The sequence below is a fragment of the Lathyrus oleraceus genome, chromosome 7, assembly GCF_024323335.1.
Source record: "Lathyrus oleraceus cultivar Zhongwan6 chromosome 7, CAAS_Psat_ZW6_1.0, whole genome shotgun sequence".
Lineage (NCBI taxonomy): Eukaryota > Viridiplantae > Streptophyta > Magnoliopsida > Fabales > Fabaceae > Lathyrus > Lathyrus oleraceus.
The window spans coordinates 449633459-449705547 of record NC_066585.1 but is presented as its reverse complement, the minus strand read 5'-3'; the positions used below and the strand labels follow the sequence as shown (position 1 = coordinate 449705547).

At 36.7% G+C, this 72089-nt stretch overlaps 2 protein-coding genes across 2 annotated transcripts; both read left to right on the top strand.

Annotated features, from left to right (window-relative positions):
• Positions 1-21414: 21414 nt before the first annotated feature.
• LOC127104308 (uncharacterized) lies at positions 21415-22636 on the top strand (the record flags this gene model as incomplete). The annotated part of the gene is made up of 3 exons (XM_051041498.1): positions 21415-21885; positions 22392-22484; positions 22562-22636. Coding segments are annotated over exons 1-3 (639 nt in total), but the record flags the coding sequence as incomplete, so codon positions are not given.
• Positions 22637-46542: 23906 nt separating this feature from the next.
• On the top strand, positions 46543-47520 carry LOC127104307 (extensin-like). The gene is made up of 2 exons (XM_051041497.1): positions 46543-46861; positions 47219-47520. The coding sequence occupies exons 1-2, from the start codon at positions 46543-46545 to the stop codon at positions 47518-47520; spliced, it is 621 nt and encodes a 206-aa protein (XP_050897454.1).
• The last annotated feature ends 24569 nt before the right edge of the window (positions 47521-72089 follow it).

The following is a 72089-nucleotide window of genomic DNA, read 5'->3' as shown; positions in this document are numbered from 1 at the left end:
ACTGTTCAGCCACCGTCTTCTTGAAGAAGACGGTGGAAACCACCGCTGGGAATAGTCCCCTCCGCCGTCTGCAATTGATGAGGCTAGGGCTTACCTGTACATCCACGTGTGCGTCTCGCTGGCGCTTCCATTAGCTCAGATCCTTTGACTTGGCCACGCCTGCATTGACCAATGATGTGGCTTGCCACATCAATTAATGGAACGCTGTGTTTTAGACGCGCTTCCTTCAGCCTTGCCACGCTTCGATTCCTGGCTTTTGCTTATTGTGTTTTTATTCTCTTTTTCCAGCGCCTTTTTTTATGCACCCAGTTCGATTCCAGTTGAGGACAGTTTTCAAATTAATCCCACATTTTCCATTTCCCTCTTTATTTTCATGTGTTTTCTTCATTATATTTCAATAAATTTTATCCAACTTCAAAAATCCATAACAAATTGAAAACTCATCCAATAATTCCAGATTTTTTCTTACATGATCCTTGAAATGTCTATTATTTTATGGTATTGATTTTATGATTTTACCATGTCTGGATTTTTAATTGTGTTGAATTGATTGAACATGTATACAAATGGACCATGCCTCATTCAAATTGGTGTGAAATGCTCAATACTTGTCCAATTGCCATGAAATTTTATATGCTGCTTCCTAACATGTTGTAGGATGTTTGAGATTTTATTTGGCATTTTTAGCATTTTCCTTCTCTGTTTGGGACACATGAATGTTTGGTGTGACAATGTGTGTCACACATGTTGATGCCGATACTTGTTCATTTTCATTGCCTTATCAAATGAGCTTCTCTGATTATAATTTTTGGCATGATGTTTGTGTTGGACATGTTGTATGCTCATAAAAATTCCCAGAATTGTTTGAGTCATTTGTGATTTAATGTGCATTTTCTCACTTTGTATGTCCAATTGATGATCATGTTGTGTGTCTTGCCATATCTTGCTCATGAGATGACCTTGCTTAGTGCTTTCGACTTGGTCCTTTTTAGGACATGTTCATGATAGATTAAATATGCTACATGTTGAGAATAGGTTGCTGTTTTGACTTTTTGCCTTACCTTTGACCCTAGCCTTGGTGCTAGTGGTTTGTACTCATCTTTTGAGTTTTGCATTTCAGGTTCAAGCTATTATCCCTAGTGGTTGATGCAATATCAATTCATGAGATGCCAATTATTTTGGGTTGACTAACCTTGCTGTTTGTAGGTCATTTGAAATGATGAAACAATTTGAATGCTTGCCCATAGAGCCTGTTTTGTGTGCATATTGGGAAGTTGTAACACTGTTGGCTGTTGGTTGTTTGTCTGAACATAGTACTGACTTATTTGCTTTTCTCACAGGTACCTTAGTAGCTTTAACTCATTGTTTGAGTTGCTTTGATTTGCTTGTGGTTGGCATACCACCTAGGTAATGACCTCTACTCTCCATGTAGTCTGGAAGACCTGTCATTTTCTTTTGGCAGGCACCTGTCTGAAGCCCTCCTTAAGAGGCAATGTTTGTGCTTGTTTATCTTTGTGCCTTGTACTTCAAGACCTCCTAAGTGAAGAGGCATTGGCAGATAGAAGGGATGTGCAATCCATCCCCTACTATTCAGTTGAATCTTTCATCTTGCTCGCACTACGTACTGATGCATTTTGAATAAACACCCAAGATCCTTGTATATAGAGTCAGTCAAGTGGAGTAGAGTCCCACATTCTGGACTCCCACGTTTTCATTGATTGAAGCTCACCCAGGCCCGGGTTAAGAGCTATGAGGTCCAATCCTCATTATCTTTCATCTGCTCACCCTGACGGTCAATGTCAGTGGTTAAGAGCCCTCAGATATCCTTCCAGTTGGCTTGTTTGTCGAGGTTGATATGACCCCTCGACTAAAGCCCAACCTTGATGTTTGAGCCCCTTGTTGGTGTGTTTACTTCATGTCGTGTGTGTTTGTATGTGGTGTGATTGTATCCCCATAGGATTGCTAGACTTCGCATAGTCTCGTTTGCATGTCAATTAAGGTAGCACGGTTCCTTCGTCTAGGACTTCCTTTCTTGCGTGAGCTTTCCTAAAACACAAACAAACATTATCCCCTCTTAAGGACACGTTAACTCCTTCTACTACAGGTGAGTAAGTCTCCAAAGGTCGAGCATCCGGTAGGTTGCGTAGTAACGTTGTTCACATAAAAAACACAAAACAAATAGCAATAGTTTAGCCGAACTACGACAACTCTGAATCTCATACCAGATGAGGTACGTAGGCAGGAGATTGAGCTGATCTCTCCGGGCATCCTTTTCCTTTTCCACCCTCTTGTGTGTGTGTTTGGAGTCTGATGTAAGTCCAGCGATTGGCATTCGGTTTCCAGTTGGTGCTTGCTGGTTTGGAGTCTGACGTAAGTCCGGCGATTGGTAGTCGGTTTCCTGTGTGCGTTTGTTTGTTTTGCTTGGAGTCTAATGTATGTCCAGTGATTGGCAGTCGGTTTCCCGTGTTGTGAGTGTGTTTGGAGTCTGATGTAAGTCCATTGATTGGCATTCGGTTTCCCGTTGGTTTGTTTTGTGTGGAGTTGGATGTAAGCCCATTGATTGGCATTCCGTTTTCTGTTGTGTGTTTCGTTATACGTCTCAGCGTCTCGTTTCAGTGTCTTTGTTTGGCGTACGTTAGCCGAGCTACGAGTGCTCTGATTCTTTCTCTGGTTAGAGAAGATACGTATGCATAGGATGCAATGTCCTAGCGAGCACGTTCCCCTTTTCCCCGAACTACGTTGACTCTGATGTTTGTGTCTGACAAACTACGTAGGCCCAGGATGCGACATCCTGCCGAGTCATATTCTTCCGTCTTCTTTCATCTGTGTTTCATTCCAGTGCGTGCAGTGTTTGAGCAGTTATTTAGCAACCTTTCTTCTATTCTTCTGAGCGTGGATCCCGTTGAGTACGACGGATGCGTAGGGGTGCTAATACCTTCCCTTCGCATAACCGACTCCCGATCCTAGCAATCTCTGGTCGTGAGACCATTCCTTTCCGAGTTTACTTCGAGCGTTTCCTTTCCCTCCTTTGGGATAAATAACGCACAGTGGCGGCTCTGTGTCTTTTCCTGCCGGTTTTTCGCGTAATGCGACACATTGCATGGATGGAAAGAGGCTCCATGCATGGGCCTGTACAGGCGCATGGAGGGCCCAATTCCACTTGGATTTGCAAGCTTAAGCTAAATAGAATCAGAATGGACATGCAGATTGAGTGTGTTGAGCTCATGCAATGCAATTTCAATTGATTTCAAAAAATGCACCAATATGTTTATCTCTTCGAAAATGGCATTTCCAAAACTGAAGCATAGCCTTATGGGTAATGATTGGAAAGCGTTTTGCATGAGGATCCTTTTTTATGTTGACCAAAACTTCATTTGAAACTTGGAAATTGGTGAAAATTGAACATGAAGTGTAGGGTGCAAAACATGTACATGTGAAAATCTCAAAAATGGCCAAACTTCAAGCCCTTCTATTTCAATGATGAAAGATCCAAATGACAAAACCTTCAACATCTAATTTGTAGATCTTTTCAGGACAATAAATTTGGACTTAAATTTTGCATCATTTGGATTTTTTATGAAGATGTTATGGGCACTTGAAGTTGGACTTTTTCACATTTCAATGCCTTTGGTCCAAAGTGAACTATAATGTTTTGCATTATCACATGTATTTCGTTTAGGATTTTGAAAATTTGTTCAACACAACAATTTAAGTAGACATCTTAAAATTTCCAATGAATTTGATCCCACCTCAAAATCATGAAACATGAATGAGTTATGTCCTTGGGAAGTTGACCCAAAATTAGGGTTTCAGTCAAAATGACCTATAATGATTTAAAATGGATGATGACCTTCCAAGATTCAAATAAATTTTTGATGAACATAAAAGTTGTTCATATGGTTATTAAGAACATTGTTTCTCTTGGGGTCATCTCCGTTTGACAAACACATTGAAAGTTAGGTCTCAGTGTACTTCAAAATAGTCAGATGAATTGACTGATCAACTTCTCAAGTCCATGCCTCATATATTGATGAATTAACGATTGAGGACACTAAAATAAGTTCAAATATGTATGGAATGATTAATTTAAGAACTTCCCTTGATTGTACTTGATCATGGGTTGAGGTTGCTTCATGAGCAAGGCACAGTTGATGAACAAATGGATTAGGGTTTCCTTGGAACAAGCCTCAAACCCTTTGGTTTGCTTTGATCAAAATGATGAATTGAGATACTTGGGAGGCATATTTTATGGATAAGAGCTTTGGGAACCATTTCCATGCTTTCTTTCATCATCACCTAGACCTATCAATGAGTATAGGGGCCTTTATGAGCCTTGAATCTTGTGACTGCTCAAGCTACAAATAAAAGATGTTAGTGACATATTCTTGTGCTCTTGGTTAGTAAACAAAATGAGAAAAACAATAATATACAATTCAAGCATGCTTGGTGATCTCAAACCAACTCACAAGTGTTCCGACCCAAAGGTAAGGAGCCAAGATGCTATGATCCTTGAGGCAAGATGCAATGTTATGATGCCATGAGGGATCTTAGGGTCAAAATTAGGGTCCTATAGATGCCCCTATTTAAGGTCATTCTAGCCGGAGAAGTGAAGGTTAAAATCTTCGTCTCGACGAGGTAGAATGGGCTTAAATAATAACAAAGAGACGAATTTTGGTCCCTAAGAGACCTCATGATGCAAATGTACGCATGCAAAAGGGTAACACTTTATGGGGATATATGTCCACAAAGGAAAAAGAAATCAAGAGAAACTGGAAATCCATATGAGTAATACACTTAATGGGACAGAAACTCTTGGAACTCACCGGGGAGCAAAAGGGAAATAAGAATGCGTGAGCAGGTCACGACTTAAAACTTGTTGGGGCACGAAGGGATTTCCATGAAAATAAATCAATGGAAAGACTCGAGTTGACTCAACAATGCATGTATTGGGGAATATGCCTATACAGCAAAATTATCCATAAAGGATACCTCGAATAAATATCCGGACTTGGGCTGGGGATGATCCAATACGGGATGTCTCCGCCGGGGAAATATGCATGTATTGGGGAATATGCCAATACAGCAAAACCATCCACAAGGGATACTTCGGATAGAAATCCGGACTCAGATGGGGAAAAATCCACCAAAGGGTGAGAGATATCGATCATCCAAAACATCTGAGAAAAACCTAAGAAGGTATATCTCAACTCAGAAGAATCTGACTCCACAGGGGACAAAAGTCATAATAGGGAGCAGAAGGGAAGGAACACCAGGGATACCGGTTACTGGGCATATAATAGGTGACCAACCAAGCGTGAATTGGGGAATATTCCCAAAACACTCATCATCCAAAAGGAGGGCTGAAAAAGCAAACTCGACTTACAAGATGGACATCCTATTTCATAATGAAATACGAATCTTTCTCGACTGGGGAAGAAAAAGACTTCGACTGAAGAGCGCATGAGATATATTATCTATTACCGTCAGAACGTAGATAACATACTCGCATGGAGGATTATCCACAATCGGTTACTGGGTTATCAAAGGATAGATCGATCGAAAAGAACGGGCATCGGGATACCGAATACTGGGTATAAAATGATGACCAAACAAAGGGAGGAACAATCATTACCAACAAAGGGTAAATGAGAGATGACTCGCTGGGGATGCATTGACGAAAGCAATGATCCGGGAGATATATCACCGGTTACTGGGAGATATACTTAAAATGAAGGGATATCAATAGCGAATATTGGATAAAGATAACCAACAAAGAGCGGATTACATCTACCAATTACTGAGTAGAAAACCGCAGAAGAGTAACCATCATCGGTTAGGATGAAAAAATCAAGGGTTAACTCTGCAAGGGGATAAAGTGGGGTTTACAACTACCGGTATGAGGGTAGAAAACCACAAAGATAGGACTTACAACTACCGGTATGAGGGTATAAGGCCACACAACTCCGCCGGGGAAAAGATAGACAATTACTGGTTACTAAGCAATCGTTCATCTGAATTGTGGGGAAGTGCAGGGGAAATAACAAGGGTAGTCAGTCTAGGAACAAACTAGAGAGACACAAAGAAATAAGACTCACCCCAATGAGGATATAAATCAGGGGAGAAATTCCATCCCAGTACATATTTTGGGAGGAAACTAAAATAACAATCATCCACGAGGACATAACTCAGTGGGGAATATGGAAGAAAGGGTGGATACTTACTGCCTATGGGGTTGTCTCTAAGTGGAGAGATCAGACACAAACATCTGCTTGGGGAAATATATATCACCAAATAGCAGGAGATAACAAACACAGATATATGGCAAAGAATGCAACATGAATATCTGAATGTTATAATTATGCATGTATATGCAGGGTTTATGTATGATTAATGCTGACAAACAGACATATCTAACACAAACAAGTCCAAGAATCACTGGACCGACATCCGGTACTACATCTCAAGAGAGAAAGCCAGACCCATTGGAGAACATCCAATCTGACGGAGCAACAAATACCAGGAAACAATGATCTCTGCAGGGAAAGTAGAACCAATCACTCCACTGGGGATGGAAAGATAAATTTTCAACATCCACTCTGCTCAGGAGGAAACAACAAACGGGCTCTGATCAGACAATTCCACTAGGGAAGCACTGCTGATAACTGAGTCGGGTACTACCTGTAGGCGATCTACTAGGGATTAAAAGTGGGATCAACCCTGCTGAGGATGATCGAGGAGCAAATCTGCTGGAGATTAATGTAGACAAGTCCACAGGGGAGAAGCTACAAATCCACTATTAAGAAATCCTCTCATGTCGGAGATTCCCTGCTCATAGCATACCAATTTATCAATTTATAAGGGATTTTAGGTTTATCCAAACCCAGGATGACAACCATATAATTGATAACACAAATGCTTGTCTCAGACTCTCTAGGGATTTGGTGGGATGTACAACTTTCTTTTTTGCTTGCAGAGGAGACAACCTGGAAGATAAATGAAGAGGATACAAGCATGCTGGGAATATGAACATACGTCTTACCCTTTTGGAGACCATACTATCCTTGGGAGAGCATTGAAGATGTCCCAATTATCCTTTTCGTCATTGCGAATGTTCACTTTGTTTAAAAACAATTTATGAAAATTTTATTTATTTTAAAAAAAATGATATTTATCAATTAAAACATGCAAAATATTTGTTGAATAGAAACAAATAAGAGTGCAAAGAATTGGATAAAGGCTCAAATTTATTTGATGGAATGGTAGTCTGCAAATGGCAAGACTCCATGGATCTTTACAAATTTGAAATTGGTGATATATATTGGAAAAAGGGCTACATTGAACACAATGACCATTTCTCCACCAACTCTGAATCAGATGTATTTGAGGCTTCAGTTGACAATGACTGAGCCAGAATCTTTGACAGATGACAGTTGTAGAACAAAGTCTTGTCAGGATGCAGTTACTTGCCAAATCCCTAATTTTTGCCTAGATTGCCCCAGGGTGAGGCACTCAATCTAGCGGGATATATATTCATTTTCTTTTATGTCTCTAACTTTTGCCTGGATCGCCCTTTCGGGTTTTCAATCCACCGAGACGCTCATTTTTGCCTAAGTCGCCCTTTCGGGTTTTCAACCTAGCGAGCTATTCTGTTTTATTTTAGGCGAAGTATTTCTTGACTGCATCTAAATTCACAGGACGAGTGAAATCCTCCCCATCCATAGCTGTGAGCAACAAAGCACCGCCTGAAAAGGCTCTCTTAACAACATATGGACCTTCATAGTTTGGAGTCCACTTTCCCCTGGAACCGGGCGTGAAAGATAAAACTTTCTTGAGTACGATATCACCTTCTCGGAACACACGAGGCTTGACCTTCTTATCAAAGGCTTTCTTCATCCTCTGTTGATATAACTGACCATGGCACATGGCAGTCAATCTCTTATCTTCAATTAAATTCGGTTGGTCATAACGACTCTAAACCCATTCAGCATCAGTCAACTTGGCTTCCATCAAGACTCGCATTGATGGGATCTCCACCTCTACTAGGAGCACAACCTCCATGCCATATACAAGGGAGAAAGGGGTTGCCCCTGTTGAAGTGCAGACATATGTACGGTATCCATGCAAAGCAAATGGCAGCATCTCATGCCAATCTTTGTATGTAATAACCATCTTCTGGACAATCTTCTTGATATTCTTATTAGCAGCTTCAACAACCCCATTCATCTTGGGTCTATAAGGATAAGAATTATGATGTGCAATCTTGAACTCGCTATACAGCTCTTTCATCATCTTGTTGTTCAAGTTAGATCCATTATCAGTAATGATCTTGTCTGGCACGCCATATTGGCATATGAGTTGATTCTTGATAAACTTCACAACCACCTTCCTGGTCACGTTTGCATATGATGCCGCTTCAACCCACTTGGTGAAGTAATCAATTGCTACGAGAATAAACCTGTGACCGTTGGACGCTTTTGGCTCTATCATGCCAATCATGTCAATTCCTCACATGGAGAAAGGCCATGGTGATGAAATCACATTCAGAAGTGTTGGGGGAATATGAATCTTATCCGCATAAATCTGACACTTATGGCATTTCTTCACATATTTGCAGCAGTCAAACTCCATTGTCAGCCAATAATATCCTGCTCTCAACATCTTCCTAGCCATGGCATGTCCATTGGAATGAGTACCAAATGAACCCTCATGGACTTCAGTCATTAACAGGTCTGCTTCGTGTCTATCCACGCATCTGAGCAAAACCATGTCAAAATTTCTTTTATAAAGCACATCGCCATTAAGGTAGAAATTGCCAGATAATCTCCTCAAAGTCTTTCTATCTTTCACAGATGCCCCAAGCGGGTAAATCTGATTCTGAAGAAAACACTTGATATCATAATACCATGGCTTATCATCCGTCACCTCCTCTACTACAAATACATGAGTTGGTCTATCCAAGCGCATCACAGTGATATTAAGAACTTCATTCCAAAGTCTCACCACAATCATCGAGGAATGTGTAGCAAGTGCATCCGCCATCCGATTCTCATCTCGAGGAATATGATGGAAGTCAACCTCAGTAAAGAACGTTGAAATCCTCCTTGCATAATCTCTATATGGGATGCAGCCAGGCTGATTCGTCTCTAATTCACCCTTAATCTGATTAACAACAAGGGCCGAATCACCATATACATCAAGATGTTTGATCCTAAGATTAATACATTCTTCCAATCCCATGATACAGGCCTCATACTCAGCCATGTTGTTCGTGCATTTGAAAGTTAGCCTTGCTGTAAAGGGAAAATGTGTGCCCTGAGGAGTAATAATCACTGCCCCAATACCATTTCCATATTGATTTACAGCGTCAGCAAAGGTACTCGGAAGCTCTCCTCCTAACCCACGAGGTATAGGGTTCCAAAGCTATACAGTTTTTCGGACCAAGCTCTTTCCTTCCCTTCCTATGGATCTTGCGCCAAGCGCAAACCATCCTGCCCTTCAAGCCTTGGGGATCTTTACCCTCCTGAAAGAATGCACCCTCTAACAGAATGTTATTAGGTTTATCCTTTAGGGGGAACCCAAGCTGACGACGTGCCAAAATAGGGTTGTAGTTAATCCCATCACATGTACCAAGAAGAGGCACATTGGAGAATTCACCATAAGAGTCGATAATCTGCACACCATCATATATACGGTTGTACCATAAGATATCATCATTAGTGAGAGACATAAGTCTCGTGGACCATCGTAGACATCCTTTGTTCTCCTTGAAGACGACCGTCTGCGGCAAGTGTGAAATAAATCACTTATACAGCAGAGGCAAACAACACACAATGGTACCACCACCCTTTGCATTCCTCATATACAAAGAAAAGTAAGTGTCACCCAACAGAGTCGGAACGGGATTAAGAGTAGAGAAAATCCTAATAGCGTTCACATCCACAAACTTGTCGATGTTGGGGAAAAGCACTAGCCCATAGATGAGAAGTACAAATATGGCTTCAAAGGCGTTCTTACTCATGGCCTTCCCATATAAAGTAGATTGAGCAATGAGGAACTCAGAAGGGAGACCTTGAATTCCACCTTTGGTAGTCATATGAGCACCAACCAGAGATTCATCTATGTGCAACATATCTGCTATCTCTTGAGAAGTAGGAACCCTCTCTAAGCCACTGAACGGCAACTGATCCAGGATAGGTATACCCACAAGATAGGCATACTCCTCAAGCGTGGGCAAAAGCTGGAAATCCGGAAATGTGAAGCAACGGTACAAGGGATCATAGAACTGCACCAATACACTCATCAAACCTTTGTCCACTTGAGTAGCCAGAATAGATAGAAGCTTCCCATGATGAGCCTTGAAACCCAAGGGATCTAATACATAGGATGTCAAATTCCTTAGCTCTTTCAAGTCGGGTTGTCTGAAACTGTACTTCTTCGTATTCCTTCTTTGTTTATCCATGTCTGAAAATTTGCAAATAGACCTCTTAAGTTCCTTGAAAATTTTCTCATTGTTGATGATATGGATGTGTATGAATGCATGAATGCATGGATACAACAATCACACTCAAGGATCAAGCAAAGCACACCACATAAAGGTCATAGGATGGATCAAGTCATCCTTAATATCAATCATCCATTTTTGTGGATTATGGTTTACACCTTATCAACACCCAAGTTCCATTGATATTAAGGATACAAGAACGGATCAACCACGAATCAAGGGTTTATTGCGAGTCACGAGCATGGAGTCTCGGTTAAGAACCACCCAAAGGGAGTGTACTAGGGTTTAAACCTGCCAAACATGTTCTACAAGAGGTTCCCATAGTCATCATCCCATCTTTCGGATATTATTGGATAAACGACTACTCGTATTCCAAAAATATTCTCAAGAGAGACTCTTATGAGTGTAGTATCGCGTAACAATCGTATCAAATCTTACACTTGAATAACCTTCGCACTACGTCCTAGAAATAGGCCAAGATGGGCTTGGTAAACTAAGGTTCTTGGCTTCTAAGGTCTATATTGGAAAGAGTAATGTCTAACCACGACTACTCGTGTGACATTATTGATCCCAACATAACCTCCACCAAGTGAATGGGATTGCAAGTTAACTTGCTAAGGAATAAATCCACACAAGTCAACAAGACTATGCCATTCTCCTATCCTAAGTGCACTCGAGTTCGGGTATAGAACTCATCTCACAAAGATCACCAAGCATACAAGCAATTAGTATATCAAGCAATTCAATCATTACATACAATACAGTAATCCCAAATTGCACAAAAATAAATCATAAAAATAATATACAATATAATACAACAAGTATGAAAAGTAGGCAAAACCCATTAGGCAAATCATCCCTAGCAGAGTCGCCACTTTTCTGTAGCGGGGTATTCGTTACCTTTAGATTTATTGACTAAATCAAAAGTAAACCATACAAGTCGAGTCGCAACCGCACTTCTATTTATCCACAGGAAAGGTTAGAAAGCGAACAAAAACCGAGAAGTTTTATCGAATCAAAAACTAATAAAAATGTCAGAGATCGGGGTAAGGGGGTTGGTTATGCAATGGGAAGGTGTTAAGCACCCAAAACATCCTAGGTACTCCTAGGGAGCCCTTTTCATACTTGTTGTAAGGTTGGTATTTTTGTGAAAATTTGTTTGTGCAAACATGATTGAGGAGATGAGAGAAGAATGTACAAATTATTTACAATTTTGTGTTTGAATGGAATAACCCATTGCCTACGTACCATCTTAAAAAAGATTAGGATCAAAACCTCGTAGTTCGGGGTAAAAATATCAAAACGAGTTGGTGAATTGATTGGTCCAAAAGCCTTAAGGTCTTTTGTTATCCAAGGGGAAAAACTCAACCTAAAACCACAAATCCACCATGTGAGGATAATTTCAACATGCTAGTGAGGGGTTAACCCTATAATAAGCATGGAAGACTCATTGTCCATCACTAAGGATATAGGTGAGTATTATATCTACCTCATGGATAACTCAAACCTAATAGCTAAAGGTTATGAAAGGTTTTTGATAAGAAAGTGGCCATTGAAACCACAAAAAGCATTTGAATGAGTTATATTTACCAATGAAAAGTATTTACAAAATATGGTCAAAGTTGACTTAAAGATTCAATTCAAAATAAATGTTATGAAAAGAAAGTTTGAAAATCAAAAGCAATAATGCTTAGGTTTCTAGTGTTTGAAAAGAAGTGTTAATGTTTGCACAAAAGTTTTGGCTTGGGTTAGAGTGGAGGGAAGAAGAAGAATGGCTAAAGTCCTAATCATACAAGAGATGAAGGGAAAGAAATAAAACCATAAATGGAGTTCCCTTCTTGAGATCATATTGATGATCCAAGTAGCTCCCATCCTTTGGAATAAGCAAGCAATTAAGTGTATACTCAATCAATCAATCAATCAAGCAAAGCTCTTAGAAATCCTCCAATGGCTCTTAGATCTCTCTCTTTAGAAGCTCATGATAATGGTTCTTCACTTAGGCTCAATGTTGGAATCCCTAGCACAAGAACACACACATCAAAAAGTTCTATAAAGCAAACAAAGAATGGACAAGAAGGGGTTTAGAAATTGATCCTTTCAAAGTCCTCTTCAATATTAAGCATTCTAAAGGCAGGAGGCCTAGTTGCTCTTTGACTTTTATAGCACTCTAAAGGCTTAACGCCTAGTTGCTCTTTGACTCCATTTTGCATAGGAAAAGTCCTAAAGTCTAAGTCCTTTTTGTCCATTTTGGCATTTGGTCCACAACAATCAAAATAAAACACAAGCACAATAGTACATAGACAATTATGTGCTCAAGTGAGCAAAAGGCAAATTGCATTAACATAAACATGTGCTCAAATGAGAAAGGGACAAAAGCAAATGAATAATATGTACAAGAATAGTAAATTGCATAAATGTAAAGTGCAAGAATTAAATGTTAATGGTTAATGGTTAGTATTAGTGTGCCATAAGGCAATTTAGCGCTATGTTAAGCAATCGTAATTGGACTTATGTAGAAGTCACAACTATCTGAGGCCGGTCAATAATAATGTAGGCAACAACACAAGTTAGAGATCTTGATTAGTGAATCAAGCTCCTACAACTTGCCATGCCAAAAGAAGAAGAGAAATGATCTTGTATTGATTTAGGTTCTTTGCTTGATTAAGAAGCAACCTATCCTTAATGCAAAGCCATTCACTTGATCCATGATCAAGATGAATTAGATTTGAATCAAGGAAGGTTAAACCTCCCATATATCAAGGCTAACCACCAATCTTTAACTCATTGATCAAAAAAAAAAAGAAGAAGAAAAAGATGAAGAATAATAAAGTGCATTAATGGAAATGAAATGAGATAATCAACTAGCATTGACCAAAGATATATGAGATCAAGGTCAAACAATAGTAAACAAAAGTAAGATGAAGATTAGAAGTCAAGAAACAAATAAGATATTTTTGGTATTTTTCAAAATTAACATAATATTTGAATTAAAATAATATAGAAAAGGTCAAACTTCAAATTCACTTCAAATCAACTTTGAAAAGTCCAAGTGAATTATCCCAAGTTCAACAAGGTCAAACAGAGTTTGACAAAAAAATTCAGAATTTTTAGAAGTCAGAAACTATTTTTAATCAATTAAAAATGCATAAAAATGACCTAATTGAATTAAAATCTCAAATCAATTAATAAATTGACGAGAATATTTTTCATAGATCTATCATCATTCAAAGAGGTTGGAAAAATATTTTTGTATTTTTTGAATATCAAAGACTATTTAAAATAAATTAAAAATAAGTAGAAAAGAGAAAATTCATAAAAAAATATCAAATGATAAAATAAAAAATATTAAAAATCATTTTTAAAAACTAGAAATTAAAAGAAGAAAAATGCAATTGGTCTTACATTTTTTGGACCAATAATGAAGGAGATTTGATTTTTTGAAATGAAATGGAATTTAAAAAATAAAATGAAAATGAAATCAGAAAATGAAAAATATGGAAAGGCATGGAGCGTTGGATGAATCTCATTAAATGAGCTGACAAATCAAGTGGGCCACATGCGCGCATCCACCATGCGCTTCAGTCAACTGAATCACACACTGCCTATTAAAAAGTCATAACATGGAATGGCTATGATCTGATCTGGAAAACAAAACCACGGCCATGATTTAATCTGGAGACCAGACGGTGATGTGCACCACCGTCTTCTCCGGCCAACCTCCGGCGACGGTCAAAATTTGCAGAGATTAAAAGTTCATCAAATGCCACGATCCAGGTATCAAATGAAAGTTGGGGTGATGTACATTACCCCTGTACCAACCAAAATCACTCTAGGCTTCCATAGAAAGAGGAATCAGAGCTTGAATTTTATGGTGTTCAATTGGAACTTATTGGATTTCAACAATTCAAAGCTCAAAATGATTGCCTCTATGGAGAGGACTTCAGACAACCCAGCAACAACAAGAAATATGCAATATATAAGTAGATTCGAAGAAAATAAATTTGAATGTAAACCTCTGAAATGGAGAGCTTGAGAGCATGATCTCTTGATGCTTAAGCTTGCAGTGTGTTCTATGGATCAAGGTGAGCAAGGCTTAGGAACTGTAGATCTAAAAATCAATCAAGGAAATTGAAGTTTAGATCTGAATTTTTTTGAAAGAAATGGTGAATTCCTTTAAGTATGGTTGAAGAATGAATCGTGCAGCATGTAAGGCGCCCTTAGGTTGTGTAAATGAGAAGCATGAGGCACTTATTTATAGCAAGTTGTCGCTGATATGCATGAACAAAGCATTGCATGGATGGAAAAGGCCTCCATGCATTGGCCTGTACAGGCGCATGGAGGGCCCAATTCCACTTGGATTTGCAAGCTTAAGCCAAATAGAATCAGAATGGACGTCAGATTGAGTGTGTTGAGCTCATGCAATGCAACTTCAATTGATTTCAAAAAATGCACCAATATGTTTATCTCTTCGAAAATGGCATTTCCAAAACTAAAGCATAGCCTTATGGGTAATGGTTGGAAAGCTTTTTGCATGAGGATCATTTGTTAAGTTGACCAAAACTTCATTTGAAACTTGGAAATTGGTGAAAATTTAACATAAAGTGTAGGGTTCAAAACATGTACATGTGAAAATCTCAAAAATGGCCAAACTTCAAGCCCTTCTGTTATAGTGATGAAAGCTCCAAATGACAAAACCTTCAACATAAACGTTGTAGATATTTTCAAGAAAATCAATTTGGACTTAAATTTTGCATCATTTGGATTTTTGATGAAGAAGTTATGGGCACATGAAGTTGGACTTTTTCACATTTCAATGCCTTTGGTCCAAAGTGACCTATAATGTTTTGCATTATCACATGTATTTCTTGGGGTCATCTCCATTTGACAAACACATTGAAAGTTAGGTCTCAGTGTACTTCAAAATAGTCAGATGAATTGACTGATCAACTTCTCAAGTCCATGCCTCATATCTTGATGAATTAATGATTGAGGACACTCAAATAAGTTCAAATATGTATGGAATGATGAATGGAATAACTTCCCTTGATTGCATTTGATCATGGGTTGAGGTTGCTTCATGAGCAAGGCACAATTGATGAACAAATGGATTAGGGTTTCCTTGGGAAACAAGCCTCAAACCCTTTGGTTTTATTTGATCAAAATGATGAATTTAGATACTTGGGAGGCATATTTTATGGATGAGAGCTTTGGGAACCATTTCCATGCTTGCTTTCATATTCACCTAGACATATCAATGAGTATAGAGGCCTTTATGAGCCTTGAATCTTGTGACTGCTCAAGCTACAAACAAAAGATGTTAGTGACATATTCTTGTGCTCTTGGTTATTAAACAAAATGAGAAAAGCAATAATATACAATTCAAGCATGCTTGGTGATCTCAAACCAACTCACAAGTGTTCCCACCCAAAGGTAAGGAGCCAAGATGCTATGATCCTTGAGGCAAGATGCAAATGCAATGTTATGATGCCATGAGGGATCTTAGGGTAAAAATTAGGGTTATACATCCACATCCTTACCATTTTCATCCACGTCCAAGTATCCATTTGTGGGCATTGGAGTGTCAATACACTTTGCATCTACCATTTCGTAGCATTTAAGCAACTCTTGGCAGTACTTAGTTTGATACAAAAATGTCCCTTCTTTGAGCTGTTTGATTTTGAGTCCAAGAAAGTAATTTAAATCCCTCATTAGACTCATCTCAAATTCTCTTTGAATAAGCTTAGAGAACTCTTTGACCAATTACATGTTAGTAGAAACAAATATAATGTCATCAATACAAATTTGAACTAGAAGAGAATTTTTTCCTTGACGCTTAATGAAAAGTGTTGTATCTACCTTCCATTTAGAGTATCCTTGATCAAGTAAGGACTTACTAAGTCTATCATACCAAGCCATAAGGGCTTGTTTGATACCATACAAAGCTCGTTTTAGTTTATAAACATGATTAGGATACTCATGATTTTCAAAACCGGGAGGTTGTGAAACATACACTTCCTCATTTGTATAGCCATTAAGGAAAACACTTTTCACGTCCATTTTGAAATAATTTGAAGCCTTTAGAACATGAAAAACTCTCATTTTCATGAACTAAATGATAAATAACATGCTCAAACACATAACACATCAAAATGCAACTAATTTTAAGATGAAATGCATATGAGACAATATCATGAAGCCACTATACATTTATAGGTTGAAAAACACAAAAGTTTTCAATGAAGTTTTTGGAAGTGGGCACACATGAGGTTGATCATATAACAAATTTATCACACATTTTAGAGCATAACAAGCAATAACATAAGACATGGCATACAAGTAGTACATGTAGTTTAAAATAAACTTACACAGAAAGAAAGAAGTGAAACAATATTACCTCACGAACGAAAGATAGAGGAAATAATCACCCACACTTCTTTTACTTATATATCTAGTGATGAAATCCCTTTGTTATCAATTTGATTTCGTCCAATTCGTTTTCACAAATACACTTGCTACATATATATTGATGATCTCGCGAATGTAGGACAAAGTCTTACACAATGATTTTAACTCAATGATTTTAACTGAAATAACATGCCCTTAGGACAATGCTCATCAAAGAGGACAACATAGTGATTTAAGATAAGAATTGAAACACAATTTAAGAGATAACTGAAAATACTTATCTAAAAGTGTATAGTCACGCTTTTGGTAAAGTTTCCAAGATATTGTAGAAGACTTGTCCTCTATTGACTTGATGGTCATATTTTCTCCTTCTTAAGTTCTACCATTTCCGAGAGATCAATCCATCTTTGGTTACTTTAAGTATGTCTTATAAATATTCATCTGCATCATGAAAAAGGAAAAAAAAAACATTCCTGACGTTTCTTGGATACAATACATCACAAGTGATGTATTCAACCTTAATAATAGTAATTATTCTCAAGAAGTTATAATATCAAAGATAGTGGTGAAAATGGGATTTACTTATACTACCTTTTTCACGATTTAGCACTTATATTTGTTAACTTCATAAAACATCCTTCTTCTTTGCCACAATGTCAATGAATAGGGATATGTTACCTTTTAGATGCCTTGAGTTGCTCTTGTTAAGATTCCATACTCTCTTAAAGGGGTCAAGACATTTTCCCTACAAAGTCAATCAATAATTCTACGTGCCCAATTTTCATTAGGTCTTTGAGGGTGAGTGGAAATATTTTTGCATTTGGGCAACCATTGAAATAAACCTTTAGGAACTAAAAATATCCTAAATTTGCATTTAACAATGGTATGACTTTTCTTAAAAAAATAGTAACAATTCAAATAATGATGTGAATGACTTTTGCTATTAGATTCCCTTACAACAAAATTTTACTTCGTGTACGACACATTTAAAGATCTTTTGAATTTTGTAAGTTTAATATCGAAGGCGGCCTTTGGAGTATTAACCTCTTTTTTCCAAATGTGACAAGTTTCACAACCAAACAAGAAGGTTTCTCTTCCTCGACATCAACTTTTGAAGCATCTAGCATGGATTACTTAAGAGCTTCCATTTGTTTTTCAGTTTCTATAACTTTGGCTTCTAAGTATGAAAAAATTATTTTATTTACAGCAAACCTTTTAAAAGCATCTACGACTTCACCATATAGATTTTCAAAAGTAATTTGTAATTTAGAATAATACATTTCATAAATATTTTCATATTTGGAATGACTTGCATTCTTCTTTTTATTCTTGGTCGTGAAGCATATTTTCATATTTCCATTTCATCACTTTCACATGAGCTACCCGCCTTACAGGATTCACTATCACTATCCCATGCGATGTGTGCTCTTCTAAACTTGCTAGAATTATTTTGTTGGCCCTTTCCTTTATCCTTCTTAAGCGATGGAAAATTCGGCTTGTAATGACAGGCTCTTCCATAATTATAGCATGAACCTTTAGGTTTTTCCTTCTTATTCTCATCTTCCATTGAGGTATTTGAATGCCTTCTATAGTTGATGAGGTTCTTGTATGAATGATTTATTATATTTTTCTTAATCTAATTATAGTACCTTCTAACAAAAAAACTCATTTCTTCATCATTCGGACATTCATCATCAATATGTCCACTATCATCTTGCTCTTTTATTGAGGACTTGGAACTAGAAGTCACAAGAGAAATTGACTTATTTTCAACCTAATTTTCCTTGTTCTCTTATTTCTTAATCTTTTTCTCATGCTTCCCTAAAAAAATGAGTTCTTTCTCATATTCTTCAAGCTTTCCAAACAATGTAGTATTGTTTAATATCAATGGGTTGTTAGCTTCCTTGATGGCGGTGATTTTAGGTTACCATTCCCTATTAAGACATCTCAAAACTTTGTTAGTAGAAATTTCATTGGAAACGGGCTTACCAAGTGCGTTCAAATGATTTATAAGATAAATGAACCTATTTTTCATATCGGAAATGGTTTCTCCATGCTTTATATAAAAGAGTTCAAACTCTTGATTTAAAGTATTGATTCTAGCTTGTTTGACCACATCTGTACCCTCATGGGCAACTTGTAATTAGTATATATAGCTTTAGCAGTTTCTCAATGAGAAACACAATAATATTCATCAACTCCTAAAGCGGAGATTATAATATTCCTTGCTTTCCAATCACAAGCATACTTTTTCTCATAATCGCCTTTCCACTGTGCTTCCGATTTAGGTACGGTAACATCATCTGCATTGATCATAGTAATTTCCAATGGACCATATTGGATGGATTTCTATACATTCCTATCAATAGAATTGATATGGATATGCATACAACCCTTCCAATAACCATAGTTTTCACCATTAAAAACTTGAGCTTTATTATACGCCCCTTTAGATTCGGAAGCCATAATCTAATAAGCAAATTCGAAGCACAAGATAAATTGGTGCTCGTGACACCACTTGTTAGACGAGGGAAACTGATTTAGAGGGAGGTGGGTCAATAGATCCCTAATTAAAAATTCAGCTTTCAAATTATTTTCTATGGTTATACGAAAGTGATTATGGATCGAGAACTCGTCTATCTGAACCCGTTATCGAAAGGACCAGATATGTGTATAAATCGTAATGTGAAAAGTATAATACCATGTCAAGATGAGAATTAGAATCAATATATTTTTTAAAACACGTTTGAACTTTATAATACTTTGTTAAGCTATTTCCAATGAAACAAGCTGACAAAATTGACTTGAGAAATTTGTCAAACACTTAGTGTGTAATGATCACCAAACAAAATTTCTCTATATGTTGATAATGATGGAATCCAATTGCAATTGTTAGATTGAAATTCTCTTCACAAAAACAGTTTGAAAAACAGTCCAACACTTAGAAATTTTCTTCAATTAACTATCGCACACTTAACTCAAAACAGTACCAAATTTAAAGTAGAGAGAAATAAGAGAGAGAGAGAGAGAGAGAGAGAGAGAGAGAGAGAGAGAGAGAAGATTCGTTAAGGCAGTTCTCCAATCGACCTCGCAATGAGTACGTTTGCCCCTAATTCCAAACGGGAATTCAGATAATTTCTATAACCTTTTGCAAAAATGTTTTACAAGAGAAAAAATAGCTATGCAAACCCTCAAATTAAGTATTTGATGTTGATCATATCTTATTTTCTCCGCTTGATCTTAAGCAAGATCAAGTAACCCAAGAACTTTGATTGATCCTCTAGTTACCGTTATTCCCTTGATAGACACCACCGTTCTTAAAGACTTTCACTCGGCTGAATCCAATCGCAAGCTTTTTTTGAATCCAAGTTCTCCAAAATAATCCTCCAGTTACTGCTACTCCCTTGATAGAACCCACCGTTCTTCAAGGCTTTCACTCGACTAAATTCAAATTTACGAGACGCTTGTCCTAAAACCCCAAGTGAATCTCGACCTTGGAGGGAAAACCCCAATTGGTTTTATCAATGAAACCCCTAAAGATTCTTAACACAATTAAGATTTTACAAACCCTAACTTGGACGTTATCACTCTCAATCTAGATCACTCAAAAAGAATTATTATATTTAAATGTTGAATGAATGTTATGATGAAGAATGAAGATGAAGAACAATCTTTGTATTTTCATGTTTTAATTTTTTTTGTAATAAGATGCATGAATGTATTTATATGTTAGTGAGAAAGAGGAAATGTAGTAGAAAATTTGTGCAAAGAATAACAATTTTTTTTAATAAAAAATAAGCTCTGAGCCGACTCATAAAATTCACACGCTGATGCATGAAGGATAGTGAGCAAACGATTTATGAAAGTACAACATATGCATCGACATGCAGAGCTATGAGTCGGCTCATAGAAGAAAATATTCTTCTATGCATCAACCTGTAACAACTATGAGTCGACTCATACTGTCTAGTGAGATTCTTTTAAAATTTGAGTCTTCGTGTATCATCCTGTAGCAACTATGAGTCTATTCATACCGAGTGAAAGGTTTTTATACACCAATCACTACGCCAAAAATGACTTTTAACAGCGCATCTTAGACAACGCTTTTAAAAGAAAGCGCTGTCTAAGGTTAAAATTAAAATAAAACACGGAAAATGTTCCAAAAAAATAATGAAAGCGCTGTCTAAGGGGGGGTCTTAGACAACGCTTTCTAAAAGCGCTGTCTAAGACCCCCCCTTAGACAGCGCTTTTAGAAAGAGCTTTTAAATATAGACCTTAGTCAGCGCTTTTGATAAAGCGTTGTCTAAAGTCTTTAAATTAAAAAAAAAATTAAAACCAAAAGCGTTGTCTAAGGGGGGGTTTAGAAAGCGCTTTTGGAAAGCGCTGTCTAAGGCATATCTTAGAAAGCGTTTTCCACAAAAGCGCTGTCTAAGGTCTAATTAAAATTAAATTTCAGACTTCTATTTTCGTTCTCAGTCTAAGGCATGGAATTGGTAGGGTTTGTCACGATGGCGGAAGAACCACAATACGCCCTAAAACGCAAATATGAAGACCAACCCACCGCCACTGACATTCAACTCGAAGTCGCAAACGCTAAACAGAAAGCTCAAGAAGCCGCCGCTCGGCTCCTCAGTGTCACCGGCGGCGCTCCTCCACTTTCCTTCGATCCTAAACGTTCCAAGTCCGATAATGGTGCTCCTCAATCTGGCTTCGATTCTTACGATTTGAAGCCGCAATATTCAGCTGGTTCTTATGGTGGTTCTAGTAAGAAGATTGAGATACCTAATGGTAGGGTTGGGGTTCTTATTGGGAAAGGAGGTGAGACTATTAAGTATCTTCAGTTGCAGTCTGGGGCTAAGATTCAGGTTACTCGTGATATGGATGCGGATCCTAATTCTACTATGAGGATGGTTGAGCTTATGGGTACTTCTGATGCTGTTGCTTCTGCTGAGAAACTTATCAATGAAGTCCTTGCTGAGGTTTGTTTTAAATTTTCTCTAATTATGTTGTGGAATCACTGTAACTTTGGCCTGTTAGTGAAATATCACTGGTTAGAGTTGTTTTCAACTGATTTTGTAAATGTAATGTGAACTGTTTAATGATAAATTTGCTTAAATTATATTGGACTTAGTGCGCTCTGTATCCTGCCAGGGAAAATTCACTGATAAGAGTGGTTTTGAATTGACTTTCTATTTGTAATATGGTGTGTTTTCTGGTTAATTTGCTCTAGTGAGGTTTGAATGACTGCAACTGTAACCTGCTAGTGAAATATTGCTGACAGTATTTGTTTTGAACTGATTTTGTAACTTTAGTATGATTGTTTTGTGCGGAATTTGTTAAAATGATCTTCAAAGTCGAATGGCCTTAACTGTAACCTGTTAGTGAAGCGTCATTGACGATGGTTGTTTTCTACTGATTTTTAACTGTAATAATCTGGGGGAAATGTAACCATTAACATCACTGATAAGAGTTGCTTCTTTACTAGGCTGAAGTCGGGGCTTCTGCCGGTGGTGGTACTAGACGGATGGCTGCACAATCTGGGGGTGATGAATTTTCGATGCAAATCCCAAACAATAAGGTGTGCAAAGTTGCCCGAAATATGTACACCCATGTACTTTCTACAGTGTTTTGTTTATAGTTGATTTGGTTTCTTAGGTCGGCCTTATAATTAGTAAAGGAGGAGAAACAATTAAGAGTATGCAAGCTTCTACTGGAGCACGGATTCAGGTTATCTCTTGTTCTTTGTTTTCTCTGCTTCTTTTGTTATATATTTTCAAAATCATAATTATGTTTGAAGTTGGATGGTGTTAAGGTTAACAGCTGACTGCCCAAACTCTCATGTCTCAAGACTTGGATTTTCCATTGTTAGTAACTTTTGACAACTAATGCCTTATAATTGAACATATTACTTTTAATGTTAAACACCAATTGCGAATGGAAGATCGAATTTGGATCCAACTCCAATCCGGCTCAGAATTCCGGTGCGGTGGATTTTCAGAGAATCGCAGGTATTAGCTTCTCTTCCTCTTGTTGTGTCACTCGTTATGTATCTTATTCTTCTCAAATGTGATTGCGATTCTTCTTCTTCTTCAACTCTTCTGAACTGTGTTATGGAATTGCAGAGTCATCACTGCGGTGGTTACGTGGCGAAGTGGTCACGCGAGAGGGAAGTGAAGTGAGCTTCTCAGAGATGAACTGTGAAGAATGAGCTCTAATCTTTGAGCAAAAAGCAATCGATTCTGAATATGAGGGTAGAGAGCTTGAGAGTGAAGAGTGAAGATTGAAGGTGAGGAATGAAAAAACTAGAAAAGCTTCTGATTGCACTGTTATATACATGGGATTCTCAACCAAATCGAGCAACGGATCGGGCAGGTTAGTTATGTTAGGGCAGGTTGTTAGGATTTTTGTTAAAACTCTGTTAGTTGCAAGTTAATTTTATATGTGAATTGATTTTCTATTAATTATTTCCATCAGTTAAAATAGTTGTATTGCTTGCAGGGATAAGTCAAAATTGGACCTTAGCTTGCAGTTCAGCTGGATTTGCACGTTACTTCTATGAAGGTTTGTTGTGGTTGGAAGTTCTGCTGTTAAAATGTTAGTTTGTTTTGTTAGTTACAAGTCTGTCAAATCAATTTAAAATTAGTTAGGTTAAGTTAGAGAACTAGTTAGTCATGGTTATTATGAAATTAGAAAAAAAAACTTAACTGTTAGTCAAAGTCCTGCTGTTAGTTATTTCCCATTTTTTGACTCTGTTAGTTTTATTTATAATCGATTGCTTTGAAATTATGTTACTACAAAAGGTTAGATTGATGTTAGTAAATCTGTTAGCAAGTTGATGGTGAGATCTGTCATGGCCTATTAGTATCAGAAACATTATTAGTGAAGGCCAATACCATGACCAAACACTTGCCTGATTATTTGATGTAGAACTTACTTGCTGAAACTTTCCGCTATGCTAATGATTGTCTTGGTGCATGACTTGTCATTGGGCATGAGCGCCGGGAGCTGTTACCGCAGCAAGTTGTATCAGTTAAGTTGTTATGACTAATTTTGGGAATCTGCTAACGACTCGTTTTAGACAGCACTAGCTAGTGTGTTTTGAGTTGCTCACTTGCCAACAACTTAATAATTGTAATGGATTTGAAGTTAATTGAGAATTTTGCCACCGATACTTAGTAAAACTCGATTAAAATGTCGTTTACGATGGTTATAACATACTGCTATGTTGTTAAAAAGCTGTTTGAATGGTTTGAATTGTGAGTTGTTTAGAAAACCATGTTAATAACTTGAAGTAGGGTTAGTGACGGTATTACATGATTATGTTAGATTCAGTTATATTGGTTAATGTTAACTTACAACATTCGTTCTGTTGTGATAATTATGCAGGATGTACTACCTTGGTTTCGAACTGATTTCAGAATTTGCATCTGTACCGAATTGGGGTGGGCTGCCACGGTTAATTCTTGCACTTTTGGTAATTTTTTATTAGCGAGTTTCAATGATGTCTATGTGTAATTATTAGGATTTAATTAAGGGTATACTTATTTTCCTGTGGAATGTTAACTGTGGCGTTGTTATGTATGTTCTAAAACTTTTGATTTGTGTCGTTTCTGACTTGTGGAAAATTCATGGATGAATATATGACAATTCTGCTTCATGAATGAATGAAGAATTTCTTCTGTGAAACTGGAATTTTGTGAATGAGTGAATCTTTAAAAATTGGAATGGATGAAGAAAATTGCTTTTGTGAAACTGGAATTTCGTTTATATATCCTTCAAAATCTGTTACAATGCTCATGAAATTAATGTTAAACTTATATGAAATGCAATGGTTAGTTACAAATCAAAATGTTAGTTTCAATTTGGACTTGAGTGGATGTGTAACTTAATTTGGCTTTGTTTTGTTATATTGGTTAGTTTTGTGAATTATGAATATAATGTTATCGTGGACTTGTATAATGGTATGTTGTTATGACAATTGGTCTATTCCGTTTCTGGTATGAATTAAGAACTTCTGTTATAGTTTGCAGGGTGGTATGAACTTTTGTCCTGGCCTTTTCTGTTAGTTGCAATTCCGAAAGTGGTTTTTAAACTGTTATTGAAACGTGCAGGTTGATATTCATTCTGAACCTGTTTATTACACACTTATGCATGCTATGCTTGGATTACGGAAAGCCCACATCCTGTTGAAAGGGGCAACAGTAGTATATAGCAAAAATAAAGATGCGGAGAAGTTGTTTTTTATACCGTTTAATACCGGGTTAGCATTTCATTCTAAATTCATCTATTATAATTATTTTCCAAGTTACCATCTAACATTTGCCTAATCATTACAGTGGACATTGGTTGTTGCTCGCAATCAATCCTATCCGAGAAATTGTGTATTATCTTGACTCGTTAGGAAATGATTGGACAACATACCCGGATATGAAGGTCCTAATTGACACGTAAGTGAGAATGTTCAAAAATTTTCTTAGTTTATGTGAATTGTTCTAATTGCTTCATTTTTATTTTATTAGCGTCCTACAAGCTTTTCGGGCCCAACGAGATATCCAAACCTCAAGGAGGGGCGCCAACTCCATTACATGGATTAAAGTGGCGGTATATTTTTAATTACCACATTTTTTATTATATTAGTGATGACACTTGATAAAACTTAGGATTTATAATCCATATTTTTTTTTTCATATGTAGTGTCCTCAACAACGTAATCAAATAGATTGCGGGTATTTCATGTTGAGGTTTATGCGAGATACTCTTGCTTTGGGCCGATTAAAGATTCCCACCGATGTATGTATTTCTAACTTATGAGTTATTTTTATATTTACACATATCTCATATAATTAAATAGTTGGAATTAATTCAAAATATGTTATATTATTATGTAGTACTTTGATGAATTCAAGTGTTCATTTTATACAAAGGATCAAGTGGACGAAATCAAAGAGGAGTGGTGTCAATTCATGATAAAGCTCAATGTTTGTTCATAAATTTCTGTAATTAATGTGTACATTTGTAGTATATGTTATGACTTGTAAATGTGTACATAAATTTGTATATATTTTGATACATTTAAGGCAAAATTGGTTTGAATTGGTATATATATATATATTTGTTAGCCAAAAATTGGTAGAAAAAAGGCCAAAATGGCATATATAAAATGTGATAATTGTCTGTCAAAATCTGGTTGAAAACAGGTAGAAATTCTGGTTTATAAACCTGGAAAAAATGTGGTTTAAAACAAAAGCTTCAAAAATTTTCGTATACCTTAGACAGCGCTTTTGTAAAAAGCGCTGTCTAAGGGGGGGGGGGGGGGGGGGGTTTAGACAGCGCTTTTTGAAAAGCGTTGTCTAAGGTATACCTAAAAAAATTAAAATAGGAGGGTCTTAGAAAGCGCTTTTGGCCAAAGCGCTGTCTAAGGGGGTGGGGCTTAGACAGCGCTTTTCAAGAGCGCTGTCTAAGGTATACCTAAAAAATTTAAAATAAGAGGGTCTTATAAAGCGCTTTTGGCCAAAGCGCTGTCTAAGAGGGGGGCTTAGACAGCGCTTTTAAGATTTAAAAAAGCGTTGTCTAAACCTTTAGCAGCGGAGGTTTAGACAGCGCTTTAAAGCGCTGTCTAAGGCTAAAAAAAGCACTGTCTAAGGTCTTGTTTGTTGTAGTGAATCTGTAGCAATTATCAGTTGATGCATGCTGAGTGAAAATAATTTCATGCACCAACCTGTAGCAAATAAGAGTTTATGCATGCTGAGTGAAAATAATTTCCCACGTTATTTGTGCAGTATGAGTTTACGTGTACCATCTATGAGTTGATGCATAAAATTCATTTTGACACAAAACCTTATTTTTTGACTTAGTATATGACTCTAAACATATAAGGATGATTATACACTCCTAGTTATGAAAATGCAAACCTAGATTAAGAGGATATTGTCCAAGATTCACAAATACTAAGTGGTCTATTTTTGACATCAATCAAAACATACTACTAGAAGAATGCACACACAATAAGGTGGATTGAATGGTGGGCGACAGCTGGAATGATGATCACAAGTGGTAAAAGGTAAGTTGTGAAGAATTTTATATCACGTGTGATTCTTCAACTCAATTCCATATCAAAAACTCAATCCCATACCAATGAGGTTTTGTAGAATCACACGCAGTTGTTGCCAACATTATCTTCTCTCGTCTTCATATTATAAATCATTGTGAAGAAATCGAATACACTTTGTTAGTATTACAATGTTAAGCAATCACATACTTGATATATATTACAAAAATAATCATTTGATTAGTATATGTTTGATATGATAGTACATTTATTTCCATCATTAATCAAAGGTCACGCATTTGTTTTTGCGTCACTCAATTAAGCCCATAGATAGAAAGTACATTGAGTGAGTGACAAAGAATCTCGTAGAGGATAAGCACTTACAACAACCTAACAAGTTACTACTTATGTCGAAGAGGGAGGACCCTGTTGACTTAGATGTTGTTCTTGTGACACGTGTACATTATACAATGTGCTTGGCCTTTTTTTTCTTCCAAAAAAGTCCATCACGTTTTTGAAAAAATCACGTATGTGGGACCCGTATCACTTGCCCAATACCCTGTCTCATTATTAGTGTGTTATTTTGAAATCAAGATATATGTATCTCTTTTTAGCAAAAGCATTACAAATAAAACACTGTCTAAAAAATTATTTGAAAATGCATCTTTGAATTTCAAAGATGTATTCCGTAAAAATGTTTTCACTCCTAACCTTTTTCATATAATGTTCGAGATAATTCCGTCAATTGCGTCAACTTGTTTGTGTGCCCCTGAACTATAGTTTTTTTCTTGAGAGCAGATTAGATTTCTCTTATCTCAGAGATAATATCATACTTCCGTTTTCATTCCAACATTGTAAAGTAAGAAAAATATTTTTTTGAATCTTGGTTCGGATGATGTAGTCCACATGATAGAGATATGGTGAAGCAATGTCAGTGGAATAGGTAAAAATACAATTTCTAAAGCTTTATATAATTCAATCAATAACTTCTTTGATGGTTTGTGTTTCCTCAATCATGTGAGCTAGAATTCAATGAAATATAGCTTGTTACATCTCCAACGGACTATTTTGTCTGAGATGAGATATATATGGAGACGTGTATAGTAAAATAAAGAATGTCTTACTAAGGAGTTTCAATAATAAAGCATAAACTCTAAAAAAAAAAGGTTTTTTTTGTTCTTGACAATGTCAACAAAATGGAGTAGCTTGAGGTTATTCCGATAAAATTTGTTTGGTTTGGTCTTGGTAGCACGTCATCGTTACAAGATTTGTTATTAAGTCATGCGGTTGAAATAATCTCTTGACTTGTTTAGTTAGAATGCTTTTTGAAAAAAAAATCTTTAAAGAAGTTTATAAAAATGTATCTCCAGAATATTTTGAATATACATCTTCAATCTCCAGAATATTTTTGATATGCAGATTCTAGACTAAATTTTGACAAAATAATGGTGGTTCACCAATTTGTGTTGATGAGTGTGTAAAAATAGTGTGTCTGGAAATGCATCTCCGAATTTTAGGGGGATATTTGTGATTTTTCATTGTTGTGTGGTAGCATTCATAAGGATGGAAAAAGTAACCCCCTCCTTTTAAATTGCTCTATTGTGAATTGTCAAATGGGTTGGTCGAGCCCGACATGCTCTAGCCCAAGTGACCTAGTTATACAAGAGATTTGATTATCTCATCCTAAGTGATGGAAAAACAATCTATTCAAATCTAAAAATGCCCCTCTAATTCTGGAAATGCATTTCAGACGCACCCTAAGCCTCACCAAAACACACCCCAAATGAGTCTCTGAATTCAGCTCGGAGTTCAGCCTATATCCATTTACACTAAATTCATACATAAATTAGTCACACCCTCGTTTTGTAAAAAAAAATCAAGAAATATACTTTCGGAATAAATCTAGAAGTATACTTCCGAAAACAACCACCTCGTGTCACTTTACGATTGTGTTAACAATGTTAAATTGAATCTCTTTTTTATTATCAACTCATACAACTATAAATTTACATAATAAAATTAGCCGAAAGCATGTATCTTTCAATTTTATATGCTTTTATTGATGTTCTAAATTTAGAAATAATTACAAATCCAACATTAAACACTTGTCATATTAGAATTTTGGATCACAAATATAACTTTTAATGTGTTATGACAATTAATTAATTAGCCAAAATTAAAGTGGTCTAAATGATATTATGTATATAGATAAGGACATATATATCATGAAAGGTTATTATATAGATACCATATGTCAATATTTTAATTTGATGACGGGCCAAATTAAAATATTGGAAATTGAGAAGTAACCATAAGGTAGTTACTTATATTGGTTATGGTCTTCACTTGTAAAGTAACAATTCATACGGTTTATTAGGATTCTCTATTCATCTCCATCAAAAGAGAATCAAGAAACCCTAAGGCACTCTACAAACCAGAAGATCACATACCCGCAAACATTCATCAATTCCAATGACAAACTCATGTATGCTTCCACTTTCATTCTCATCTTAAATTTGGGTATGGATTCATAGGATATGGATTCATAGAGATTAGTTTATGATTTTGTTCTTGATTTTTATATGGGTAAAAATCATTCGGTATACAATAAATCCAACAAGTGGTATCAGAGCCACTCATACCTGATTCAATTTGATTTTTTGGGAACTACTGAAATTAGGGTTCCAAAATTGGGATCTCTTTTGATCTTCCAATTTGTGTAAGTTTTATGTTTTTATGTTGTAAATCATGATATTGGTTCTTTTTTATGATGCGCTTCATCAAGTTCGTGTTGGATGCTGAGACAAACTTAACAAATTTTGGAATTGTTTTGGATTTGTCGTTGTTTCTGCGAAAATTGCAGTATGGGAGCGATGAAGGCCGTCACCTTGATGACAAGTTAACTGTCGCGCTCCGAGTCCTAATTTATGGGCGTGACTAGCTAACGACTGTCAACACTAGCTAGCGAGTAACTCTTTTTAATGACGACCGTCATTGTTGTGTGACTGGGTGATCCCTGATAGAAATTACATGGTGTCGACCGTCATCGTTCGTGACTCCAGACCATCACACTGTCTTATTCAATGTCTTTTTTTTTTACTTTTGTAAAATTCAAAAATGTTTTATTTTGTTCTTGACAATGTCAACAAAATGGAGTAGCTTGAGGTTATTTCGATAAAATTTGTTTGGTTCGGTCTTGGTAGCAAGTCATCATTACAAGATATGTTATTAAGTCATGCGGTTGAAATAATCTCTTGACTTCTTTAGTTAGAATGCTTTTTGAAAAAAATCTTCAAAGAAGTTTATAAAGATGTATCTCCAGAATATTTCGGATATGCATCTCCAATCTCCAGAATATTTCTAATATGCAGATCTAGACTAAATTTTGACAAAATAAGGGTGGTTCACCAATTTATGTTGATGAGTGTGTAAAAATAGTGTGTCTGGAAATGCATCTCGGGATTTTATGGGGGTATTTGTTATTTTTCATTGTTGTGTGGTAGCATTCATAAGGATGGAAAAATTAACCCCCTCCTTTTAAATTGCTCTACTGTGAACGGTCAAATGGGTTGGTCGAGCCCAACATGCTCTAGCCCAAGTGACCTAGTTATACAAGAGAATTGATTATCCCATCCTAAGTGATGGAAAAACAATCTATTCAAATCTAAAACTGCCCATCTAATTCTGGAAATGCATTTCAGACGCACCCTAAGCCTCACCAAAACACACCCCAAATGAGTCTCTGAATTCAGCCCGGAGTTCAGCCTATATCCATTTACACTAAATTCATACATAAACTAGTCACACCCTCGTTTTGTAAAAAAATCAAGAAATATACTTCCAGAATAAATCTAGAAGTATACTTCCAAAAACATCGTGTCACTTTATGATTGTGTTAACAATGCTAAATTGAATCTCTTTTTTATTATCAACTCATACAATTATAAATTTACATAATAAAATTAGCCAAAAGGATGTACCTTTCAATTTTACATGCTTTTATTGATGTTCTAAATTTAGAAATAATTGCAAATCCAATATTAAACACTTGTCATATTAGAATTTTGGGTCACAAATATAACTTTTAATGTGTTATGATAATTAATTAATTAGTCAAAATTAAAGTGGTCTAAATGATATTATGTATATAGATAAGGGCATATATATCATGAAAGGTTATTACGTAGATACCATATGTCAATATCTTAATTTGATGAAGGGTCAAATTAAAATATTGGAAATTGAGAAGTAACCATAAGGTAGTTACTTATATTGGTTATGGTCTTCACTTGTAGAGTAACAATTCATACGGTTTATTAGGATCCTCTATTCATCTCCATTAGAAGAGAATCAAGAAACCCCAAGGCACTCTACAAACGAGAAGATCACATATCCCCGCAATTATTCAGCAATTCCAATGACAAACTCATGTATGCTTCCACTTTCATTCTCATCTTAAATTTGGGTATGGATTCATAGGATATATGTTCATAGGATATGGATTCATAGAGATTAGTTTATGATTTTGTTCTTGATTTCTATATGGGTAAAAATCATTCGGTATAGATTAAATTTAACAAGTGGTATCAGAGCCACTTATACCTGATTCAATTTGATTTTTTGGGAACTACAGAAATTAGGGTTCCAAAATTGGGATCTCTTTTGATCTTACAATTTGTGTAAGTTTTATGTTTTTATGTTGTAAATCATGATATTGGTTCTTTTTTATGATGTGCTTCATCAAGTTCGTGTTGGGTGCTGAGATAAACTTAACAAATTTTGGAATTGTTTTGGATTTGTCGTTGTTTCAGCGAAAATTGCAGTATGGGAGCGATGAAGGCCGTCACCTTGATGACAGGTTAACTATCGCGCTCTGAGTCCCAATTGATGGGCGTGACTAGCTAACGACTGTCAACGCTAGCTGGTGAGTAACTCTTTTTAATTACGACCGTCATTGTTGTGTGAATGGGTGATCCCTGATAGGAATTACATGGTGACGACCGTCATGGTTCATGACTCCAGACCATCACATTGTCTTATTCAATGTCTTTTTTTTTTACTTTTGTAAAATTCAGAAATGTTTTATTTTGTTGTGCTTCACATAATAAAGCAGACACTAATTGGACACATCCAAGTCGTGATGGTTTGCATGGTCGTGTTCCTTAGTTGTTTTGTCCATTAATTTTGGTACGTTTTGTTCAAATTTTGGTTCTGGTTTGTATTTTATGCAATATTTTAACATTTTAAATGAGTCAATAAAAATGAAAAGGTACCAAAGTGACCTTTTTTTATGGTGATTACTGACAAGAAATGTTAAATGTTTTTTTTGTGTGTTTATCCATGCAAGTATTAAATGACCCAAATGACACTTGATGTTTGGTCGGATTTTATACACACTTGTGATGGTAACATATGTGATAATTATAAGATTTCACATGTGAATGATAAATCAATTCAAAGAGAGTTTCATTATTTGACATGTTTTATTATCAATTTTTGATCATTACAACAAGAGTACCATTATAAGTTAATATTAATGTACAAAGACTTGATATTGATGGCGCACTAGGTATCTTGACAGGAGTTATGCCATTATTTGAACAATTAATGGTTCAGTTTTCTTTTAATGTGTGTATATTTAAAGTTTTCTTTTAATGTGTGTATATTTAAAGTTTTTTATTTTTTTTATTTTCAGCTACAATTGCTTTGATATATGCTAATATGAATTCGGTCACGGTCCTTAATGGGAATTATTTTAAGGATTAGAAAGCAAACATGAAAATTGTTCTTGGATGTGTGGATTTTGACCATGAATTAAGGAAGAAGCGACCACTTTCTCTTATAGAATCTAGTATCTCCGAACAGAGGAAAGATTATGAGAATTGGGATTGCTCCAATCATATGAGTCTCATGATTCAAAGTCAAGATTCAAGTTAGCAGAAGATCAATCCAAACTAAGCTTGAAGGAAATTCATTTAAAGATCAACTTACAAATTCATTTTGCATTACAAAGTCATCCGAAGTTTACATTTCCAAATATCCAATTACATTACAAATCCAAGATTACAAAATTACACAAAAAAATACATCATTTGACCTACAGTTGACCTCAACTGTTGACTTTTTAGTCATACATTTGAGCCATAATTCTGTGTTATGCAAAGCTCCCATATTGACGGGCCATGGTACCCTAAGCTTCTACATAGTCCACCCTCTTTCCAAATGCCAACCCTGTAAAACAATTCCAAATCAATGAGCAAAACACGTCATAGCAGTAGCAACTCAGTCCAAGAATTCGAAACAAGATGCTACACTAACAAATTTCTAACTCATATTTTGTTCAAACTATCACTTGTTTTCACTAATCCATTTCACCTACTAAACCTGTAACTCTCCCTCATTAATTAACTACAATTAACCAATATAGCAACAAGACTAACTAATGAGCAACTTTGTTTTAGCAGAGCTAACATATAGCCAATCCAATTCAGTTTCAACATGCCAATTACATAACCATTAAGTTTTCATGCTATCCAAACTCTCGTTTTGAATTCTACTTGAAATGATAACTTACAAACCATTCATAAACATAACACTAGCAATGCCAAATTAGAAATTTTCAACTATTCTAAAAGGGTTCAGTTCACATGCTAACAAACTAACCATTCAATTTCTTTCTGATAGTTTAATATAACAAAGTAGCAGTAACAATCCCTAACTAACCAATTTCAAACCTGACTGCACCAATTCAAATTCATCATTCCATAACAACTTAATTTTTTATAACAAGTTCAATGATCCAACTAACAGTTCATAACAGAAAGATTTTCTAAAATGGAAGTTAAAATCAAAACTCCAATTTCAAATTCTGAATGAAGCTGCATAATTAATTAACTAACCTACCAATAAGTTAATATTACCATGCATTAAACAACCATGACAGTCCAATCCAGCCTACTAAACTTGCAAGACCAGTTAACAATCACCTTTTTTCAATGTTGATTAATCATGAGTCTGATTGGAATGGTATGACTCTTTTACAAGTTTGAAGGCCGATTATTTTCAGAATTTGTTGAGAAACTTCATAACAACAAACTAACTATAAGCCATGCTAATTCAGAGTCATCTAACTGTTAACTCACTAACAACTAACTGTCCTAAAACAAACTTAACTAACTTTTTTCCTCTAAACACTAACATGTCCACTTAATTCTAACTCATTTCATAACTGAACTTAACTGCAATGAACCGACACATATAGAAATCGGTTGAATCAAGTAACCCATCTAACTAACCTGATTGAAGCTAATAAAATTTGTTAACGTTGTGAAACTCCTAACAAACTCACCCTTCAATTTCACTTAAAAACTAACACTGTTACTTTTCCTAAATGTGTCACCATAATTGCGCCTTTGTTAAGCCCAATGCTATTTTCATGAACCCCCACTGAATATGGCCTCCTGAACGCTGGGCTTCTCAAACCAAGCCCACATAGATTGCAATTTACACCCCTTCTGGTCCATTATGTTGTGCTACACCCCATGATTTAGTTTTTTTTGTTAATTTCTTTTTGTCATTTTTATTTTACTTTTTAATATATTTTCTTTAAGTCACTATTTAATAATTTTCTACACATTTTAATTCATATGTACACTTTTAATATTTTTATATTATTTTAATTCATAAAATTCATAAAAATACTCTTTTTACACATTTTAGTTTTTTATGTACATGAAAAAAACATCTAATTTCTTGAGATAGTAATAGAAACGTGATTAGATCGTATTAGATTTTAATTTGGATTTAATACTTAGATTTTTTTATATTTAATTAGTTTCTTTAGAATTAGGGTTGCTTATCAAATCCATGTGCCTAAATCATCTTTAGCATGATCTTTGTCCCTAATTGATTGGTTGATCACAGTCATCTTTGATCGATTAATCACTTGTTCATAGCTTTCCTGATTCCTCTATCTAGTCAAATGATCACAAGCCTCTCAATCACTTGATAGGATTAGTCCTTTGCATCGACATTTGCACCTGATCCTTCAAGTCAAGCTCAAGTTCAAGACTACAAAAGGGACATCAAGACTGGATCAATGCTTCATCATTTAAGCATAAATAAAATAATCTTCTTTCAACAGTTGTTAATCATAATGAGAATTACACGCCACGAGCCTTAAGCAACAAAGAAGGATAAGAGGGATTACTCATATCCTTGTCTAGAGTGCCTCTGCGTACGAGGCGTAGGCCCTAGTTATTCAGATTGTTCGCCTTCTTTCATAGCTTTTAGTTCAATTCGAATCAAATGATTGTCAAGTCTCATTCCTCACAGACAAGATCTCAACACTTCAACACATCTACAACACTTTCCTCTTTGGATATATGTTTTCCTTTCCTTGGTTAATCATCGATTCTCGATTAAAAGACTATCTTCTCTCTTTTTGGGTTAATCATCTCCTGGTTAACATACTCTTTCCTTAGTTAATCATCAATTCCCGGTTAAAATACAATCTTCTCTTTTTTCGGGTTAATGACCTCTTGGTTAACATACCCTTTCCTTGGTTAATCAACGATTCTCGGTTAAAAGACCATCTTCTCTCTTTTTGGGTTAATAACCTCTTGGTTAACATACAATTTCCTTGGTTAATCACTGATTCTCGGTTAAAATACCATTTTCTCTCCCTCTCTTTAGGTTAATCACCTTTTGGTTAACATACCATTTCCTTGGTTAATCACCGATTCTCAGTTAAAAGACCATCTTTTTTTCCTTCTTGGTTAATCACCAGTCTTGGGTAACATACCATTTCCTTGGTTAATTATTGATTCTCAGTTAGAAGACCATCTTTTTTCCTTTTCGGTTAATAATCAGTCTTGGTTAACATACCATTTCCTTGGTTAATCACCGATTCTCGGTTAAAAGACCGTCTTATCTTTCTCTTTTGGTTAATCACCGTCTATCGGTTAAAATACCACTTTCTCTTTCTATTTTGGTTAATCACCGTCTATCAGTTAAAATACAATTTTCTCTTTCTCTTTTGGTTAATCACCGTTTATCGTGGCACGACAATGATGTCCCATACACCCTTATCAACCGAGTTGATATGGATACACATACAAGCTTTCCAATAGCCATAATTTTTGCCGGTGAAAATTCTTGCTTTATTGTTCGCCCATTTATGTTTGTTAGCCATTATCTAATAAGCAAATCTTAAGCACGAAATGAACCTGAGTTCATTATACCATTTGTTAGACGATAATACTAGATATAGAGGGGGTGAATAGATCCCGAGTTAAAAACTTGACAGAAAATTTTCTTGAAAAATTTATGGCATAAAAACAAGTTACAAATATTCTGGATCAAAAAATTGTCTAGCCGAACCCGCTATCAAAGAGCTCGGATATGCGTATAAAAGGAAACGGTATGATAATGATTCACAAATCGATCAACAATAACTAATCACAACTAGTTGAATGCAAAGTTATACGGATAAGTCTATCTCCAATGATGATTCACACAAAAATACAAGTGAGGCAATTTGTCAAACACTTAGTGTACAATCAATAATGTTTGGAATTCTACGTGGTTTTGTTGTTCTAGAAATCCAATCACAACCAAATGGTTTATGATCTACACAATAATACCAATTTCAAAATGTGTTCAAAATTATGATCGAAATAATATTGATCAAAGGATCAATGCAATAGACAATTTACAAATCGATGAGAAAAGCACATCATAGCAGTAGCAACTCAGTCCAAGAACTCGAAAGAAGATGTTGCATTAACAAATCTCTAACTCATATTTTGTTCAAACTATCACTTGGTTTCACTAATCCATTTCACCTACTAAACCTATAACTCTCTCTCATTAATTAACTACAATTAACCAATATAGCAACAAGACTAACTAATGAGCAACCTTGTTTTAGCAGAGCCAACATATAGCCAATCCAATTCAGTTTCAACATGCCAATTACATAACCATTAAGTTTTCATGCTATCCAAACTATAGTTTTGAATTTTACTTGAAATGATAACTTACAAATCATTCATAAACATAACACTAGCAATGCCAAATTAGAAATTTTCAATTATTATAAAAGGGTTTAGTTCACATGCTAACAAATTAGCCATTCAATTTCTTTCTGATAGTTTAATATAACAAATTAGAAGTAACAATCCCTAACGAACCAATTTTGAAACCTGACTGCACCAATTCAAATTCATCATTCCATAACAACTTAGTTTTTTATAACAAGTTCAATGATCCAACTAACAGTTCATAATGGAAAGATTTTCTAAAATGGAAGTTAAAATCAAAACTCCAATTTCAAATTCTAAATGAAGCTGCATAATTAATTAACTAACCTACCAATAAATTAATACTACCATGCATTAAACAACCATGGCAGTCCAATCCAACCTACTAACATTGCAAGACCAAATAACAATAACCTTTTTTGAATGTTGATTAATCTTGAGTCTTGACCATGATAACCTTTTTTGAATGTTGATTAATCTTGAGTCTTGGCCATGAGAATGCAGTTGACCTTGATTGGAATGGTATGACTCTGCTACTAGTTTGAAGGCTGATCATTTTCAGAATTTGTTGAGACACTTCATAACAACAAACTAACTATAAGCCATGCCAATTCAGAGTCATCTAACCGATAACTCACTAACAACTAACTGTCATATATATATATATATATATATATATATATATATATATATATATATATATATATATATATATATATAGAGAGAGAGAGAGAGAGAGAGAGAGAGAGAGAGAATGAATGCACAAGGATTTGGTTATGCAGTTCCCCAATCGACTTCGTTATGGTTACGTATGCCCTCAATTCAAATTTCAATTGAGATATTATATTATATCTTACTTCGCAAATGTACGAACACAAGAGATGAAGAATTCTAACCCTATAAACCCTAGGTTTGATGTTGATTCTACCACCTCTAAGAACCTTGATCAAAGATTAATTAAGTAACCAACAATGTCGCTTCAACTTACTATTCTCACGCTACTTCTTTGAACGAAACCCCTTGTTCCTCAAAGCTTTCAATAGGTTGAATTGATTCCAAGCACACACTTTTTGAACCCAAGATTTGCAAATGCGATCAACCGTCTCATTCTACTTCCTTGCAAGGCACCCCTTGTCCCAAGGCTTTCACTCGATCGGATCCGGACTGCGTAATGTTGTCTAAAACATTCAAACCCTAACGATCTTGAAGGAAAATCCCACCTTGGTTTTCTGATTTGAAACCTCCAAGTTCTCAACCCAATATCAACGATACAAACAACCTAATTGGACATTATCAACCCTAGTATATATGGCACCCAATCATAAAATGATTATGTGTAGTTTGATTGTGTGTATGCATAGAAGAGAGGTTGAATGAGAATTCTTTGAAATCCTGATTTCATGTAGGTTTTACACACTAGAAACCTTAATAGACAATGATGCATGTATGAAATATTTATATGCATACATGTTTGGAAACAAAATGAATGCACAAGACTTGGAAAAATTATGAATTTTTGAAAAAAATCATCCGATAGGTCTACCTATGAAAGTCATGTGCCGACCTGTTCAACGGATAGGTTGACCTGTGTAAGGTCATGTGTCAACCTAGGTATAGCACGCGCTGCCTATGTGTCGACCTGAAGAGGCAACACATGATCCAGAACCTATAGGCTTCAATACGACAGAATGGGTGTCGACCTATAGCATTTTTGTTTCTATAGGTCGATCTATAGTAGTAAAAGTATTTCCATAGGTCGACCTGTAGACGTATGTGTTGACCTATGTTGTAAATTTTCACAAAAAAATCTTTTTCATGTATTTTTGATGCATGACACTTTTTTCAAGTTGTTCCCAAATGCTTTTATGCATTCTAATGCAAAGATACACATAAAGAATCAGAGGATATTGTCCAATACATTCACACTAAAGTATCCTATTTTTGACATCTTGTAAAATACATCTAACAAAAGTTGCACTCACAAGACCAAAGAATGAGAAAAAATAACTAAGTGTGAAGATTGTGGGCTTAATGAAAATTTGGGTGAAAAAGGGAGAAAAAGAGTGAAGCTTCGGGAAAAATCACACGCACCATCGTGCAACATCACATACACAATAGAGCCATAAAAGATGCATTGCGTACGATGCAAGTCATCACACGTATGATGGTCTCTCTTTCTATGTTTTTTTCATACCCATATGATCCAATCATAGTCCTTTTTTAGGGTGTAAGGACAAAATTCAGTATCTACAACTCATCTCTAAGATTTTGATTATAACAAAGGATGAAATAAAATGATACCCTAACAAAATTTATCTAAGTGTGCATGACTCTAATAAAAAAGAAGTCAGATAGACATATATCAGATACATACACAAGTTCAGAATGACCACTTAGAAGGTACGCAAGCAGAAGCTCTGACTCTGAACAAAGGAAGCGTACAAAGCTTAACAAAGAAATAGATATCAGACACCCTGAAGCAGAAGAGTGAACTCTAGGATCTAAAGCTTTTATACTCTGACGTAATCAATTAGGAAGACATCAAGAACCTCTGAAGACAGTCAGTTGTAAGCAACTATCTGAAGATGTACTTGCTGAACAAAAACTCTGATGTCTGAACACTCTGATTCAGAAAACAATCACCAAAGACTTAGCTATGAAGACTTCCACTTATGGCAAGAATCTTATTTTGGAAGAAAATTATAGCGCCACAAACTGCTTTGGAAAGAACACAGAGATTAATGACATTAATCATCAATCATTACCAAGATCCTTCTTGATCCAACGGTCTCTTCATCAATCCCTATATATATAGGATGGATCTCTTCACAAAAAAACAACAACGAAACACACGAGAATACTGAAACCAATCTCATATCTCTTACGCATTCTCCTTTCACACGAGTTGCTACTCGAAAGTGTGAACATTTTTTTTGTTCTTATATTGTGTAATTTCTTCTTACCTAGAAGCACTAAGCACTATTGTAATTTCACTTAATTATTGAATTTTCCTCAAGTGACTTGTGAAGTCTGTAAACTTGAGAGGGCTAAGATATCTTTATCCTCTTAGACGATCAATTGTTGTAATCTTTCAAGATTAGTGGATTAAGTCCTTATTGAAGGTGAAATCATCTTGGCCGGATGGACTGGAGTAGCTTTGAATTTCAAGCGAACCAGGATAAATTTTTTGTGTTGATATCTTTTGTTTTCGCGTGTGTTTTATTTTCAAAAGTTTTCTTTATCAGTTAAAACAATTCAAACCCCCTTTCTTGTTTTTCTCAACCTTCAATTGGTATCAGAGCTTCGACTCTGTTATTGATTCTCCAATCAAACACTTAACAGTGTAGAGAGATCCATCGTGAGAAAAACACTATGGCCAACACCACTGAAAGAGACAGTTACAATGCCAAACCTCTAGTCTTTGATGGAGAAAAATTTGATTACTGGAAAGACAGAATCAAAAGTTTCTATCTGGGATATGACGCTGACCTATGGGACATAATTACTATGGGCTATGTACCTCCTGTATCTGATGCTGGTATTGCTATTGCCAGAAACAAGATGGCGGATGATCAGAAGCGTGACTTCAAAAATCATTACAAAGCCAGAACAATATTGTTGAATGCCATTTCCTACAATGAATATGAAAAGATCACCAACAGGGAAACTACTAAAGAAATACTTGACTCCCTAAGGATGTCCCATGAAGGTAACTCACAAGTCAAAGAGACAAAGGCTCTAGCTCTAATCCAGAAGTATGAAGCCTTCAAGATGGAGGATGATGAAGCTATTTAGGTAATGTTTTCTAGATTTCAAACTTTAATTGCATGACTCAAGGTTCTGGATAAAGGCTACACAACTGCAGATCATGTCAAAAAGATTGTCAGAAGCTTGCCAAAGAAGTGGAGACCTATGGTCACTGCATTAAAATAATCAAAGGATCTGAACAACATAAGCCTGGAAGAACTCGTCATCTCCCTCAGAAGTCATGAGATATAACTTGAGGAAGATGAGCCCTAAAAGAAGAACAAATTTGTAGCCCTGAAATCCAAATTTGAGAAACGTAAACCAGAAAGGAACAAAGCCCTCCAAGATGAAGAAGAAGACAATGACGACTCTGAAAAGGAAGACTCTAACGATGAAGAAGAGTTATTCCTTCAGACCAGAAGAGTGAAAGAACTCTGGAGAAAAGGGAACAACAACTTCAGAAGGCCAAGACCCAAGGGAGATCGCTCAGAATCAGCTTCCATAAGCAAATCAAACAAAGAGGTAAGATGCTATGAATGTAAAGAAATAAGTCATTACATAAATGAATGCCCAAAGCTCAAGAAAGAAAGCTCCAAAAGAGAAGGTTTCAAGAAAAATTCCTCCAAAACTAAGAAGGGACTCATGGCCACCTGGGACGATACTGAATCCGATTCCTCTGGATCAGACTCTGAAGAACAGGAAAATGTGGCATTCATGGCTACCACATCTAGAAACTCATCAGAAAGAGAATCTAATCCTGAAGAAGTATTTTCTGATCTTTCTCGCTCTGACCTTGAATCATGCCTTTCTGAATCTCTAAACTCATATCAGAAACTTAAACAAAAATTTAAAGCATTAAAAAGGGTCCTTGAAGGAACCATTGAAGAATGTGATAGGCTTGAGATAACAGTTTCTGTATTAAATGATGATATTTTGATTTTGACAAGAGAAAAAGAATCCATAAATAAACAATGTTTAAAACTTAAAGAAGCTTTATCTCAAGCCCCACAAACTTCCAACACAATTATATATGAATATGAAAAAGCTATTCAAAAGTTTTTGAAAAATAGGATAGAAAGAAGCAGAATGGCTTCTATGATTTATGGAGTCAGTCAGAATAAGAAAAGAGGACTAGGATATGATTCTAATGAAGACAAACACATATCTTTTGCAGATGACAAACCTAAATCCTCATTTTCTTATCATTACACACATGCACAAACACAACGTTTTACCAATGCTAGAAAACCCAAAGTCTTAAGAAACTCTGGGAGAACTAATCACAAAGGACCCAAAAGATTATGGGTACCAAAGGGTAAGATAGTTTATGTTGCAGATATCCTATGCAGCAGAGTTAAGACACCAATCATGGTACCTGGACTCTGGGTGCTCGCGACACATGACGGGAAGAAAGCATATGTTCCAAAGCCTGGAACTTAAGGATGTTGGCTTTGTAGGTTTCAGAGGAAATCAGAAAGGAAGAACCAGAGGCTCCGGAACTATTGGTAATGGATCTCTTCCCTCTATATCTGATGTTCTCTATGTAGAAGGCTTAATGCATAACCTGTTATCAATAAGCCAATTAAGTGATAACGGTTATGATATAATCTTTAATAAAAAAACTTGTAAAGCAATTAATCAGAATAATGGAACAGTTCTATTCACGGGCAAGAGGAAAAACAACATTTACAAAATAAATCTTTCAGACCTAAAAGATCAAAATGTAAAATTTTTAATGTCTGTAAACGAAGAGCAATGGGTATGTCATAGACGCTTGGGCCACATTAGCATGAGAAGACTCTCTCAGTTAAATAAACTCGAGTTAGTCAGAGGTCTACCTAAAGTGAAGTTTTCTTCAGATGCTCTGTGTGAGGCATGTCAGAAAGGAAAAATTTCAAAAACATCCTTTAAAATGAAAAAATGTTGTTTCCACCTCTAAGCCTCTGGAACTTCTCCACATTTACCTGTTTGGACCTGTTAAGATAACGTCAGCTAGTGGAAAGAAGTATGGATTGGTCATTATTGATGATTTTAGTCGTTGGACATGGGTAAAATTTCTAAAGCACAAGAGTGAGTCTCACTCTGTATTCACTAGCTTCTATTCTAAAGTGCAAAATGAATTTGACTCTAAAATCATCAGAGTCATAAGTGATCATGGTGGCGAGTTCGAAAACGAGTTCTTTGAAGAACTGTTTGATACTAATGGAATATCCCATGATTTCTCCTGCCCTAGAACTCCACAACAAAATAGAGTTGTAGAAAGGAAGAATATGACAGTCTAAGAAATGGCCAGAACCAAGATTAATGAAACAAATGTGGCTAAGCACTTTTGGGCTGAAGCAGTAAAAACAGCGTGCTATATTCATAATAGAATCTCCGTAAGACCTATTCTGGAGAAGACTCCTTATGAACTATGCAAGGTAAGAAAACCCAACATTTCTTACTTCCATCCTTTTGGATGCTCATGTTTTATTATTAACACTAAAGAACATCTGAACAAGTTTGATTCAAAAGCACAAAAAGGTATTATATTAGGATACTCATAATGCTCTAAGGGATACAAAGTATACAACACAGAAACCAAAATTATGGAAGAATCAATACATGTCAGATTTGATAATAAGCTTGACTCTAAAAAGTCAAAGCTAGTTAAAAAACTGGAAGATTTGGAGATAACTCTTGCAGGTTCTGACGAAAATACTAAAGCATCAGAGGAAGCTGAGAAGCAAAATCCAGAAGCAAATGAAATCTCAACTATCCAGAAAAGATCAAGAAATCGTCCAAAGATCTCTAAAGAATTGATTCTGGGAAACAAGGATGAACCAGTCAGAACAAGGTCTACATTCAAAGTATCTAAAGAAACTCCTCTGGGATTAGTATCTCTGATTGAGCCTACTTCCCGTGATGAGGCACTTCAAGACAATGACTGGATTCTGGCAATGAAAGAAGAACTTGATCAATTTTCAAAGAATGATGTCTGGGATCTTGTCCCAAAGCTAAAAGGAATTCATATTATTGGAACAAGATGGGTATTCAGAAACAAATTGAACGAAAAAGGAGAAGTAGTCAGAAACAAAGCATGACTGGTGGCACAAGGTTACAGTCAACAAGAAGGAATTGACTACATCGAAACCTTTGCTCCAGTCGCCAGGTTAGAATCCATTCATTTACTTGTATCATTCGCTGTAAATCACTCCATCAAATTATATCAGATGGCTGTCAAGAGTGCATTTCTTATGCTTATATATCATAAGAAGTGTATGTTCATCAACCTCCAGGTTTTGAAAACTCTAAATGTCCAAAACATGTTTTTAAACTGAAAAAATCACTGTATGGTCTAAAATAAACCCATAGAGCTTGGTATGAAAGACTAAGCAACTTTCTTTTGGAACATGATTTGGGGAAAGGTTGACTCTACACTCTTCTGTAAAAACATTAGAAATGATCTCATGATATGTCATATATACGTTGATGATATAATTTTTGGTTCAGCTAACCCCTTTGTTTGTCAAGAATTCTCTGAGCTAATGCAGGCAAAATTTGAAATGAGTTTGATGCAAGAACTAAATTTCTTTTTGGAAATTCAAATCAATCAAGCTTCAGAAGCTACATATGTATATCAAAGTAAATATATAAAAGACATTCTGAAGAAATTTGAAATGTCAGAATGCAAACCATCAAAGAAACCCATGCATCCAACCTGCATTCTGGAGAAAGAAGAAGTAAGTCAAAAGGTTTTCCAGAAGCTCTATCGTGGTATGATAGACTCTCTTCTCTATCTGACAGCTACTCGTCCTAATATTCTTTTTAGTGTATGTCTATGTGCCAAATTCCAATCAGATCCAAGGGAATCTCATTTAACAACAGTTAAAAGAATCCTAAGGTATATGAAAGGAACTCCTAACCTTGGGTTGGTGTATGAGAAAACATCGGAGTATAGGCTCTCTGGATATCGTGATGCAGATTATGCAGGGAATAGAATGGAACGTAAAAGCACATCTGGAAACTGCCAATTCTTGGGAAACAATCTTATATCTTGGGCCAGCAAAATACAGTCAACCATTGCTCTCTACTGCAGAAGCGGAATATATATCAGCATCACTATGCACTACTCAGATGCTCTAGATGAAAAATCAACTAGAAGACCTTCAAATATTTGAGAGTAACGTTCTTATCTTCTGTGATAATACTGCTGCCATATGTTTAAGTAAGAACCCAATTTTGCATTCCAGAGCTAAGCACATAGAAATAAAACATCATTTTATCAGAGACTATGTTCAAAAAGGGGTAATATCTTTAAAATTTATACAGACCATCAATGGGCTGATATCTTCACAAAGCCCCTCGCTGAAGATAAATTCTCATTCATTCTGAAACACTTGAAGATTGAAAATTGCCCAGAATGAATCTAATGTGGTTCTCTAAAATAGCAAAATAAGGCTCTAAAAATAACATCTGGTATCTGGATCTGACTCTGATACTTCTACCAGTTAGAAGTCATCTGAATCAATAATCCTCAGGATCCAATCCCTTGGTATTCCTGAAGATTAGATAGATCAACACGTGGGTTATCTTGCGTCTGACCTTGGATTTTCTAGATAACTATCTAGCAGAAATCAAGAGACAGACCCTTGATACCTCCTCGAGCAGTGTGCGGATTTGTGGATTAGACTTCCATCATTAGCTGTAATCATGCCTCCCCTAAGTGTGTCAACTCCTTTTTCTGTGCCATCATTAATTTTTTAACTTTTCAACTGCTACTTAACGTTGTTGTTTTGCATGTTTTCTATGTGTACTTATATTTTTCACACTTCACACTTTCACACTTTTCACTCACATCCTACACAAACCTTTCTCCCTCTCAAGTTCCTCAAAGTTCTTCAACCTTCATCAACTTCATCTTCTTCGTGGATTCCCAACAACAATCCGTCTACAACTACTCTCAACAGATGGAATCAACAGAACAACCTCCATGTTCCTCTCAACAAAAACCTGCAACAACTGGTGTTGTCTCCACCCTCATTTACAAAGAACCACACATCTTAGATCGTGAACCACACATTCATCTTGCTACTCCCTTTGACAAGCTTGATGTTTTGTGTGAATCCCTGGTGGATTTTGAGAACATGAAAAGGAATGGAATAGACCTTACTGAAGAAATCAGAAAGCAAGGGTGGGAAAACTACTTTCAAAGGCTCTATGGTCCCGTCTATACATTTATGGTAAAATAATTATGGCATTTTGCAGACTCAGATGATCACTATATCGTGTCATATGTTCTGGGGGTAAAAATCGTAATCACAGAGAAGTCCATCGCCTCCCTTATGAACATGGAGAAGATAGGGGGAAGAAGGATTTACAATATTAACCCTAGGGCAAAGTATATGTCCCAGGAAATTGCCTTAACCATCTTCAAATAGAACGTTGAAGGTAACTCCTCCAAGAACAAGGAACTTCATCAGAACCTCAGGGTCTGGCTGAAGATCATTCTGGGAACCATTCATCATCGCCCAACCTCCAACTCTTCTGACTATATCAACACTGATCAGAAGTGCATACTCTACTGCATCCACAAAGGGCTCAAGCTGAATCTGCCAGCGCTGCTGTTCAAGTACCTGTGAGACTCTATAAGAGACACCATAAACAACATGAAGCCCAGAACCTATATCTCTCTAGGAAGGCTGGTTTCTGACGTTCTGATAGAGAGTGGGCTGATGGATCACCTGATTCACCATAATTTGATGAAGGATGTCACCGTTGACACTAGAAGGCCTCTGAACGCTCGCAATCTGAAGAGCATGGGGGTGGTTGAGCAAATTCGGTTGAAATCCTCATTGGACACTTCATGGGAATCACTAAAAGATCAGAGGAAGATTCCCAATGGCCTCTACCTCTTCTCTAAAATCGACCCTCTAGAGGTTGTTGCACACTATCTGCAGGATCTGGCCAGCCAAGGAGTCGACATCTCAGAGTTCTCTATGGATTGGCTGCCTGATCATCCACCAAACTTCATGAAGAAACAACGAGAGCCCTCTGAGAAGTCAAAGAAGGCCAAGAAGGAAAAGTTGGGGGAACCTTCTGTATCAAGACCTCCGATACCTCTGATCGAATCTCCAAGTAAGTCCCTGCCTACTCACTCTCGCTCTGTAAATTTAAAGAAAATTGCTTCTTCTTTTCCCCAGACTTCACCCATCTACACAAAATCTGAACCCTCACCCTCAACCACCAAACCCTCTGAAACACCTTCCTCTAACCCCTCATCTTGCCCTCTCCAAAAATTTAACCTCACCACCACGACCTTACCAGTCTCTGAAGCGGAAATGTTCAATGAACCAATTTCACCACCCTCTTCAACACCGTCATCCCCACCTTACTACATCCTCTCATTTGACTCAGAACCTTATGACTCCCAATCCCCCACCTTGGACCAACTTCAGGCTCGTTCCCTTTCCATACAATAATAATCTGAACCAGAAGCCAACATTTTCCCACCATCTGAACAACCACCAACACCACCATCTGAACAAACACCAACACGACCATATGAAAAACCAACACCACCACCATCTAAACAACCACCAACACCACCATCTGAACAACCAACAACACCACCATATGAACAACCACCAACATCACCACCTGAACAACCAACAACACCACCATCTGAAACTCCCATTGTAACACCCTCTGAGAACACTGTTCTCCCTACCTCTGAACCTCCCGCTGAAACTACCTATACACCACCAGCATCTCCATCCCCCACTCTCGAACCATAACCTACCTTCCCCACCCTTGAAGAAGCAATTACTTTATTTGTTGAGTCCTCAGTGGAGAAGATCAGATCTCTATCTGATAATTCTGGTATCAGTGACGATCCCTCTGCAGTAAGGATTCACTAGAACAGAGTGATCAGATGGATGACCTCTGAGGCTTTCAAACTAAAAGGCCTCTCTGAACAAGTTCACAACGACTTTATCAGAGAAGCTGGAGAAAGGATGCAGACACGTCTGGTCAGAGTGGCAGAAGAGAAGGCCAGAATAGAAGCAGAAGAGAAGGCTCGTCTAGAAGAAGAGCAAAGGGTCAAAAAAGCTGCAAAGAAGGTTGATGGTGTTGCGGCTACTGCTGAAGCTGAAGCGAAAGCAAAAGCTAATGCTGAAGAGGCAACACACATAATTGTAGAAGAAGCTGCAAAGGCAAGAAACAATGCTCTGACTCAGGGGGAGTCATCTCACTCTGACTTTCCTTCTCTTGTCCTGAAGACCCTAGAAGAGCTATAGAAGGAGCAACAGATTGTGAGAGCTAGACTAGATCAACAGGACTTCGTCAACAACAATATTCAGAACCTTCTGACTCAGCTGCTCCAAAGGATGCCTCCGCCTCCAAACCCTTAGGCACTTAGGCTTTTCTTGTTGCTTTCCTTATGTTTTTTGTTATGTATTCTGTGTTCTCTATTTTGAATTGCTGCTTATTTGTACCTGTCTTTATCATATATAAAATCTTTCCTTTGCCTACTCTTTTATGTGCTAAGTCTTTTTGAGTCTGACAAAAAGGGGGAGAATAAAAACAACTATGATGAAAATATATCTAAGCCTCTTGCTTCACTGCGCATATTAATCTTTTATGAAAACTCTAAGTTATGCAGGATAACAACTAAGGTAAAAACTAGCTGCCACACAAAGAAATTATGGTAAGAACTTCTGAAAAATCCTTATGATCTCTCTCAGGGGAAGTCATCTCTCATCTGACTCTGAGACATTATTTTATATTCTTGCTGACAATATCATTGTTTTATCATCACTTTGAAATTTTTGTCATCATCAAAAAGGGGGAGATTGTAATAACAAAATCCAGTATCTACAACTCATGTCTAAGATTTTGATGATAACAAAGGATGAAAAAAAATGGTACCCTAACAAAATTTATCTAAGTGTGCAGGACTCTAATAAAAAAGAAGTCATATAGACATATATCAGATACAGACACAAGTTCAGAATGACCACTTAGAAGGTACGTAACCAGAAGCTCTGACTCTGAACAAAGGAAGCGTACAAAGCTTAACGAAGAAAGAGATATCAGACACTCTGAAGTAGAAGAGCGCACTCTAGGATCTGAAGCTTTTACACTCTGATGTAATCAATTAGGAAGACATCAAGAACCTCTAAGATAGTCAGTTGTAAGAAACTATCTAAAGATGTACTTGCTGAACAGAAACTCTGATGTCTGAACACTCTAATTCAGAAAACGATCACCACAGACTTAACTATGAAGACTTCCACTTATGGAAAGAATCTTATTTTGGAAGAAAATTATAGCGCCCCAAACTTCTTTGGAAAGAACACAAAGATTAATGGCAGTAATCATTAATCATTGCCAAGATCCTTCTTGATCCAATGGCCTCTCCATCAATCCCTATATATAGGATGGATCTCTTCACAAAAAAAAAAAAAAACGAAACACACGAGAATACTGAAACCAATCTCATATCTCTTTCGAATTCTCGTTTCACACGAGTTACTACTCCAAAGTGTGAACATTTCTTTTATTCTTATATTGTGTAATTTCTGTAAGTTGTAAATGCGCCTAAGAGGGGGGGGGGGGGTGAATTAGGTGGTTAAAAATTCTTCGATCTTGTTTCCGGTTTTTGGTTATTTTTCTTTTAAGTGCGGAAAAATAAATTGCGGAAAGTAAAAAGACACCGGAAATTATAGTGGTTCCCTTCACAATCCGAAGGTACATCCACTCCCCTTTCCACACGAAAGAGATTTCACTATAGTTAGAATTATGGTACAGCCTATTCACACAAACGGTGATGCCTACTATCTATCCTATAGGTAAACAAGTGTATGAAGAACAATCCTCTTCAACACCAACCCCTTGTGTCCAACATTCCTGGATCACAAGTCAAACAAAAATAACTCTTTTGATGATATTAACAAAGTGTAGTATTATCAATCTTCTCTTGATTGATCTTCTCCTTAGATAAATAATTCACTCAATGAATAATATACAAGTGTTCAAGAAATAGAATGAGATGAAACTTTGATTATGAACACTTTTAAAAATTATTGAAGGAAATATGAAAGAGTGATTATCTTAAGTTTGTATGAAAATTCTTGGAGGTGAAAATTCATTTTTGAAAATTTAAGAATTTATATTGCCAAAACACCTTTTCAAAGAGGTATCATTTTCTCCATAAACATTGATGAAAAGATATAATTTTTCAAAAACATTTTCACTGTAACGAACAGTGTTAACCGGTTAACCAAATGGGTTAACCGGTTAACGCATACAACGTTAACACAGGATTTCAAAAAACTGGGTTGTTAACCGGTTAACCCATATGGTTAACCGGTTAACACTGTTGAAATGCAGAAAAATACTTTAAGAAAATTGTGTCTTGCATTTCAATGTGTTAACAAATGGTTATATTTAAAAATGCAAATGCAGATCATGATTGTTGAACACTTGTATACTAATCTAAGAGTGAGTTAGATATACCTAAGAAGTGAATCAACAATCTTGCAAACGGTTGACTTGAAAAAGAAGCTTGATCAAAATGTTCCTCATGCATATGTGGCTTGATCACTTTGATGCTTGAATTATCTTTGAAGCTCTTCTCTTTTTGCATTGATGCATGTTGTCTTCATCAAAATACTTCTTGGATTGATGCTTGCTTCTACAATTTCTGCTTACCTAGAAGCACTAAGCACTACTGTAATTTTACATAATTGCTGAATTTTCCTCAAGTGACTTGTGAAGTCTGTAAACTTGAGAGGGCTAAGAGATATTTATCCTCTTAGACGATCAATTGTTGTAATCTTTCAAGATTAGTGGATTAAGTCCTTATTGAAGGAGAAATCACCTTGGCCGGGCGGACTAGAGTAGCTTTGAATTTCAAGCGAGCTAGGATAAAAAATTTGTGTTGATATATTTTATTTTCGCGTGTGTTTTATTTTCAAAAGTTTTTTTTATCAGTTAAAACAATTCAAACCCCCTTTCTTGTTTTTCTCAACCTTCAAAAGGAACTTTTTTCACTTTGACAAGGCTTATGAATTTTGGAGAGGAAAACACGATTTTGAGAGCACCAAAGGAGATTTTTAGGGTATTGGAAGCCATTCGAGGCCATTACTTAAAGGGAATTCATCTGCTACTTTCATCTATCAATTATGGTATTCTAATATGAATTATGAGTAGCTAAGCTCCTCTAGGTTAGGTTGTGTTATGATGAACTTATTTTAATATTATTGGGTAATATGTTGATTTGACTTTGTATGAACCTTTTGATCTATAATACCATCCAATTGCTTTTTGTTCTTAATGCTTTTTATGTGAGATACTCTTTCAAATTGATTTTGGATACATAGGGAATACTGACCTTTAGCCTATATGTTGGACCTAGAGCAATTGTTGTACTTACACTAGTTGAATATGAATAGGAGACCCCAAGTAGCGGCATAGAGAATTAATGTTCTATGCTTATGATGGAAGACTAGGGATAGAAAGCTACGAGTAATGGTTAATGAGTTATTTCATAAGGGATCAGTTATAAAAGATTTCCTAATTTGCCTTGGGGTCATAGTGATAAAGTCACTTATACAAGGCATCAAACATCAACAATAGAGAAATAAAGGATTCTAAACAGAACATGACTGCTTTCATAATTCTGTTTAAACTCTTATATATGTTTCGCATTGCAACTCGGTCTTTTTTATACATTGCACACATTTTGTCTTGTTAGAAGAAGTCCTTGTGAATTTGATCTTTTTTATTATTATAATATTATCGGTATAATTTCTGAGAAGTCAACAAGTTTTTGGCACTGTTACCGGGGACTGTTGAAATCTCAACAAGGCGACGTTTATGCAACATTTTACTTTTAGTATTTTTAATTTTTGTTTTATTTTCTTAATTATCATAGGGATAATGAGGTATTTCATGTTTGTGTATGTGGAGCTCAGGATCGGCGTTTACACTGTTTGATCCAGAAATTGAAAGAACCGCACGTGCTATCAGGAGAACAGTCAGGTAAGCAAATATAGCTCAAGGGATCTTAGCTGAAGATAAACCTATGATTTCTTCTAACTCTGTAGAGGAAATCATCATGGAATCTATGCCATCCCAAACTATAAGGATTACTATAAACCAACCAATGAAGGTCAAATTTTGAGAGGGTTTTGTCGTATCTCAAAAATGATGATCCCTCGCGATGGTCGCAGAAAAATGATTCGAATAGAGTCGCCACCGAAATTTATTTATTCCAATGAAGGAATAGGGAAATATAGACAAAACCTTTAAAAGAAAGAAGATGGTCGTCGTAACCATATTCGGGTTCGGGAGTTGATTACAGAAGGGGAAGGTATTAACACCCCTCACATCCGTTGTACTCAACGGGAACCTTTCAATCTAATTTGAGATTTGAATGTTAGCTAAATGTTATTTGTTTTCTTAGAGTGAATAAAAGATTGAAAATATAGGTGGATATCTCAAAAGGGGAAAAGGGAGATTTTTTATTAGTGTGTTTGCCAAGATCTCGCATTCTCGTACCTACGTATCCTTATGGTGGAATAAGGAAATCAGAGCATTCGTAGTTCGGGGAACTATATTTTGTTGGTGTTTTTTAGTGAACAACTGTTTAGATCGCGTTCTAAAGGTTAAAGATTGACTTGTCTACTCTCGGCGGAGGCTTAAGCACTAGTTTGTTATGCGCGTTAGAAGGATTGAACAATGTTCTTTTTGAAAAGGTGTTCGATCGCACGGGGGCGAGAAAGGGTAGGTTTGATTGGTTGAATTTTGTTTTAATGAACAAGTTCTTAGATCACATTATAATGGTTAAACATTATCTTGCATGCTCGCGGGGGAGACTTAAGCGCTTGTTTGTATACGCCTTAGAAGGGATTAAGTAATGTTCTTTTTGAAAAGGGTTTCAATTTCACGGGGGAGAGAAAGCTAGGTTAAATTTGTGTATTTTTAGGAGGAATGACAAATATTTAGGAAGAACAAGTTGTTAGCCTCGAAACCAATTATCCAGGGTGTTATCGGAATGCTAGATTCCAACAACACATTTTTCATTCGATGTATTTATGAAATTTTTGGATGGACAATGAACTTTCAAGAGATTGTTCAAAGGTTCCACCGAAATACTAGACTCCGATGGCACATCTTTTGTCCAAGTTATTTTGTGTTTTGGAAATGAAAGAGTGAATGAACGACTAACCCAATGTGTGTGCCTCAGGAGCATTCATTCAAAGATTCAAGGAATGCGAGACCCCAAGAACCTTCTTCTTTCGTGTTTGATTACAAAAAGGGTTTATATTTGTTTATCAGGAAAAGATGATTCACATTTGTAAGGATTTAATCGGGTTTGAAATGAATCACTTGGAGTTGAACCAAAGTTTTGCTTATTGAAAAGGATTGAATGTGTTTGGTTTGAAAATACTTATTAATTCGGGATAAATCGATCAATATTTAATTAACAAAAATTAATTGATTACAATTTAATCAACCACTTAATTAATATATTCAAAATTAATTATCAAAATTATTTGATTAAATCAAATACTCAATGTAATTAAAATTAATTATCAAAATTAACTAATTTAAATAAATTTTTAATTACTAATTAGTTTAATTAAAGATGATTGAAGTAAATAAATTACATTATGCTGAAAACCGATTTGTACATGGCAACCACGTAATCAAATGGTCGTATGTAAGGAATATAACGCGGCAAAATATTACAATCCATATATCAAAATTTCAGCAACATAACAACATACAAGTTTTGAATCCAAGGATTGGAAATCTGATTTAACGTAATGAACTCAACATCAAACAGTAGTAGCACAACACAACATTTACACTGTTACAAGATTTAAAATGATTAAAACTAATAACGAAACCGTCTAATATCATATGGCCCATATCATATTAGTCAACATTTGTTTAACCAACACCCTAAAAAACTATCTATCTGAAAAAGTAAAGAAAAAAATCAACTATATAATAATATTTAACAAAAGGTAAGCCATATATTATCAAAACTAAATGGAAATGCAATTTAGATACAAAAGAGTTGAATAACACTAACATAGGAGGAAAAAATAAATAGTTATACTGTGTTGTTGCTTCATGTAGGTTGGAGTGACCCTCAGAAATTCGATTACCAGTGGTTCAAATGCTTGTTTTCGTTTATGGATATGAACGTTGAACTCTTTGGATGAATGGATGAGAGTGGTCGACGGTGGTCTTGCTGATGTAAGAGTGAAAATGCATGCATAATTAGTTATAAGCTTGTATCAACGTGTAAGATATCTTCAGTATTAACCAATGCTTAAGCTTTTAACATGGCCAGGATAATATGGTTCATAAGCTCTTTGTATCAGTTTTATCTTCAATCGTAATCCCAACAAAAAATACCCAACATCCAATACAATTATTTCTCCAACTGTGTTATCTGAATAAAATCGAAAAAAGCATTTCAAATGACAAACATAGCCGCAAATTATTTACACATGATAAAACTATAGCTACTATAATTTAAATAAAGTGTTTTATAATAAGGAATGCTTTAACATTCATGGCAAAATCTGGATTCAACACTAAATATCTAAGTGATGAAGACGTCCATTAGCAGCTGCACGATTCATATTGCCAGAAAGAGTTCTCCAACTGAAAATCCACCGTGATAGGGAAGAATTCTTTAGGGGGCTGCACGATTCATATTGCTCAGCCACAAACTTTCTTGCAAATCCACCGCGATAAGAAGTTCGATCTTTAGGGGGCTCACAGTGGTAGACCAATTTGAAGTTTGTTGGGGTGCGAAGGAAGGTGGATCAATGGTGAGGACGCGTTTGTGATGGTGGTTCGGAGTTGATGTTGAGGTAGGTGGAAAGGGTGTTGTTGTTTTTCGAAGAAGAAGTAGACGATGATTTGTTGGTTATGGGGTTCCGATGCGGTGGCTATAAACTACGGTTGAGGGTGTTATTCAAAGGCGAGTTTAAGGAGTCGTACGATTGTGTGTGGTGTAGAAGAGGATTGTGTGTTCACATGTTTGGAATGAAGAGATGAAGATGAAGGTGGTCATGGTAGTGGATTTGTAGATCAAAAGTTGAATGAAAAATGATGGAAGACGGTTGTTTATGGGGGTGCGGATGCCATGGTTAATGGTTACGATGAAGGGATTAACGATGGAAGAAGATGAGCAATGGGTGTTTTTGGTTAGGGAGTTGAGTTATGAAGGTGTGTGTTGTTAGTTGTTTTTCAGAGAAGGAAGTGGGATCAAAGAGGGTAGAGAATAAGTGGAGGTCAATGGAACACAGTGGTGGCTGACGCGGTGGACATCGGTTTTCACTATTAATGGTTGTCATAACCTCAAATTTTCCCTACCCCACATTATCTTCTTAAGACCTAACCCATGAGCATACATACCACATAGGTCATCTCATATGCATCAATCTACAATAATCCACAAATTTAAGGCATGAGATTCAACTGTGAAGGTTCAAGTTCCCCAAGCAATGTTGAGGTGTGCCCAAGCCATCTTAACCACTAATCTCATCCTCAAGCGTCCCGCAAAGCTTAGAGGATCACTCAAGGAATATCACTCATTCCCCAAAGCCAATTTGGGTGATGAGTCCTGTAGCGGTAAATTCATGATCATCAAGCTATGGATAAGCAAGACATCAAATAACAAGAGTCGCCACCACGCTTTTATTGTTTCCAAGGGAAAAGGGAAAAGTACGAACAAAATCCAAAAGTAAGAAGTTTTCAAATCAAAACTAATAAAATGTCAGAGATTACAAGTAAGGGGGTTGGTTACACAGAGGGAAGGTGTTAGCACCCAAAGTGTCCTAGGTACTCCTATGGAGCCCTTTTTGTGTGCATATGTATTTGGTACAAAAAATGATGTTCACAAACAAATAGAATGAGGGGATGAGAAAAGAATTCATTAATTATATTTTTGTGTTTGACAAGACCTTCAGACTTGTGCCTACATACCAACATGAAAATGAGGGATCAAAACCTCGTAGTTCGTGATACAAATTTCAAAGTGGATGTATTATTTCTAACAAAAAAATTAAGTTTGAAAGGCACAAAGGCCTAAAAATGGTTTGAATGAGTTAGTTCTTTTTGGCTTTTCCGAAAGTTTAAGTCGAGTATAGTTAAGTTTATTTACAAATTTGATTTAAGAAAAGAAGTTTGAAAATACAACGGCATAAGGCCAAAGTTTCTATCTTTTTGCAAAGTGATCAAAGTTTAGAACAAAATAAGTTCAATCAAAGAAGATTTTGAAAAGGGAGGGAGAGATTTTGAGATTAAAGAAATGGGGAGAAGATGAAGAGACTAGTCCTATGCACAAAATTAAAAGTTAAGAGTTGAAAAGATCTGACCAAATGGGTAGCAATCCAATAGACAAGAATGTCAATAAAACCCTGAATTCCCTTGGACATTTAGAATCAAGCAACACACAAATGCACAATTATATTATCTTGAAGAGAAAAGGCATCAAATAAAGATAGCCACATCTAAGCTTTAGCCATTCCATGATCTTCTTCAAAATTAGCCCATGTAGCAGATGAATTCCACAAGTCACAAGTTCAAAATAATAGCTTCACAGTGATCATGTTGCAGATGAACACAGAGGGATCTTGAATGATGTATCAGATGAAGTTTCGAATTGTGAGCACTTGATTTCACAGAAAGTTGGCATTGGCTAAGTCCTTTAGCATAGGAATGTTGCCTAAGTTCTAAGTCCATTTGTCCAAGATCAAGCCAACAATCCATATAATTTTTTTAGGGTTTTTGTTGTTATTATGTACATTAATGGTCAAAGACCACACAAACAAGCAAAGTATACACAAACAAGATATATCACACAATATGGTCCAAATGGACAAAGTGAAAATTGCATTAATATAAACAATTAGAATGGTATGAATAATGGCAAATGATTAAAGCTAGAATAAAATGACATTGAAGTAAATGGCTTGAAATTAAAAGTTAGTTGTTAATGAGTTAGAAATTACTGTTGTTTTGCTTTTGCTTTTCATTTTTAAGTCATTCCAAAGGAAGGAAAAAAGGCCAAGTTTCCATACAATACCATGAAAGAGGGGAGACTTGCAATCTCACTAACTAGAATGATATGCCTTTTGTGTCACAAATTTAACGCTATGTTAAGCAATCGTAATTTGACTTATGTAGAAGTCACAACTATTTGAGGCCAGGCAATAGAGTTTTGGTGTTAATGCATGTTAGATACATAGTATAATGGACTATGCTCATGAAACATACCACACACAAAAAGAATATGCAAAAGAGGTGGTCTAATCTCATCCATACTTATGTTGATTTTTCAATCAACTAGCCTTAGGACTTTGAGATATCATAGGCCAAATGAGATGGATGCATAAAGAAGGGGAATGAGATGAAGAGGGAGGGGAATGGATCAAAATTCAAATTGATTAAAGGAGGACTTTTACCAAATTAATATCATCCATTCATTTTGGGAGATAGAATGTACATTCCATTAATCCCCTAAATCCAATGATATTAACTTGACAAAGTAAAATCAACCTTGACTAAGGCCCAATAACAAGAGTCAAACTCAAACATGTCATCGCAATTGGTCAACAAAATTATTTGGCATTTATTCAAATTAAAAATACTAAAATAAGGCATTTAAATTAAATATGGTTTGTCAAATTCCTAACACCTCATCAAAACACCAAAGAAATGGCCATGAGATTTATCATAGGTCAAACAAGATCAAAGGACCTTGGAGAAAAAATTTCAGAATTTTTAAAGACTTAAAAGTATTTTTTAACAATTAAAAATAATCACAAAATCAATTAAATCATGAAAAATATTAATAATGATCCAAAAATAATTTTAATTCAGAATACGAAATAAGAAATTATTTGAATATTTTTGGTGAAACTCATATTTTTTGGCTCAATATTAAAATTAATATGAATTAATGAAAATAAAAGGATTAAAATGAAAATCAGAAAATAGCAAAAAACGAGAGCCACTTGATCTCTCTCATTAATTGAGGTGGCAGATCAAGTGGCCTAGAACGCGCGTTCCATGATGCATACTAGTCAACTCATCCACACACCTAGTATTCACAATAGACGCGTGAGATTAAAACGTTTTGGAATGATCATGTGGCTCAGAACCTGTCCAGTTGTAGCGGTGTATTCGTTACCATTAGAGATATTGACTAAATCTAAGGTAAATCATACAAGTCGAGTCGCCACCGCACTTCTATTTATCCAAAGGAATGGTTAGAAAGCGAACAAAAACCTAAAAGTTTTATCAAATCAAAAACTAGTAAAAATGTCAGATATCTGGGTAAGGGGGTCGGTTATGCAATGGGAAGGTTTTAGGCACCCAAAACATCCTAGGTACTCCTAGGGAGCCCTTTTCACATTTTGTTGTAAGGTTGGTGTTTTGTGAAAGTTTATTTTGTGCAAACATGATTGAAGGGATGAGAAGAGAATATACAAGTTTATTTACATTTGTGTTTGGATGGATGAACCCATTGCCTACATACCATCTTAAAAGATTAGGATCAAAACCTCGTAGTTCGGGGTAAAAATCTCAAAAAAACAAGTTGGTGAATTGATTGGTCCAAAAGCCTTAAGGTCTTTTATTATCCAAGGGAGAAAACTCAACCTGAAACCACAAATCCACCATGTGAGGATAGCTTCAACATGCTAGTGAGGGGTTAACCCTATAATAAGCAGGGAATACTTATTGTCCATCACTAAGGATAAAGGTGAGTATTACATCTACCTCAAGGATAACTCAAACCTAATAGCTAAAGGTTATGAAAAATTTGATTAAGAAAGTGGCCATTGAAAACACAAAAAGTATTTGAATGAGTTATATTTACCAATGAAAAGTATGTACAAAAATGGTCAAAGTTGACTTAGAAGTTCAATTCAAAATAAGTATTAAGAAAGGAAAGTTGGAAAATCAAAAGCATAAGGCTTAGGTTTCTAATATTGAAAACAATTGTTAAATGTTTGCACAAAGATTTTGGCTTGGGTTAGAGTGGAGAGAAGAAGAAGAATGACTAAAGTCCTAACATACAAGAGGTAAGGGATAAGAAACAAGACCACATATGGAGTTCCTCTCTTGAGATCATATTGATGATCCAAGTAGCTCCCATCCTTTGGAATAAGCAATCACATAAGCATAAACTCAAGCAATCAAAAATTAAATGAACTCTTGGAAAGCTCCTCAATGCATCTTGGATCTCTCTCTCTTAGAGACTCATGGCAATGGTTCCTCAATTTGGCTCAATGTTGGAATCCCTAGCACAAAAACACACACATCAAAAGGTTCTATTAACAATCAAAGAATGGACAAGAGGGAGTTTAGAATATGGTCCTTTCAAAGTCATCTTCAACACTAAGCATTCTAAAGGCATGAGGCCTAGTTGCTCTTTGACATTTTAAGCATTCTAAAGGCATGAGGCCTAGTTGCTCTTTGACATTTTAGGCATTCTAAAGGCATGAGGCCTAGTTTCTCTTTAAACTCCATTAGCTTGGGTAAGGTCCTAATATCTAAGTCCATTTTGTCCAATTCTTTGCATTGTGGTCAACAACAATCAAACAAAACACAAGCACAAAAGTATATACATAATTATGTGCTCAAGTGAGCAAAAGGAAAATTGCATTAACATAAACATGTGCTCAAATAAGCAAAGGAAAAAGCAAATGAATAATATGTACAAGAATAGTAAATTGCATAAAAGTAAAGTCCAAAAAGTAAATGTTAATGGTTAATGGTTAATGTTAGTAGTTAGTGTGCCATAAGGCAAATTTAGCGCTATGTTAAGCAATCGTAATTGGACTTACGTAGAAGTCACAACTATCTGAGGCCGATCAATAATAATGTAGGCAAACAACACAAGTTAGAAGTCTTGATTAGTGAACCAAGTTCCAACAACTTGCCATGCCAAAAGAAAAAAGAGAATTGATCTTGTATTGGTTTAAGTCATTTGCATGATTTAGGAAGCAACCTATCCTTAATGCAAAGCCATTCATTTGATCAATTGATCAAGATGAATTAGATTTGAATCAAGGAAGATTAAGCCTCCCTAATCAATGCTAACTTATCAACCTTTAACTCATTGATCAAAAAGAGAAAAGAAGAAGAAGAAGGAGATAGAGAATGGAAATGGGAAATGAAAAGAATAAAGTGCATTAAATGAGATAGAATGTACCAATCAACATATGTTGACCAATGACATTGAGAATCATGGTCAAACAATCAAAAACAGAAGTGAGATGAAGATTGGAAGTCAAGAAATGAACAAATTTTTTTTGGCATTTTTTAATATTTAAAATAAAATTGAATTAAAAATATTAAAGAAAGGTCAAACTTCAAAATCACTTCAAATCAACCTTGAAAGGTCCAAGTGATTTATCCCAAGTTCAACAAGATCAAACAAAGTTTGACAAAAAATTTCAGCATTTTTAAAAGTCAGAAACTATTTTTAATCAATTAAAAATGAATAAAAATAACCTATTGAACTAAAATCTCAAATAAATCTCAAATCAATTAAAAAATTTATGAGAATATTTTTCATAGATCCATCATCATTCAAAAAGGTTAAGAAAATATTTTTGTATTTTTTGAATATCAAAAACTATTTAAAATGAATTAAAAATAACCAGAAAAGAGAAAATTCACAAAAAATATCAAATGACAAAATAAAAAATATTAAAAATCATTTTTAGAAACTAGAATTTAAATGGAGAAGAATGCAATTGGTCCCATATTTTTTGGAATTAAAATGAAGAAGTTATGAATTTTTGAAAATAAAGGAAATAAAAGAAATAAAATCAGAAATTAGAAAAGGAGAAAAAACCAGGAGCGTCTGATCAAACCTCATTAATTGACGTGGCTGATATAACGCTCCACATGCGCGCGCTCATGGTGGTCTCCAGTCAAACGCGTCACACAAGGCATTATTAAAAGTCATAAGATCCAAGGGCTGGGATACAAACTTGAGATCAGATCCAAGGGCTCACAATTGATCTGGCAAAGAGACGGTGGTGTACACCACCGTCTTCTCCAGCGAGCTTGAAGATTTCGGCCAAAGTTGCAGGCAATAAAAACTTAACCAAATGTAGCGATCCTCATATCATTGGAAAGCTGGGGTGATGTACATCACCCCTGTAACCTTGAATTGTACCCAAGCTTTCTATAGAATAAGAAATCCGAGCTGGAAGATTCAGGTACATAAATTGCAGTTCATTAAAACACAAAATCAAAGCCACCACCGGCTTGCCTCTCAAGTGAGGACTTCAGAAAACACAATAGCCAAGCAAATAGATCAAGGAATACGGAGTTTCGAAGAAAAAACCAGTTGATGAACAACCTTAGATTGTGAAGATCTGAGCTCCTTTCCTTAGTTCTTTTGGAAAAACAGAAGTTCAATGGATCATGTGATGAAGGTCTAGGAACTTTAGATCTAAAGACTCAACCAAATTCAGTTGAATTTTAGATCTGAAAAATTGAAGAAAATGTGAACTAGTTCCTTTAGGTGTGGCTAGGTTTTGATTTCTGCAGCATTTCAGATTGATTCCGGATCCTCAATTATGAAGCATAGCATGTCTATTTATAGATGGAATTGGCTGAGCAAGTGAAAATTCTCGTGTGCATGGCAAGTGGATATTATTTGCATGGGCTTGCATGATCATGTAGAAGGCCCAAACAACTTGAAATGGACATGCAGATAATGCAATGGCTTGTGCAATGAGTTTCAACATGTTATGCATAAATGAAACATAGGCATGTGGGTAATGGTTGGAAAGGTCTTGACATAAGGAACAAATATTATGTTGGACCAAAACTCATTTGGAATGTGGAAATTTATGAAAACAGGCCATGAAGTTCATAGTGCAAAACATACCTTTGAGAATTTTGTCAAATTGAACCAACTTCAAGCCATTATGTTTTGATAATTCAAGCTCCAAATGGAAAAATCTTCAACATCCAAGTTGTAGATATCTGCAAGACAATCAAAATGGACTTAAATTTTGCATCATTTGGATTTTTGATGAAGGAGTTACGGGCACTTGAAGTTGGACTTTTTTGCCTTTCAATGCATTTGGTCCCAAGTGACCTATAATGTTTTGCATTATCACATGTATTTCCTTTGAGATTATTGTAGCACCTCAAATTTTCACTCCCCATTCATGCGTTCATTTCATTTTTTAGGTCATATATCATTCCACATTAAATTGCATCTTGGTAGTCAGCATTGACATCAAGAGATTCATCAGTACAAAAGAGCAAGTTTTTCCTTGAGTTGAAGGCCACATGATTATTCTGAAGAGGTCATATGAGCCAAGGTTCATTTTGAAGCAACTTTACCAAGTGGTAGAGGTCCAAGGTCATCAGTGCATTTTCAGGTCATCTGAGGCCCATACAAGTCAACTGTGCAGTCAACTGAGGGCTATGAGGCAGAGAAATGGTTTGAGACACTTCATTCATGTCCAAAAGAGACTTATTCCTCATGTCAAACATCTACCTTGAAGAATTTGAAGCCAAATCAAAAGTTTCCAAAAATGGAAAGTGACCTATAATTTCATGTTTCCAAAAATGGCAAGTTTTTAGACCACATTCAACTTGACTTTCCAACATCAAAGAAGCTTCAAATTAAATTTTGGTCAACATGAAAGTTGAATATCTTTCTCTCCCATTTTCAAAAAGTCTAAGATCATGAGCATCTGATGAAGGGTTGAGAAGTTATGAGCAAATGATCACCAAGTGTGCATGAAACTTCAACATGGCATAACTTTGGCTACAAAACTCCAAATTGAGCCACTCTTTTTGCAAATTTCTTCTTGTGACCAATATTTTCCAAATCTACCATTGCATTGCATGAAATCCACTCATATGATCTTTTGTCCATGCATGAACATTTTGGAGGGAAAATGGAGAATTCAAATTCTATTGATCATACATGAAAAATACCAATGCCATTGTGATCTTTGGATGATTTTAAGTGACTTTGAATCATGCATGTGCACTGTTCACGTGTGAAATCTCCATGCACCCTCATTTTTCATTTTTGGTCATACACCTCATTTCTCATTAAATTTCCATTAGCCAAGCCTAATTGTGATTAGCATGGTAATTAACATGTGATATAAAAGGCTAATCCTAACTGTTTTGCTCAGATTACACATTCTAGATCTCAAAATCTCATTTCCCTCCAAAAATTTTCTCAATTCAAACTTGAATTTTCCTCACATAACACATCAACTTTCTTGCATATTCGTGTTCATTGATCATCATTTAGTAGGAATCAAGCATTTGATTGGAGAAATTGGACAAGAATCATGCACACACCAAGCTTGAAGATGAAAATGGATCTTGCAATTTAAGCTCCATTCAAGTGGATTCAGTTGAGATTTCTTGCATCAAACTTCAAGTCATCATCTCAGAATTGGATATGGAAGATTTGAGCACTTGAATCCACGGTTTTCTCATACTGCTCTCCAAGAAGGTTGGATTTCGACTCTCTCGTTTCTCCATTTTCTTGACATAAACTTGTAGTGCGTGCTCCACTGATGATTCTGATATGAATTTTGTTGAAAATGGATGAGAATTGAATGAGTTATGTCGATTTAAAGGTTGGATTTCGACTCTCTCGTTTCTCCATTTTCCTTCGATTTGCTTTGGTCATGGAGAATTAGGATGTATAATTATGATATTCTTGATGTATGTGATGAGACGGTTCGATTGGTGTATGGTATGCACGTTTCTGGAAAAATTTTGTATGATGCTCGCCGTGAATTGGCCGGAGAAGATGACCGGAGGTACTGTTCCGGTCATCTGGTTCGTTGCTTAGGGTTTTCTGTAGTGCGCTCATGAACCTTCCGAGCCTGTGTTCGATTCCCATGGCTGTGTGTTTTTATTTTTCATTTGGTTCTTCAATGGATTGAAATGGGGCGTTTTGGTAACGCCTTGGACCTTGTGGTCCTCAGTTCGAACCTGGCTTCTCTTGGTTCCTTTTTATTCCAATTGTTTTCTATGCACTTGCAACCTTATGAACCAGGGTTCAATCCCTTCGCCTGGAGATTATTTTAATTCCTTTGAGCGCTTATTTGACCTGAGGAACCTGAGTTCAATACTTCATGATGCTGTTTCCAATTTTTTATTTTCATTTTATTTCCACATGTTTTTTTTAACATTATTCCATTTTTTGTTCATTATTTGAAAGATCATAACAAATAGCATATAAATCCAAATTGCTCCAAATTTTTTCCCACATGATTGTATGGATGTCTATTATTTTTTGATGTTGATTTCCTGATTTTTGCACTTCTGGATTTTTAATTGTGGTTGTGTGATTGAACATGATGCCAAAAATGATACGTATTGCTAATTGATTTGTGAAATGCTCATTGTTTATCCAATTGACTTGAAATTTGACATGCTCATTCCTAACATGTGAATGGATTTTTGAGAATTGGTTTGGCATTTTTACCATTTGTCATCACTGTTTTGGACACATGAATATATGGTGTGACAATTTGTGTCACACATTTGGATGTTGCTCTTGTTCATTTTCATTGACTTGCCATTTGATATATTCTGATTCCAATTTTTTGCATGATGCTTGTGTTTAACATGTTGAGCTTACATAAAAATATTCATGATCATTGGATTCATTTATGTTTTAATATGGATTTTCTACTCTTGGATTGTCCATTGTGTGCACCTTGTTTGCTCTTTGCCTTATCTTGCTCATGTGATGGCTTTTCCTTATGATTTGAGTTTGATCCTTTTTAGGACATGTTCTTATGTGATTGAATATGCTTCATGTGGAATATTGGCTGCTGTTTTGACTTTTTGCTTCGCCTTTGACCCTAGTCTTTGCACTAGTGGTTTGTACTCACCTTTTGAGCTTTGTATTTCAGGTTCAAGCAATTAGCTCTAGTGGTTGATGTGATCTCATTACGTGAGGTGCAAATTACTTTGTCCATTAACCTTTGTTATGTTGTAGGTCCCTTGGTGATGAAATCACTTGAGTGGTGGCTTGTATTGTGCACATATTGAAGAACCACTGTTGATTGTCTGTTTGGTTTTCTGAATATGATATTGACTGTTTGTCTTTTGTACAGGTACATTAGTCGCTTTTAGATCTTACTTGAGCTTTGCTTTGCTTGTGGTTGGTATACCACCTAGGTAATCATTCTTGTACTCCATGTAGTCTGGAAGCCCTGTCGTTTCTTTTGGCAGGCATTTGGCTGAAGTCCTCCTTAAGAGGCAATGACTGTGATTGTTTATGTTTGTGCTAAAGACCTCCTTGTCGAGGGATGTTACTTGTTAAGTCCTCCTAAGTGAAGAGGCAATTGACAGATAGAAGGGATTTGCAATCAATCCCTTGTTAATCATTGAGTCGTTCATTATGCTCGCACTACGTGCTGATGCTCTTGAACCTAACCCAAGATCTTTGTATATAGAGTCAGTCAAGTGGAATAGGGTCCCTCATTCTAGATCCACACGCCTTCTTTGATTCAAGCTCACCCAGGCCAGGGTTAAGAGCATGAGGTCTTATCCTCATTTCCTTTCATCAGCTTCACCCTAACTCTCAATGTTAGTGGTTAAGAGCTCAAAAACACCCATACAGTTTTGGCTTGTTTGTCGAGGTTGATATGACCCCTTGACTAAAGCCTAACCGTTTGTCTGAGCCTCTTGTTTGCATATAGAGTGTGATGATTGCTTGTGTGTTTGCTTTTCATACATGTTGATTTGCTGTTCGTTTTGACTTGCTTCCTGTGCGAGTTAGGTTCTGATTAGAGACTCCAACTTAGGGATTGTTTGCATGACAACTTTTAGGCTCGAGTCATAGTCTCCCTATTAGCTTGTTATCTCCCTAGTCTCTGGTTAGGAGAAAGTTTCTCCCCTGTTAAGGGGAACTACGTCACCCTGATCCTCATACCAGATGAAGTACGTAGGCAGGAGATCGAGCGAGATCTCTCCGGGCGCCCTTTTCTCTTTTTTGTCGTGTTGTGTGCGTGTTCACCCCTTTTCTTTTTTCACCTTTGTGTTTCCTTCTTGTTTCGTGGAGTTAGATGTAAGACCATTGATTGGCTATCTGTTTCCCGTTTGTTTTTGGAGTTGGATGTAAGCCCATTGATTGGCATTCCATTTCCAGTTGTTGTTCTCTTCTGAGACTTGCTTATTGTATCCCCATAGGTTTGCTAGACTTCGTATAGTCTCTCGCTTGCATGTCAATTAAGGTAGCACGGTTCCTTCGTCTAGGACTTCCTTTCTTGCATGAGCATTCCTAAAACACAGACAAACTCTATCTTCTCTTAAGGATACGTTGACTCCTTCTACTACAGGTGAGTAAGTCTCCCAAGGTCGAGCATCCGGTAGATTGCGTAGTAACGTCGTTCACCTAAAAAACACAAAACAAGCAGAAATGGTTTAGCCGAACTACGACAACTCTGATTCTCATGTTTAGATGAGATACGTAGGCACGAGATGCGATGTCTTGTCGAGTTTGACTGACGACTAACATTTAATCCTTGCTGGTTTTCGCCTTTGGTGCGATTCTTTTCTCTCGCCCTCGTTGCGATTGAGACCTTCCTTTTCTCTTGCCCTAGTTGCAATCAAGACCCTTCTTCTTTTAGTGTGTGTTTGTTAGGAGTTGGATGTAAGTCCATTTATTGGCAGTCTGTTTCCTGTTTGTATTTGTTGTTTGGAGTTGGATGTAAGTCCATTTACTGGCATTCCGTTTCCTGTTGTGTGTTTCTGTTGACGTCTCAGCGTCTCCTTTCAGTGTTTTGTTTCGGCGTGCGTTAGCCGAGCTACGAGTGCTCTGATTCTTACTCTGGTTAGAGAAGATACGTATGCATAGGATGCGATATCCTAGCGAGCACATTTCCCATTTCCCTGAACTACGTCGACTCTGATGTTTGTTTCTGACAAACTACGTAGGCCCAGGATGCGACATCCTGCCGAGTCCCCTTCCTCCGTATTCTTTCACCTGTTTGCTTATTCCAGTGTGTGTGCATTCTTTGAACAGTTTGTTAGCAACCTTATTCTATTCTTTTGAGCGTGGATCCCGTCGAGTACGACAGACGTGTGGGGTGTTAATACCTTCCCCTTGCGTAACCGACTCCCGTACCTAGCAATCTCTGGTCGTAAGACTATTCCTTTCCCTTTTCCAGGTTTACTTCGAGCGTTTCCTTTCCCTCCTTTGGGATAAATAACGCATGGTGGCGGCTCTATGTCTTTTCCCGCCGGTTGTTTTTCGCGATGCGACAGCTGGCGACTCTGCTGGGGACTAAAGAGAAGTTGACCTCTTGCTGGTCCATCTTCCCTAAGCGAGTCAATCCTAGCGCTCTCTAGGATAGCTTTGGTTGCTTTTGCTGTTTATTTATTGCATTTATGATTGTTGTACCGTGATTGTATATATTTGCATATATGTTTGCATGCATCATATTATCATTGTGTTGGATTCTGTACAGGTTGGTTCCTCTGATTTGGGGTGGGTGTTCTGAGTGGGGCTAAAACCCAGGCCCGAGTATACACCTAGGATTAGCGTGGTCTCATGTTTCTTCACATGTTGTCATGACATGATGGGGAGGCTCGACATACCACAGCTGGACGAGGTTCATTGGAGAAAGCCCTTCCGGGTGGATTTATTCCGCTTTGGTTGGGTTGCCTCTTTTGAGCTGTTGACTTCGGTGACCGTTCATTCCCGGATCTTTGGTTTGGATGATCTTATAAGAGCTGCAACGGCACACCCGAAAGGGCAAACCCGTTGAGTATCTTGCTCGATTGTCGAGACCATTATCCGCCTTAGGATGACCTTGTTAGAATTCACCTGTGAGGGGAGAGTTTGGTTCTTACAAGTACAGGTTCTGCCAGTGATGTTATGATGGTGACTTTGGTTCAGTCGGATTTATGGATATTTATTTCTGAGACGCCGGAGGTCTGTCCATGGTATTTATCAGCGGGTTCCGTTTATTTCGGATCCCCGGATTGAATCCAAGGGTACTTGTTTAGAGGATCTTGTCGTCATCCATTCAGTGGATTTCCTGTGATGAGGGTGATATAACCTCCAGTTCCGTTTATTTCGGAACCTCATGAGTTGGATTTATGGTGACTTGGTCCTTCAGATGGTTGTGATCAGTTCAGAGACCTGAACTTCCACACAGTTGATCTTCAGATGACTTGGAGGATGCACAGTGACTTGCATACATTCCCATTTCGCATTCATCTGCATCTAACTCATGTCTATCCATACTCAGGGAACATTCTCGATTGAGATTCTGGTTAAGAGACATCCTGATGTCAGAATTTTATGGTCGAATTATTATCTGCCTCGATGAAGCCAGAATCAAAGGACAGAATCTTCCTCATACGGATAGACATTGCATTCATGCGTGAGTCATAATAACCTATCTTCTGTTTTGCAGGTGTCAGTATCTAACCTGTTTGATTGACTTAGGAACCATTGCTCGCACAGGCCGAGTCATTCCTTTGCACATAGCTCGCCCGCATAGATACCCTACCAGGCGCAACAAACCTAGACTGATGGATCCACCCAACGCCGACATTCTCGAATTGAAAGAGATGATGAGGGAGTTGATCAACGTCATGCAAGGGTTTGCCCTGGGGAAGAAAGCGATCGCTGAAAAGGTGGATAAGGCCGAGGCTTTAGCTAGGGCAAAAAAAAGAAAACAGGCGGTGAAGGAGGATAAATTTGGGGTTGATTATCAGCCGGGCCAAAGCTCGTCTGGGCAGAATAAAGGACGTCGTCAACCGTTCACGTTCACCAGTGCTGGAATGCTAGACCCAGGTCACGCCTGTGCGGTGGGTGAAGAGATTGATAGTGACCGCGAGCTTGACTCGTGGATAAAATCGTGCGTACCAGGGATGGAGGTCCATAACTGGAAGGCCTAAAAGATCATCACTGTCACTCTACGTGAAGAGTAATATTTTTGTTTTTCAATTCTGTTTGCATGAAAGCCATACGTTTTCCCGAAACGTAATGGTCCATTGTAAGGGCCACCTCATGTGTTTCATTTTGCAACATTTTGCATCATTAATAAATGGATGTTTTTTGTAGTAAAAGCGGTGTTCCCTGTTTTTCATTTATTTTTGCAGTTTAAAAAAATAAAAATGGCAATGTTTGTTTTCATTTTCCTTCCTTTTGATTTGTCTCGTTCCGACCTCAAAAGCAATGCATGAATCAATATTCATACAGATGCGATCAGTCTCCAGATCTCATTGATAACAATTCTGTTACACCCATATATGATTTCGACAATCCGATCTATCATGCCGAAGAAGAAGGCGAAGAAGATTGTGAACTGCCGAATAATTAGCCAGGTTGTTGAAGCAAGAGGAGAAGGTGATTCAGCCGCACGAAGAGCAAGTTGAGGATGTCAATTTGGGCACCGAAGAGGTCAGAAAGGAAGTAAAGGTTGGGGCCTCTTTGGAGGTAAGTCTCAAGAGCCGAAGAAGGATGGAATGGTGAGAATGTGTGTGGACTACCGGGATTTGAATAGAGCTATCCCGAAGGATGACTTCCCATTACCTCACATTGATGTATTGGTTGATAACACTGCTCAGTCTTCGGTTTTCTCTTTCATGGATGGATTTTCTGGCTATAATCAGATCAAGATGGCGCCAGAAGACATGGAAAAGACGACATTCATTACACCTTGGGGTACTTTTTGTTATAAGGTGATGCCATTCAGTCTCAAGAACGTCGGTGTCACGCATCAGAGAGCTATGATGACTTTGTTTCATGATATGATTCATCATGAAATTGAATGCTATGTTGATGACATGATAGAAAAGTCCCAAACAGAAGAGGGGCATCTGGTAGACTTGGCCAGGTTGCTTGACCGATTGAGACAATTCAAACTGAGGTTGAATCCGAATAAGTGCACTTTCGGAGTGCGGTCCGATAAATTGCTGGGGTTTATTGTGAGCGAAAGAGGAATCGAGGTTGATCCTGCTAAATAAAAAGCAATACAAGAAATGCCTGAACCGAGAATAGAAAAGGAGGTTCGTGGTTTCTTAGGTAGATTGAACTACATGTCATGGTTCATACCACATCTAACAGCCACGTGTGAACCCATATTCAAGTTGTTGAGAAAAGATCAAACGGTCAGGTGGAATGACGATTGCCAAGTGGCATTTGAAAAAAATAAAAGAATATTTGTAGGAGCCTCCGATTCTGATGCCTCCTATGGAGGGACGACCGTGAATCCGTACTTGACAGTCCTCGAGGGGTCTATGGGGTGTGTACTGGGTCAGCATGACGAGTCTGGTCGAAAAGAGCATGCAAATTACTACCTTAGCAAAAAGTTTACCGACTGTGAAACAAAATATTCACTGCTCGAGAAAACTTGCTGTGCTTTGGCATAGGCTGCTCGTCGACTGAGATAGTATATGCTGGTTCATACCACTTTGTGGATTTCCAAGATGGACCCGATCAAGTATATTTTTGAGAAGCCAGCATTGACCGGACGGGTTGCGAGATGGAAAATGATTTTGTCTAAATACGATATTCAGTATACCTCTCAGAAAGCAATAAAGGGGAGTGTATTGTCTGATTACCTCGCCCAACAACCCATTGAGGATTATCAACCGATGAAGTTTGAGTTCCCTGATGAGGACATCCTGTTTCTCAAATCGAAAGATTGTGAGGAACCAATCCCGGAGGAGGGGCCTAACCCTGAATCCGAACGGATTCTGATGTTTGATGGGGCCGTTAACGTGGATGGTAACGGAGTTGGAGCTGTTGTTGCCCGACTGACAGGTGAATGCACCAACAATGTGGCAAGTACGAAGCTTGTATCCTGGGTATCGAACCTCGGTGCGTACATCTACTGGGGCAACGCCTATCTCGCTTGTGTATGGGATAGAAGCCGTGCTACCAGTCGAGGTCCAGATTCCGTCATTGAGAGTCCTGATGGACGTGAAATTGAAAGAGACGGAGTGGGTAAGGACTCGGTACGAAGAGTTGAGCCTAATTGAGAAAAAGAGGCTGGCAACCGTTTGTCATGGGCAGTTGTGCCAACAGCGAACGAAGCATGCTTTGACCGAAAGGTGCGACCTCGTGTGTATCACGTAGGAGATATAGTGTTGAAAAGGATCCTTCCTCCTCAGAACGATCGTCGAGGCAAATGGACACCCATTCATGAAGGTCTATTCGTGGTCAAGAACTTCTCTGGTGGAGCCTTGTTGTTGACGACCATGGATGGCGAGGATTCCCCATCCCTTGTGAATGTGGACGCAGTAAAAAAAAATACTTCGTATAAGAGACCCGCTGGACGAAAAGAATAAAATAGTCCAGGCAAAAAAGGGCATCCCGGGGAACCAAAAGAAAAATGAAGAAGGTTCGGGCAAAAATTAGGGATAAAAAGAAAAAACTGTACACCCGGCAAGTCGAAAACCCCGCAAGGGCGGCTTGGGCAAAAAAGGGTATCCCGGTGGACTGAAAACCCGAAAGGGCGGTCCAGGAAAAAGAGGGATTGAAACGAACAACTGCGTCCAGCATGATCGTTTGTGTTTTGGATACGACAAGTGGATAATCCCCGGCAGAGATCGGTCGGAAGCGTCTTGTTCAGAAGGCAGAAAGTGCGGAGAGTCTTGAGGACATATGGGGTGTAACCGAGTTGGAACTCGATGAGATCATGGGTTCACATTGCCATTAGGATAGATTTTTCCTTTTGTGCGCAATTACCTCTTTTCAGGGATTGCTTCCTGTGTATTGCTCGGTTTTGAGCCACCTTTTTCAATCAATAAAATGCATACTCAGTCAAATAATTTTGTTTTTGTTTTCATTACCGCTTTGATTGCAAAAACATCCGTTTATTTTGATGAGAATCTTTGCATTTTGAGACATAGAGGTCCCTTCCGATGCATGTTTACAAGATTGAAAACGTGAAATCTTATTCGGAAGTCTAAGTGACCTAAGTGTTGAATCTTTGGCCCGCCTGGGACACTTTCTTATCTAACGATCTCTTTTGCAGGTGCTATTGGGTATTTTCACTCACTTGCAGGTTGTGATGTGAAGCCTTTCCACAAAAGATCCCCGTGGAGTCCAATCAGGGACAAGGGATAGAAGAACGGTGAAAAGACGGAGAAAGAATGGCGACGATCCTAGAGGGTAATCAAGAAGACTCTTCAAAGTCTGAGGATTAAAGAGTTGGCCCGGATATGAGGAGATCGTTTGTCTCGAAGGAGAGAAAAGCCGAGAATACAAGGTGAATCAGAAGAGGCCAGATGAGTCTGGGAGCTTTCAAAAGTGGAAAGTTGTCACTATGGTTGGATGGTGAAC

Bases quoted from the DNA above. Each gene is read 5' to 3' on its own strand.
- LOC127104307 (XM_051041497.1), top strand. From the start codon at position 46,543: ATGGGGGTGGTTGAGCAAATTCGGTTGAAATCCTCATTGGACACTTCA. The intron at 46,862-47,218 runs GTAAGTCCCTGC...AATCTGAACCAG, and splicing joins ACCTCTGATCGAATCTCCAA to AAGCCAACATTTTCCCACCA.